This window comes from Phascolarctos cinereus, unplaced genomic scaffold (genome assembly GCF_003287225.1).
Source record: "Phascolarctos cinereus isolate Bilbo 61053 unplaced genomic scaffold, phaCin_HiC Scaffold_5;HRSCAF=322, whole genome shotgun sequence".
NCBI lineage: Eukaryota > Metazoa > Chordata > Mammalia > Diprotodontia > Phascolarctidae > Phascolarctos > Phascolarctos cinereus.
Genome location: NW_027555958.1, coordinates 381,335,478 through 381,398,222, shown reverse-complemented (window position 1 = coordinate 381,398,222; position 62,745 = coordinate 381,335,478). Strand labels below are relative to the sequence as shown.

The window sequence follows — 62,745 nt, the reverse complement described above, 5'->3', positions numbered from 1 at the left end:
AGGTTACCTACAAGGCTGGAAGCATGGGTCAAGTGATGGACTGTGTGTCTGTCATCCAAGAACCAGCCTAGTTAATTTGGGAGAGGATTATCACTAGGTTGGTAATGGAGTGATGAATTTTTGGCCATAGCTCAAATACCATCTACTAAATGGTAGAAGGACTTCAAACAGTATCAGAGAAGGGAGGATTCAAACCAAGGAAATCACTGATCCTTGATGTATGAAGTAGTAATAAAGATCATACTTACATAAATGTATATATACATATACATTCGTATGTATCCATATATGCATACACATATGTATTATGATGTAAACATACACATAGATTGTGTACATGTATGTGCATGTGTCATACACAGCATATACAGATATATACATGCCTACATATATATATATATAGATAGATATAGATATATGGATATATAGATATATAGATATATATACACACACACACACATATACATCCACACATATCTATATATATCATTTCCCCTCTGGTTAAGACCTCTGATATCACTGACTTAGGGCATTGTTATGGCACAACTGAAAGAAATGGGCTTAGAAAAGATGCCTTGGGACTTTGATTTGCCCTGAGTCATAAAGCCAATACATGTCTAAGGCAGGACTTGAGACATGGTTTTCCTGACTCCAAGTCCAACACTCTACCTACTGTGGCACACTGCTCTGTGTTACTATAATAATTATTATAATTATAATTTTCTTTCTCCTACTACTAACTTTTTGTTTGATGGAATTCAGATAGAAAGCACATGGGGACAAATCACTAACGTACTATAAAACCTGTAGCACTAAGCTCTCCCACAGATATTACTGTACTGTATTTTTAAGAGCCAAATGGAACGTTATAGAAAAGGCAGTTGGGACTGGCAGTTTAGAATTACTGTTTTAACAGTCTTTCAATGAGTTGTTTCTCCCTATAAAATTGGGGAGTATGTGTGTGTTTTTAATCTTTGATCTATGAATAAGTTTGAGATAAACTATGTAAAAGGTAGAGAGAAAGAAGGTAAGGAAAAATTCTTGTGAGAAATGTCTTCTCTGTTGTTATTAAGAAACATAAATAGAATTTTATGAAGAGTCTGTGAGGAACTGGAAGTTTGCCTTGTATTCTGGAAAGATGGTTTCCAGAGGAGAAAACAAAGAAAAAGGACTAACTACTTATTTCCTGAGGGTTGAAATTAATTCTTATCATGAAGGAAAATATCAAGAGAATTCTTTGTAAACTTTAATCGATACATGTAGTACATGTAGTGGAATGAATGATGAAATTGTATTTCTAGAAGTGAAGAAAAGTCACATACTTTTTCTATTTTTATAGTGAGGATTTGAGGTAACTTTGGATATGACCATTCTTATAGCCAAAACAATGAAAATAATTATCAATAGGTTTGCTTTTATTATTGATTTCATTTGTTAATAAATCATGTATTGATTTAATATTTACATAGTAATAAAAGATTAAGGGATTTGATATAGAAACAAATTACTATTGTGAAAGATTTTTCAAGTTTCTTTTGAAATAAATTAATAAACTAGAGTGGGAGTTCAAACCTACTAATAATGAGAAAGAGGTTGTAACTCAATTAATAAGCAAATATCTGCCTTAGAGCTTGTGAATAAGAAGAGCTGAGGGGCAGTCTGTGGGGGGATCAGTACAGGAGGGAGGCTGGTCAGTATCTGCAAGCTTTGCTCCACTGCTCTGTTTGTCCCTTTATGGTTAATGTTTGAAGGACTTTTGTGGAGATGGATAAAACGGTTGATTTTCGAAGTGCTGGGATGCAGGTCACTGGAAGCATCTCCAGAACGACTCCAGGAGGGGGCAGGATGAATGGTGGGCATGGTAAGTACTTCTTCCCTTCTGAGGATCTCTGGAACTTCAGGATGAGGAAACCCCCTTGACTAGTGCAAGTCTCTGCAACCTTAGAGCAATGCAAAGGGACGGATCCCCAGGTCACACTATCTTGCAGGTTTGGCAAAGCCGGTTATGAATGTGACCTCCTTTCACCCACACAAGCCCAGTCCTCCTTAATATTGGTGCCTTCCCTCTCATTTGGCCATAGCCGTCTCCCTCACTAGACAGGGATCTTCTGGAGGATAGAGGTTATCTTTTGCCTTTTTCTGTATACCTAGCTATTGGTACAATGCCTGGTGCAAAGTAGGCACTTAATGTTTGTTGACTGATTGTAAACTAACGGATCTACAACAACCATTATTATCATCCCATTTTAGTTGAGCACACTGAGGCAGGCAGAGGTTAAGTGACCCGCCAAGGGCCGCCCAGCTCTCAAGTGTCTGAGTCTGCATTTGAACTCGGGTCTCCCTGACTCCAGATCCGGTGTTCTACGCACTCGCGTGTGTCAAATTGAACCCAAGGCCTCTTGATTTGGAGGCCAGAAAATCTCCAAGATCACTTCCGGGCCTTAATCGTATGACCCCATGAAACATTAATTCATAAGCGTAATTCAAAATTTCAAAACAGAATCTCTTTAGAGTTTAGGAAACTTTCCCAGTGAAAATGAAATCAGCCGAAGAGACTGCGGCAAAGTGAGGATTCCAACCCAATACGCCAACGTCGCTGGGACGGAATAGTTCCTTTAGCAAATCCCCGAGAAGCCGCGCCCCCCACGCGTCCCAGGGCTGCTTCTCCCATTGGCTATCCGGAAAAAGAGGAGAACCAATCCTCGTCCCCCTTAGCCGCCCGGCCCTCCCCTGGGGCGCTCCGCGGGACAGAAGTCACTTGCACAGTGAGGGTGCTGGAGCTCCGCCCCCTTTGCCCGGTATCCCCCTCGCCGCCGCATCCAAGATGGAGGAGTACGCTCGTGAGCCCTGGTGAGCCGCCCCAACCGCCGGCCTGTCCTTCAGGCCCCCGATTCCCTGCCTCTCGGCCCTCCGGGCTCGTTCCGCGAGGCGGCTTCTGCCGCGCGCACGCGCCCCTGCCGACCAGGGCGGCTTCTCTCCCGGCCGGCCTCCCCGGCTTCCCTAGCCTGGCCTGGCCGTGACCTTGCGTTCGGCCCCGACGCCCCCTGCTCAGCCCTGTCGCAGCCCCAGGCCGCCCGCCACCTCGGGCTGCGCTCTAGTGGGATTCCGCGGGAGAAGGGGCCCAAGTCCGAGGCCCGTGGTTCGGCCCCTGGCCTCTGGCGGGCGAAGGGAAAGTACCTTTGCCCACCTTGCTCCCTTTGCCCACCTTGCTTCCTTTCTCCAGTTCCCCGCCCCGCCCCCAGGAGCACGCAGTGGGGAGAGGGAAGGGGTCCTTGAGTCGACTGCCCCTGGGGGCCTTAGAGCGAAGCGTTTCCGAAATGACCTGGTCGTCTCGGATAGCTTGTGCTTAAAGGCTCCCCTGGGCTTCCAGATGAAGGGCTGCGGGTACCTCCCCACCCCCACTCCCACCCCCCTTAGGATGTTCGGTCCAGTTCAGTAAACGTTTATTAAGCGCCTACTGTGTGCCGGGCACTGTGCTAAACCTTGGGGTACAAAAAGAGGCAAAAGACGTCCCTGCCCCCAAGGAGCTTACAATCTAAGGTTCCATTTTTCGTCAGCTCTTGTAAATCAAGAAAAAGATTGGTAGGAGGGGTGGTCCCAAGAGCCTGAGATCAGGAAGCAGCAATGTTCTCCCAATTGTAACAGTCTTCGTAAAAACTAATCTTGTCATTTTAAGTTAACTTAGCCTTTTGTCCTTGGTAACTTATATTGTCAGGAGCCCAGAGCTCCAAATTCCCTTGAAATACAGTGGTTATTTGTGTTCTACATGAACCTTAGAGCCAGGTTCATGCAGTTTCTGAATGAAATACCGTCAAATGTGAGTTTTATAAGGCCTGTCTTCTTGGGAAACATTCGCCTCCAGGGAGAGTACCTTTTCAGGGTCATCTGTGAGCAAGAAGTTGACATGGCTGATTCTACCACTCTTCTAACTCCCTTATGAACTCATTCTATTGGTTAATCTCCTTAATTGAATTTTCCTCTTTACCAATATCTTCTTTCCTACAAACATGGTCAGAAGCAGCTGGCACCATAGTGAATAGAGAGGACTTGGCCTGGAGTCAGGAAGACTTGAGTTCAAATTTTACCAACTCATCACACTATGTGACCCTGGGCAAATCACTTAACCTTTGTCTCAGTTTCCTCTTCTGTAAAATGGGGATGATGATACATAACAGAGTTGTTGTGAAGATCAAATAGATATTGTTTATGAAAAGTGTTGGCACATATTAAATGCTTATTCTCTTCCCCTTTTCCCCTATTCTAGGGGAAATTCTTGAGAGAATATATTAGCTACTTCCATTTCTCATTTCTTAATCTTTTTCAGACTGTCTTTCAATTTAAAATTAACTCTACTGTGTACAAAGTATTGCACTAGGTGCTGGGAATATAAAGATGAAAAAGAGTCCTTGTTCCCAAAGAGCTTTTCTGAGTTCGTGGAAGAAATATATGCAAATAAGTATGATATCAGGTAAGGATGAAATAATAGTAAAGGGAGGGTCTAAATAAACTTCTGTAAGAAATTTGAAAAGGGAGAAGTCACTCGGGTGAGGGGATCCTGAAAAGCTTCATGGGGGAGATGTTAACCGAACTGGACATTGAAGGTATTTAAAAAAATTCAGTGGTTTGAGATGGGAGTGTTTTGCGGGCAAGAATAGAAACAGAAGGTTTAAAGTTATCTAGGTGTGGGTAACTTGTAGCCTGGTTGGAGTGTAGTTAGAATGTGGAACATACGAAGATGATTAAAGCAAAATAAGACTGAAAATATAGGTTGTAGCCATAGTATAGAGAGTCTTAAATACTGGAAGAAGGAGCTTGTATTTCACATAGATAATAGGAAGCTACTGAAGATTTCTTTTTTATTAATTTATTTTTAGTTTTCAACATTCACTTCCATAAGCTTTTGAGTTTTAAATTTTCTCCCCCTCCTTCCCCAAGATGGCGTGCAATCTGATATAGTCTCCACATATACATTCCTATTAAACATATTTTCACGTTAGTCATATTGTAAAGAAGAATTAGAACCAATAGGGGGAACTACAAGAAAGAACAAACAAAACAGAAGAGGGAAAAAAAATAGAGCAAATAGTATGCTTCAATCTGCATTCCAACTCCATAGTTCTTTCTCTGGATGTGGATAGCATTTTCCATCATGAGACTTTGGAGATGTCTTAGATCCTTGCATTGCTGAGAAAGGCTAAGTCTATCAATATTAGTCATCATACAGCGTAGCTGTTACTGTGTACAACGTTCTCCTGATTCTGCTCACTTCACTCAGCATCAGTCTATACAAGTCTTTCCAGGTTTTTCTGAAGCCAGCCTGTTCATCATTTCTTATAGCACAATAGCACTGAAGATTTTTGAGAAGGGAAATAGCATGGGCAGTCTAGTAGTGTAAATGAAGATTATTTTGGTTGTTAAGTGAAAAGGATGAATTAGAGAGGAGAAAGTCAGGGAAAACTGAGAGGAAGCTGTTAGAATAGCCCAGAAAGAAGGATCTGAACCAAGGTGGTAATGTATAAGTGATGAAAAGAAGATAGGTATGAAAGATAGGTCAACTCCATTATTGTACTAAAATTTCCCTCTCACAGGTTAACATTGACCCCATAATCACCATTTCCATTGGCCTTTTTTCAGTCCTCGACTTGATATCCCTTTGGCTTCTGAAGCTGCTGGCTACTTTCTTGATGCTTGGTTCTTCCTTGACTTCTATAATATTGTACTGTCCTGGCTGTGCTATCTCTTAATTTCCTATTGCCAACACCCCACCCCACCTCAATTTGCCAGTCTACTATGGTTTGGTTTTTTTGGTAGGTTTTGTGTGTGTGTGTGTGTGTGTGTGTGGTTTTGTTTGTTTGTTTTTGGCTAGGCAATGGAGTTAAGTGACTTGTCCAGGGTCACACAGCTAGTAAGTGTTATGTGTCTGAGGTCAGATTTGAACTCAGGTCCTCCAGACTCCAGGGTCAGTGCTCTATTTACTGTGCCACCTAGCTGCCCCCTGCCAGTCTGCTATGGGCAAGGCACTCTGCTAGGGACACAAAGTCAAAAATGAAACTTTATGCTGGGGGGAAATCACAGAAGATAATAACTGGGGGAATTAGGGATAGCTTTGTATAGGAGGTGGCCCTTGAACTTCTGAACCTTGAAAAGAGGGGGTTTCAAGAAGCAGAGATGGGTGAGGAGAACAAAGGCATAGATGGAGATGGAAGGGAATTTGCATATAAGCAACCACATGTAGGCCAGTTTGACTGGAATATAGAAGTGCATAATGGGTTATCAGCCGGAAAGATAGGCTGGAGCCAGATTGTGAAGGGCTTCAAATACCAAACAGAACATTGAATTTTATCCTAGAGGTAATGGAGTTTCTTGAGCAGGGAAGTGACTTGTACTTTAAGAATATCACTTTGACATCTGTGGGTGGAATGGCTTAAAAAGATGAGAGGCTTGGTGCAGGGGGATGAATTAGGATAATATTGTAATTGTCCAGGCAAGTGATAAGAACATCACAAGGATGGTTGTAGTATAAATAGAAAGGAGATTGATGTAAAATATATTGAGGAAATAGGATGGATAAGAGTCAGCCTTTTTGATTTGGATATATTTCCACCATCAAAATGTAGACTTTCTGCATTGATTTGGTGTCACCTATTCCATTGGCTTTAGCTGTCAGCTTTATACATGATTTCATCTATCTCCTTCTGCAGCTCCCTCCTGTCTCTTAAGCTACAATTCCAATCACTTTCCAACTCCTAATACCCTTCTATTTCTGTTCATAGAACCACCCTTTTCCAGTGGGGGAAACTTAAATATCAGATATGAATCTTCTCTTCTCCATACCTTAGTGCTTTGGCCTCAGTGATTGCTCCTGCATCAGCTTCTTCCTTTCCATTCTTGCGATTGTCAGGTTCGTCAGACCCTCCTAACTAGTCTTCCCAACCTATAGGATATAAATAGTGATAAAGGTTTGGTCCAGACTCCATGTCTTACTGGAGGAGAAATTAGGGCTCAGGGACTCAGTGATTAGCTTGGAATCACACTCCCCACAGGAAGAGCTAGAATTTCATCTGGATTCTCTAACTCCAAATCCAATGACTTTTTCTCAGTCATTAACTCTTCCTTGACCTCTCTGCGGCCTTAGATACTGTTGATTACCCTCTCCTCCTAGTTCTCTTCCTACCTATCTGACTGCTTCTTCCTCAGGGTTCTGTCCTGAGCCCTCTTTTCCTCTGTACTACTTCACTTGATGATCTCATGAGTTCCCATGGATTTAATTATCATCTGTATGCTGGTGATTCTCAAATCTTCTCACTAATTGGAAGAGGAAGGGAAGGCACATTCCAGGGTGGAAGTTCTTCCAGGGCACAGACTCTTGTGGGTTATAGAGCTGTTTGAGACATTGTAGAGGAAATAATTTTCTGCTTTTTACTGTAGTAACCTGCATACTTATCTTTTACTTTCTATTTGGGCATGTATTATTGCTTGAGGGCAAGAGCCCTTTTTTATTTTTCATTTGTGAACTTAACAAACACAAACTTTTCAGTATACGAAAAAAAGATTGTACAAAAAACTGAACTGTTAGAAACTTTTTTAAAAAGATATATTAGCTTTGACAAATAATAAAATTGTACTAATTGCGTCTCCTTCTGTAGCCTTGCTTTCTAATGTGCATAAATTTTTTTCCATGCTTTTTTACCTCATATTTATCACTTATCCAATTCTACCCCTCCAGGTAGAAGCCCTCTCTTGTAACAGTGATAGCCAAACAACGCAGTGGTTATGTCTGAGAATGAAAGTCTCATTTGAACTTCTAATCCATTACCTCTCTGCTGAGAGGTAGGAATTATATTTCAATAATCTCTTGAAATCATGAGTAGTTACTTCTTTGGTCAGGGTTCTGAGATCTTTCAAAGTTTTTTCCTGTCCTATTATTGTTGTGGTCATTGTGTAAATTGTTCTCTGATTTTGTTCATTCCATTCTGTCTTCTCAATTTATATGTATCTTTTCATATTTTTCTGAATCTGTCATTTTCTTCATTTCTAATGGCACTTTCATGTTCCATTATGTTTGTATACCTCAATTCCTTCAATGATGGGCAGCTATGTTTTTTCTAGTTATTGGCAGCAACAGAAAGTGTTGTCATAAATCTTGTCTATAAGGGTCCCTGTACAACTCTGTCTTTGACCTCCTTGGGGTGGATGCCTAATAGTAATATTGCTTTATCAGAGGTTATATATAGTTTAATGACATTGACGTTTAGGTCCAAATTGTTCCCCATCACAATTGAACCAATTCACAGCTTCACCAATGGCTCCTGCCCTGTCACCACAGTTCCAAAATTGCTGTTTTCCTCTTTTGTTGTTTTGCCACTATGATAGGTATGAGATGGAACCTCAGGAGTGTTTTATTCTTAATTTCTCTTATTAGTGATTTGAAGCATCTTCATATAGTTGCTGATATCTTGTATTTGATTGGCGAGTGACTCTTGTTGATCCTTTTATTCAGTTTTGTTTCTTCTGAAGTACCCAATGCAATATACATTGAACTCAACGCGAATATTGAGAAGTCAGTAGAGATATTGAGCTCATTGAAATGTTGAAAGGCTTGATGAAAGCTACTTGAGAATATTGAATGAGTATCTGTAGCACTTGGCATAATGTGTGGGTGCTTGGACAGTCTTGACTGATAGTCTGGTCTTTTCTTAGAGACCTTAGCCGTGTATGGGTTGACCAGACAACAAAAATATTGAGCACAGAATCAGATTTTTAGAAATGGAAGGAGTTTTGGAGGACATCTGCTCTAAAGTCCTCTTGTCTTACAGATGAGGAAGCAGGCCCCAGGAGCTGGGGATTGACCCAAGGGCCTCCAGTGTTAAATCCAACACTTTGACCTTTGCAGGCAAGATATGGTTTGGGGTGGTGGGTCATCCTTTACTTGGCTCTGATGACTCTTTTCTTTAGAGTTGCGTGAAGTAGTTCAGCCAGCTCCCTGGTAGCACTGAATGTGTTCCTTTTCCTAACATTTATTTCAGTGTTGTGCTTTACGTTATTCCTAACTCAGAAATGGCCATGCTGTGTGTAGGCTGTCTCTCCAGGTTATGTCCTGTTGATTCTTCTGTTGTGTATGCCTTTTCCATTCCTGAGCACTACCAGCAACCCCAGCTCAGAACTCTTATCTTGTCCCTGGATTAGTTTAGTTGCTTCCTGGGCAGCTAAGTGGCTCACTGGTTAGAGTGCTGGGCTTAGTGTCTCCAAGACTCATTGTTGTGAGTACAAATCTAGCTGGAGACTCTACTACCTACGTGACCTTGGGCAATTTCTTAATCCTTTTTTGTCTCAGTTTTTCATCCTTAAAATGAGTCAGAGAAGGAAATGGCAAACCACTCTGGTATCTCTGCCAAGAATGCCCCAAAATCGGGTCATAAAGAATCAGACATGACTGAAAACTGAGCAGCGACAAAAAGTAGCTTCTTACCTGAGCCTTTTACCACCAGGCTCATTCATCTGGCAGAAAGCAATCTATCTATCTATTCTTTCTAAAATACTGTATTGATCATTACCCTGTTCAAAACATTTTAAATGGTTTCCCATTGCCGTACATTATTATCCAAACTCCTTGGCTTAGCATTTACGGCCTGATTCTCAACCTAGCTATCCAGTTTTATTTCCTTCTATTATAGGAATATCTATGATGTGCTGCAGCCAAGTTGATTCACAGCCAGCTTGATATGCTTTTCAAATTCCCGCCTTTTTCTGATTTTGCTCTGAAATGTCTATACATACACACGCCCTACCCATCCTTTAAAGCTTAGCTTAAGTCTTTTTTTTTTTAAGTTGGTAGAAAAATGGATTTAGCAAAAGGAAAGATCTGGGTTCAGATTTCCCTTCCAACATTTACTTACCTGTCTTGAAGCTCTGCTTTCTTCTCTATAAAAATAGTACTTGGATTGTTATGAGACTCAAATGAAATAATCTATGTAATTGTGAACATTAAAGTACAATATAAATATATGAGACATCATCATCTGTATCTCTCCAAACAAATGTTTATAAGCTTTGTAACTCCTAGCTTTATTTAATTTGGTTTTTTTAGTTCTTTACATTTCTCAGAGTGCTTAGCACTGTCTCAGCCTTACAGTAGGTACTCAGAACATTTATTAGTTGGATTCTAAGAGAAACTAGCCTACTTGCTTCCTCTCTAGGAAACTAGTGTTATTTCTGTGATGTATGAATGAATATGAATGGCTTGAGTATGTAGCATGAATAATTCTAGATGAGGGTAGGATGGGGAATATTTAGTATTATCTAAAATTCTATTTCTGGCTGGGGCCGTATTTTCTCTTCCAAGGAAGTTTTCTGGAAGACCTGGTCCACTGCCATAAAGGAGATCTGCGCAAGTGATCTTGACCCAGAAGACCGTGCATAGACATTTACTTGTTTTTATGATTGTGCATTTAGCTTTTTACATTGTCATTAATGATTATATGAGTGGCCACAGGATGGACCCTGCTTTGCTTATAGGTTTCAGGGTGTGTTTATTGGTTCCATCATTTTAAATTTTTAAAAATTAGTTCTCTTGTATGTGGAATGTTCAGTGTGGACTAGGCTAAATCACTGGGATTTTAGATAATCTAGTTGTCACTAGCAAGTCTCTTTGAAGTTTGATGAGTAGGCCTCTCCCAGTACTTTGTATCAAGTGATTTTTAACCAACACTAGTTGATTATGATTAGTGCCAACAGGGTAAGTAGATCTTCTTGTCACTCCTGCTCTTGACCATCTCCACAAGGTGAGGTGGGGAGGGAATATGACCTCAATGTCATAGAGTGTTTATCTTCTAAGAAAAACTTGCCAGAATTAAAACCATTTTACTTCAGTCATACTGAGCCATTCCTGCCTTTTCTCAAAGTCATTGACTCCCTATCCAAAGAACCTTCACACTCCAGAACTGTTGATGAGGTCTAGAGGTTTAGGGGTGCTCGGACCTCTAAATCATGACCCACAGATCCTGCCTAAATGAATTTGACCCAATTCTACTTTCAGCCAGAGACAAGGTTTATTAAAGATCTGCCATATTGGCCAGACTCTTAAGGAATCTGAACATTTGTAAGCTATTGGCTAGGTTCTTTTTTTTTTCCTCTAGAAGTTTGTATTCTTTCCCCAAAAAATTTCATTGTATTTTTTCTGATTAACAAGCATTTATAGTCTCTATTTTCTACTTCCTATCCCAGTTGTATTATAAACAAAGAAACAAACAAAAAAAGAAAACCTTCATAACAAATGTGCATAATCAAACAAAATATTTCCACATTGGCCACATCCAGACATATATGCTTCACTCTGCTTTTGAAGTCTGTCACATCTCTGGCAGAAGATGGGTATCGATATTTCCTCTTCAGCGCTATGGTATCATTGTTTGTCATTGATCAGAGATTTAAGGTCTTTCAAAGTTGTTTTATTTATAGTATTTCGTAGAATCAGTTGTTCTCATTTCACTCAGCATCATTCATAGAAGTCTTTCCAGTTTTCTTGAAAGCTGTCCATTTTGTCATTTTTTAAAAATTTTATTAATTTATTTTGATTTATCAATAATCACTTCCATAAGCTTTTGAGTTTTAAATTTTCCCCTCCTCCCTCTGCGCTTCCCTCCCCAAGATGGCATGCAATTTGATATAGGCTCTTCATATTCATTCCTATTAAACATTTTCACATTAGTGGTGTTATAAGTAAAAATTAAAACCAATAGGAGGAACCATCAGAAAGAGGAAACAAAACTCAATAGAAGAGAAAAAAAACAGCAATTCAACTTTCATAGTTATTTCTTTGGATGTGGATAGCATTTTCCGTCATGAGGTCTTCGTAGGTATCTTATATCCTTGTATTGCCGGGAAGGGTTAATATTAGTCATCGCACAATGTGGTTGTTATTGTGTACAATGTTCTCTTGGTTCTGCTCAGCATCAGATCATACAAGTCTTTCCAGGTTTTTCTGAAGTCAGCCTGTTCATCATTTCTTATAGCACAATAGTATTCCATTATATTCATATACCATGACTTGTTCAGCCATTCCTCAATTGATGGGCATCCTCTCAATTTCCAGTTCTTTGCCACCACAGAAAGAGCTGCTATGAATGTTTTTGTACTTGTGGGTCCTTTTCCTGTTTGTATGATCTCTTTGGGATATAGTCCTAGAAGTGCTATTGCTGGGTCAAAGGGTGTGCACATTTTTAATAGACCTTTGGGCATGGTTCCAAATTGTTCTCCAAAATGGTTGAATCATTTCACAACTCCACCAACAATGTATTAGTGTTCCAGTTTTCCCACATCTTCTCAAACATTTATCTTTTTCCTGTTTTGTCATGTTGGCCAATCTGATAAGTGTGATGTGGTACTATTGGCTAGGTTCTTAAGAAATGTGAGCACTTTTGGGGCAGCTAGGTGGTGCAGTAGATAGAGCACCAGCCCTGAAGTCAGGATGATCTGAGTTCAAATCCGGCCTCAGACCAAACACTTGACACTAGCTGTGTGACCCTGGGCAAGTCACTTAACCCCAATTGCCTAAAAAAGCAAAAAAAAAAAAGAAAGAAAGAAAAAAGAAGTTTGAGCACTTTAATGGAGACAAGATGGACTTTATATACACAAAGACTGTGGGAGGGATCTAGATGGGAGTGGCCAGTAAGCTGGGGTCAGCCGAATACCATGTGACCCAGGGAGAAAGGAGTCTAGATAGGGTTTAGGATGGGAAGTAGCCAGGGGCCCTAGGGAGGTAAGACAATGGAGGGCTGGGCTAGGTTAAGGGTAAGATAGTTGGGAGATTGGGTGTAGGAGATAATGAAACACCAGTTGTTAGGATTATCACTTGGGGGGAGGAGGGGGAAAGAGAATGCCAGAGACCTCCTTGATCAAGTGAGAGAATTCAAGGGAGAATCCCTTAGACAAATGAGACCCGAATTCTTTTTGGGGTAAGGGGCAGAGGTCTTAAGCTTGGGCCCATACCCCATCACTATCATACTCTTTCCTCCATGTTAAGTCAATACAGTATAGTCCACCCAAACCATCCAGTCAACCCAAGATTTTCCTCTTAGCTTTTATTTGCATTAGATGAGAAAGCTCAGCTTCTGAACTTAGCTTTGTGTCTTAACTTCCTGTAATTTTGTAGTCAGAAATCTGCATTTTCCTCTCCCTTTTTTTTTTAAACAATTGTTTATAGTTGATCACTGGGTCTTTATCATGTAATTATAGAGAAGGGGATGTCTATAAACTGCATTTTTAGAATTCGAAGATCCCAATCTGAATCTCAAACTTCATAGAACCAGGAATCTCACAGTTGGAAGAGCTCACAGCCATCCTCTAGTCCAAAACACACTGACAAGGACAGCCTCTAGAGCATTACGCACAAGTGATCCAGCCTCGGAGAGGCCCTCTACAGAGAATATAGCTGCTCTCTGTCTTGTTTCTGTTTCTACAGCATCTCTTGCATCTGTTCCCTCATGGACACTCATAAAGCCACCTGGCACCTTCATTTAGTCTCAAATGACCTCTCATTCATATGATTGATTGTCTCTTTAGTACGATTCTTCCCATAGCTGCCAGAGTGATATCCCTTTTCAAAGTCAAGTGTTATTGATATTTTTTGTTTAAACATCACCTTCATTTTCATTTAGAGGCAGCCTTGGCATACTGGATAGAGAGCTGGCCTCGAACCAGGAAGGTCTAGATGAAGAGGTCTAGGACTTTTGGGGTGCTGCTGGAACCCCAAGATTACAATACCGGGCCCTGCCTGAAAGAATTCAACTCGAATCTTCTTCAGCCAGAGGAAAAGTTTATTAGTGATAAAACATAATAGGCCAGGTGACTCCTGTAAGGACGAGCGGGCATGAGAGGTTCTCAGCCTTTTGAGCATGAGATTCTCCGCCCCGAATGAGGGCCAGGGTGGATCTTACATACTTTAGGTGACCAGGGAAGGGTCTGGGAAAGGGGTCTGGGTGAGAATTCCCAGAGATTGGAATGTCTAAGTGATTGAACAGACAATGGGAATAGATAATGAAGGAACTGAAAGGTATCTGAATGAGATTAAAAGGTAGGCTAAGGCTTTCAAAGGGAGATGAGGGGCTGGGGCTTGTAGACAAAAGGGGAGCCAGATTCCCATTAGGTCAAGGGGCAAAGACCTTGGCTTGGGCCACAGCCCATCATAGATTCCTGCCCTGCCTCTGACATGTGAGGCTCTGAGCAAATCTTAACTTCTCAGTGCTCTGAGCACCTTTCTAAGAGGATGAGTTGCAGAGAAGATGTGTCAGTAGAGGGAGTTTCTTATTTTCTTTATCAATATTCTTACATCGCTTCTTTTCCAAATTTATCATTCCTTTCTCCCACCCTAGAGAGCAATCTCTTATGACAAAGAATGAAAAAAGAAAAAGCAGTTCTTCAAAACTAACCTACATATGAATCCAAGTCTGACAGCATATATTGTCTTCCATGTAAAGTCTTCTACTTCTGCAAAGAATATCAGCTCAAGCACCTTCTTCTGCATGAAACCTTTCCTGGTCCCCTTAACTGCTAATGACCCCCCTCCTAAACTACCTTGTATTGAACAACTTTGTGTATTTTTATATTTATTAACTTTATGATGTTTCTATTGTATAAGTATTTGTCTTTTCCATTAAAGTGTAGTAGGCACGTTGTGAGTGAAAATGGTTTCTTTCTTTGTACTTGGTTTCCCAGCATCCAGTGCAGTGCTTGGTGCATCAAAGCTGCTTAATAAATACTTATTGATTGATAGATGATCAGCCAAAATTATTTTCATGTGCACTGAGTGCTGTGGAGAAGAGGAAGTTCATAGTCCCTTCCCTTGTAGCTTCGTTAACATAAATTGCCACATAACTGTTTATTTTGTGGGGCAGAGTTTCATTAATTGGGCTAGGCCTGTGTTTGAGGGTTATCATTCATTTAAATAGGGAAGGTTTTGTGGAGATGGCAAGCTTTGAGATATATCACATCATTAAAGGTTTTTTTTGTTTGTTTTTTCTTTTTCCTCTTAGCCCCTGGCGAATTGTGGATGATTGTGGTGGTGCTTTCACTATGGGTACCATAGGAGGTGGTATCTTCCAAGCAATCAAAGGTTTTCGCAATTCTCCTGTGGTAAGTGTATGGAAAACTAACCTTCTACATGGAGCCCAGATATGATTTATTTGAAAAAACAACAACGACATCCTTTCAATGGGTTGGAAATCAGTTGCACTTCTAATATTTTCTGGCCCCTTGATTTTGTTTCCTCAGGGGGTGAGCCACAGGCTTCGGGGCAGTTTGACAGCCATCAAAACCAGAGCACCTCAATTGGGAGGTAAAACTATTTCATATTCAGATTGATCTATTTTTTTCCTCATTACTGAAGATGAATCTCAAATCTTTTTGGAGTATGCCAATTGTTGATCTCAGTTTGGCTTTAATTGCTTATTCCTGGAAAACATCATCACAAACTGATGCCCTCATGGCCTCCTTCAAAAAATAGACTTGAATAGTATACCTCATGAACACCCTTCTTCATTTCTTCAAAATACATTTTTTGGATAGAAGGGGGAAAATGTTTCAAGTTGCAGGTTTTGAGAAAGTGAAGTGGTGGCTTCTGGGGAAGCTGAAGGAAAATACTAAAACCTTAGAGGGCCTTGTGAGAGATACTAGAAAAGTAGGAGAGCCATTTTCTAGGACATAAAGGTAAATAAATGCCAACAGGTAGGAGACAATTATGCTTACTTTGCTCTACGCTATGAGTAGCAGTATATCTGAAGACGCTTCCCTGGGCTTTTTGCTGAGTATTTTTTTAGCCATTCATTAAAACCTAGTTCAAATGGCACCCACTTCAGGAAACCTCCCCTGATCCTTCTCGTCATTAAAGACCTTTACTTCCTTCAAATTTCACATTACACCTTGTTTACATCTCTCCCGTACATAGGTAACATTATAGCAATTCATGTATAGCCCCCTATTTAATTATAAGCTCTGAGAGGGCTACGATGCTGGCTTATTTGAACTTTGTGTGTCTCCCAGAACCTAACCTGCGTGCATTGAATTAACAAGATATGAACCCCATGGTTCCATATAGAGCTTACAGTTAGGTAAGCCAGTGTATACATGAAGAAAAGTAAATCAAGTTCAATCCTAGAGACTTACCAATCAGTAAACATTTAATAAGCACTTATTATGTGCTATGCACTGTACTAAGCTATGGAGATAAAAAGAAAGGCTTAAGACCCTCCCTGCCCTCAAGGATCTCACAGTCTAATGGGGAGACAGCACATAAAAGGAAGTTGAAAAGCAGAGTGTGGGGAGGCATGATGAAGTCCTACAGCCAGGGAAGGAAATGGTCTGAGGAGATGAAGACTCAGATTTGATCTAATCTTACAGCATGATGAGTTTCTGGAGATCATGAAGTCTGGTAGAGCAGCCAACAGTGGGAAATGATGAGGTGTGTGCATATATATAAATTAATTTAGGGGGTTGAGGGATAACACTGAAAGCTGAGGAGATGGCACTTGAGCTGAGGATCGAAGGAAGCTAAGGATTCCAAGAGGCAGATGTTAGTCAGAATGAGCATTCCTGATGTATGTGAGAGGTGGAGTGCTGCCTGTGGGCAACAGCCTACTGAACCATATAGCAGGTAAGGCTGGGAAAATGACTTCGCTTTTAGGCTATTTGACGAGCCAACTCACTTGCAGCAAAGGCAGCCAGTAAATGTTTTGAACATAAACATATTTTTTACCAAAAAGCTCTGGGTACAAGGTCACAACATCAGAGAATCACTGCAAGGACAACTTCAGCATCTCCTTTAATCTTGTGCATCACCAAGCTGGCTTATGTTCCTGCCTGGTCCTGGCTTAAGAGCCTCTACACTTTGCCCTGCAGAAAGGCATTCCCAGTATTTGCCATCTCCCAGAAATTCCTTCTCCATATTTTTCTTTCCTCATGCTGCCTTTCTGTCCCAGCCATCCCTTCTTGATGTTTTTCGCCATGCACTTTCAGTTCATGGTTTCATCATGTCTGCTACAAAAGTAACACGCAAAAAAATACAAAACCTGCTAAACTTTCAGTGAACCAGTAGCTATGGTAGATATTTTTTGTTTGAATTACACTGTCACTTTATTTTTACTTTCTTTTCTCTCACTTTATGGCATAGTAAGGAAATAGTAATTATTTTTCCTTTGTTTAACTGATTGTTGTGACGATCAAAAATAGCTACAAAATGACAGCTTAATATTTAGGAAACACATCAGACCCACATTATATTCTATATACTTGTCAAGTATCCAGTATTCTAGATTTTGATATATTGCTTAATTGAAAGTCTGTTAAAAATTCAGTGAAATTTTGTCTATATAGGAATAAGGTGGTACTTTATCCCAGACACCTTCAATCTTAGATTGTTGCATTTGGAATGGGCTCCTTATGTAATTGAATCCAACCAGTCCCTAAACAGGAATCTCTTATACTACCACAGATCGTCATCCCGCCTCTGCTTGAAGATTACTAGCAGTCAGGCATGCCCAGGGCAGCCCATTCTACAGTTACACAGTAAGCCAAAATCCACCTCTCTGCAGCTTCTATCCATGGGGCCTCAAGTTTCACCCTTTTTGGCCTAACAAAACAAGTCTAATCTCTCTTACACATAACAGTTTTTTTTCCTGTAAGCAGCTATTATGTGCTGCTTCTGAAATCTTCTCTTTTTTCATTGTTGTTGTTTTTTAGGCAAGTGGTGTTAAGTGACTTGTCCAGGGTCACACAGCTAGTGTCAAGTGTTTGGTCTGAAGCCAGATTTGAACTCAGGTCCTCTTGACTTCAGGGCTGGTGCTCTATCCACTGCACCACCTACCTGCCCCCAATCTTCTCTTTTTTCAGGCTGATCATCCCCATTTCCTTCAAATGATCTTTGTGTGACAATTTTCCATTTACTTCACTGTGAATGTGTTCTAGCTTACTTGTGTTCCAAAATATTCCTATTATTATTGCCAGCTTAAGATCATGTTATCTCTTTGGCTGCTGTATCACAGTATTGATACATATCGAGCTCTAAATCCACTCAAAAAGAAAACCATCTTTTGCACATGAGCTCTTGTCGAGGTATACTTGTGCATTTTTTTTAAGACCCAAGTGTAAGACTTTAAATTTATGCCTTTTACACATTATCTTCTTAGGTTTAGCCCTTTGGTCTAGCCTGTCAAGTTATTTTTCGATCCTTGTTTTTGTTTTTGCTTTTGTTTTTTTCCTCCAGCTTGATAACTGACCTAGCTTCATGTCAATCACAGATATAATAAGCATACCATCTAAGCCTTGGTTTTAAAAAAAAAAATTGAATAGAACTGATCAAAGACAAATCCTTGGGGCATCTCCTTCGAGGGTGATAGATCCATTAATTACCATTCTTTGGGTCTGGTCATTCAACTAGTTCTGAATCTACCTAACCTGTACTATTATTCAGCCTTTAACTGTCTACCTTGTCCAGAAGGATATGATGTTAAGTGCCTTCCTGAATTCCAAGTTTACTATTTCTGTAACGTTCCCTGTGTCATTACAAGTTTAGTAAACTCTCAGAAAAAGAAATGAGGTTAGGTTATCTGGCATGACCTGTGGATGAACACAAACTGACTTCTAATTCTTATAATTCCATTTTTTAAAATATTAACCCATCTTAGACCAATTGTTTTTTTTTCTAGATTATCTCTATTAGTTCTTGATGCATTAGGTTATGAACTGATTGTATAGTTTATAGGCAAAATGAGAAATGTTCCTTCAACAGCTAGCATGGTTAAATGCTCAATAAATATATGAATGAATGGGAGAAGAAAATAAGACCCGAGAAGAAAAAACTGGTGAAGTCAGAAAAAAATTAAAGGTTAAGGGAGAAAGAAGAGAGCTCAAATATGTGACAGTGGAGCAAAGCTCTGTATAAGTTTTGAACACCTGTAGTCTATATAAAAATGTATATTTATGCAGCCTGATTTCTTTTGGCCCTGAATCATTTCTTTGAAGTTTGGGATCTTTGCTAATTTTTTGGCTGGCATAACAACTCAGGCTTTTTATTAAGCTGATAAGTATTCTGGCTTTATCCAATTATTGTGCAGATTTGTGGACCGTGTTCTAATTGTGCAGTTATCGTAATGTAAAGTATCAGAGCAAAGAGCAGAATTTGATCTTGTTTCCTATTAAACCATCTTATTGTAGCTGAAAAATAATTTTTATATTTTAATATGAGTTTTTGTTTTAAACTGAACAGGTAGCTTTGCAGTTTGGGGAGGTCTCTTTTCCATGATTGATTGCAGTATGGTGAAAGTCAGAGGAAAAGAAGATCCATGGAATTCCATCACAAGTGGTGCCTTAACTGGAGCCATATTGGCAGCAAGAAGTAAGAAACTCTAGAAGAAAGATTGTTTGGAAGACCTCTTTTTTTTTTTTGGCTAGGCAGTGGGCTTAAGTGACTTGCCCAGAGTCACACAGCTAGTAAGTGTTATGTGTCTGAGGCCACATTTGAACTCAGGTCCTCCTGAATCCAGGGCCGGTGCTCTATCCACTGTGCCACCTAGCTGCCCCCTAAGCACCACATCTTTGCCATAACTCATTTAGTAGGTGAGAAATGGTAGCTGCGGGGGAAAAGCTAAGTCGTATTTGATTTGACTTAGCAGAAGTATATATGATGATAATTCAGAAAGGAAAAGAACTATTATCTTGGCATTTTTGAGGGTGACAGGGAATGGCAATTCTTGGCATTTTATCAGTATAATAGACCTGCTTCCTTAAATATTTCTTTTACAACTTGTCTGAAACTGCTGTTTTGTGAGGAAGTTGTTTAGGTCAGCCTTTTGATGGTATATTGTTGAATGATTTCTGTTTTGTTGTTTAACAACAATAGTTACTGCTAAGTTAACAGCTGATAATTTCCCCTATGGTAATTCACTAGCATTTGAGGAATTTTTTTTTAAACTGTATCTTATAAAATCAGGACAATCAGGATTTGGGATTCTAGTAGATAATAGTTGACAAGTTGAATGTCCGTGTACCTCTAAAGTCATTCCATTTCTGGTTTGACGTCTGGGATGTGAGTTTGGTCCAGAAAAGGAAGAGCAGGGCTAATTAGTCCCCAGTGCCTTATAAAGTCAAGCTCAGCCCTGGGAAAAAGAGAGAAGGGGATCCTAAGGAAACCGGGACAGTTCTGAGGATGGTGCAGTGGGTGTTGTGTTTATTCTAGGGCAAGTCTGAGTTAGTCTGAAAGCTAATTGAACTGAAATCCTGGTGCATGTCATGTATTCTTTGGTGGCCTGATGAAGCCTATGGACCCATTCTTAGAATAATGTTTTTAAGTACATAAAATAAAGTATATTGGATTATAAATGAAACCAATTTTATTGAAATATAGCTATCCAAATATTTTTTTGAAAAAAGGTCAGAGGCCTCAGGTTAAGAATTCATGATTTATATCCACTGGCCTCAAGTCTGTCCCCTAGTATGGCCAATGCATAAAGCAAGAAGTGGAAACTAATTTCTCTGTCATTGATACCTTCAGATGGACCAGTGGCTATGGTTGGTTCAGCTGCAATGGGTGGCATTCTTCTTGCTTTAATAGAAGGAGCTGGTATCCTGTTAACAAGATTTGCATCTTCACAATTTCCAAATGGTAAGTATTCCTCCTCTAGACTTCTAGTTGTTATATTCTCAATAGCCAAAATTTTGGCTTTGGAATGGTTCTCTGACCTTTAGATACACTGTCACTTAAGTTGAGTTTATTTGTGCTGATGGCTTAATCAGCATTGGGGGTATCTGCCTTATGAAAGGTATTCACACTTTGTTGTGAGAACCCTGAGGATGTTGGTAGTAGATGACAGTGCTATTTGAAGAATAGGACATAGGTTTCATCTACTGTGTTTCAAGAAAAACAGAAAGTAACTCTAGCTATATATTTTACAGTGAATCGTTTCCACAGTTAATTTGCTTTTTTCCAAGCATTTTGGGTTAGCTGGGAGAAAAGGGACCGTGCAACTTTGTTGGTAAGGTACGTGTCAGTGCTTATTGGCTATTTATTCTTTCTGCTGCATTTAGGGAGAAAAGTTTAGGAGCTGATTATCACATTGGATCTGGTTTGGCCATTGTAACCATAGAAACATCAAACAGTTCTTACTCTAAATTTGGAACTAGCAGAGGGGATCACATTCTGTCTGAGATAGTAATAGCAAAACATTGACCTGGCTGTTCTTTAAGAAGACAAGCAGAGGAGTAAAACAAGTTGAAAATTGGTTCAAACACTTGGACAAGACTCCATCTAGAGTGTAGGGAATAGATCATCTCTCCTAATCTGATCTCATTTCCCTATCCACTGAGTGAAGATCCCATATCCTTCTGGCACAGCTTTCAAACGATACTTTGCTCATTAGATGCCATTGGGATGGCCTGGATGACCTCATGAGCTCTTTCAGTCTGATCTGTGTACTTTTTAGTCACCATTTTAAAGTGAACATCCAATTGGGATAGCCACATTCTGCCACATTCTATTAGAATACTTTTTTATTTCGGTCAAAGACTGAATGCAAAGATGAAAATAGTCATAATAAACATCATTACAAAAAGTGAAAATTTTCCCATACAGTCCTGACTCTTTTAAGGAAATATTGGTATTTTTGGTTATGCTTTACTTGCTATGGCCTTTTTTTCTGAGGGTTCAGTCACCATAGTGAATCTTTTATCTAGAAGTGACCTTTGTAGGCATCATTATTTTATTCAGCTTTTGCCTAATTGAAAACAATGTTTCAGGAATACCTTAGTTTTTTGCAACAGATCAACATTTCTGGAAAATTATGTGTAAAAATCTCTTAGAAAGTAAATCGTGTAAAATAAATACATAATTTCAAAGAAATTCTCATGGGGAAAATTGATCCTAAGATCAATTAAAAATAATTATTTTAGCAATGAGACAAATTATTATAATTCTCTGAATTACATTAAATTCTGCTGCTGCCACAAATGTAGTGAAGCACTTTGTGGGGGTAAAAACTCTAATACCTATAATTTATTTTCATTTTTTAAAAACTCTTGAGTTCTTTATGTTCAAGGCAGCCACATCACCCAATGGTGACAGGTAATGAATATTGGACTCGGAGTCAGGAAGGTCTAGGTTCAGATCTTGCGTCAGACACTAGTGTGCTCTATAAATACTTTCATTGCCTATAAAACAGGGTTGTAAAGAAAAGTGCTTTGTAGACCTTAAAACTTTACCTAAAAGTCAGTGGTTATCATTCCAGTCTCTGCAAACTCAATGCCACAAGACTCTAACCCTAGAACTAGCCATGAGCATCTTCTTAAGCGTTTCCATTGCCCACTTAGTTGGTTTTATGGGTCTGGTTCACTGGGTTGTCTTAAAATAGGGCAAACCTGCATTTTCCAAGTGTTTTACAGAATATGATTTCTTCTATTTTCCATAAAATTGAAAACAAATACTTTTAAGTAACAGCAATAGAATATGGCAGAAAGTAAGAAGACCCTAAGCCGGGTGGCTGCAGCAACTTGTTTTATTGCAGTTACTTAAAATTTTGACTCTGCTCCTTGCTGAAATTAATCTACACAGCATTTCTGGCTCAGCACTTGAGAGATCTTCACTCTTAAGCACAAGGAAAGCCAGGCTGTCATCTGTCCTACTAAGTTTGAAGTGCCTCCAATACTGTCATGCTAGTACAGGAATTAGGCATCCCTAAAAATAAAACTAGACTGATGCCCTTAGTTTAATGCAGTATATTTTCCATTGGTTGGATTCAATGAATGCAGACACTTAATTTTTTCAGCCTTGTTGTTTGCTGCTCTTAGTTGTAACTTCTTGATATTTAAGAGTGATATGATTTCTGTGAAACTTAATTTTATGTCAATTGCAGGGCCCCAGTTTGTCGAAGATCCTTCCCAGTTGCCTCCCTCCCAGTTGCCACCCTCACCATTTGGAGACTACCGGCAGTATCAATAATGAGACCATTGCCCTGAGGTTTCTTATTAGAATATGATCTTTAGTTCTAGAAGGATTCTGGAAGACCAAGTTACAGTTGGATTTGGACAAGAAGGGCTGAATACTCTGAAGAAACACTTAGCACTTTCTCTATTTAAAGGAACCTGGGACAGAAAGTCTAAAAGCTTAAATTTTATTTATTCATACTTGGATTGCATTTCTAATAAAAATTAAATGTCTAGTATCATTAAAAAGGAAATACTTTAAGTGCTTAGAAGATGAAGGACCAAAGAGAGAGTATTGAAATTGATTTCCTTATGGACTTTTCTGCCTGGTTTGTTGTTCTGTGGTTCAAACAATAATGCCCCCTGGAACTTGTTCTTTCTTTCAAGATCAGTAGTAGTGCTCCACTTTTCATCCTCAAATACTTCATCTTCTCAACAAAAATAGATTTAAACCTGCATGTATTGGAGTTAGAATCTTTTATTACTCCTGAAATGGACTGTGTTTGAAAATGATGCCAACCCAGCACAGGTTATTTTTAGTAAAATACTTTAAGCATCAAAGGGATACGGTAAAGTGCTGATTTTTCTCACAACAACATCGCCTTACAGGGAAAGTGAAATATGCTGTGCCCTTTTGAGGCTGTCAACCAGACTTCTCTGAGGCTACTATGCCTTGGTTTCTGACCATTAGAAACCTCACCAGAAGTGACTGATACCCAAAATGCTTGGTCCCATAAAAGAAGAGCTCAGAGCTGGAATAGTTTTCATTATTGGAAGTTTGTTGTTTATTTGTGGAATTGAAAATAAAATATGGAAAATTTTTTGTGATGCCTTTTGTAGTCTCAAGGAACTGATTTTACCTGTCTACAGTATTATGGGGTCTTTTTTTTAGCCTGGAAAATAGGTGAGCAGAGTTCCTGGTAGATACTTCTTGACTAAATCATTATGATATGCTAGAAAGTATGACCAATCACTTATATTTGCAACATGGCCAACAGCATGCATTTTACAGAGTGCTAATTATGTACTCGCCATTATAAGAAGCACAAAGATGAATTAAACAGTCCGTCTCCAAGGCGTCAGTTTATTGACTGTGCTTACAACTGCTTGTGTGTGAAATGGAAAACAAATTCATTGTAAGCATTGTTAGGGCATGTGCACGTAGACCTAGCCCTGGTTAGGTACTCAGTGAATTTTTTAAATGCAGTGGGGTTTTTTGTGTTTTTGTTTTTTAAAGAAAACTTAGCTCTTTAATTATTGGTTTGCACAAGAAGGCTAAGAGAACAAATTAAAGCTGAGGATTTTAAATTGCAGAGAAAATTCAGTGTTGCATTACGAAAGTTGAGGAGGCTTGTCTAAGATAAGGCAAGCTAAATTTTTAGTCACAAATGGAGGGCCATGAGTTTGAGTGTGAAGTGCTATGTAATAAACTCTTAATCTTGAAGACTGAGCAAAGAAGTCTTTTGTCTTCCAGCTTTTAGATCAGTGATGCAGTTTTGTCATGTAACTAGTAAACTTTCAGATCTTAGCTCTCTAAGGATAACTTAGTTTCATTGAGTTTAGTCTGGTGTAATATTGAGAATATGGAGGAATTTTGTGTACCCTTTTTTTGTTGGTCTTTAATATTCTGCTTTGAGCAGATAGAAACCACTTAATGATCCTTATCCTCTGCCCTGCTTTAGAATTCCCCACTGTCCTCTCCCTCCCCAGGTCAGGATGTGGTAGAGAAAATCTGGAGAGTCAAGAATTGAGTCTAGAGAGGAATGAAGACAGGACTAGCCTGGGTACTTGCTTCCCTTAAAATGGCAGTTCTGGGAGACATTGACCAATCACAGGAAGGCGCCGCAACACCACATATACTTCCGGTTTGAGGCCTGGTGCAGAGTGAACTTGAAGGGTGAAAAAGCTGCTGCGATAAGGAGAACATCCTGCAGGTTAGGAATAGAGCCCATCTTCTGCTCTTTGCCTGTAGTTCTACTTTGTATGGTAGGGGTTCTTAAGCATGGGTCCATGGACATATTTTAGGGGGCATGTGAATTTGAATGGGGAGTTACATCTTTATTTTCACTAACTTCTAACTGAAATCATGATTTCCTTCAATTAATGGATTTTTTTAAAAGCCACTTTTCTGAAGTGGTCCATAGGTTTCAATGGACTGATAAGTAAATGACAAAAGAAAAGCTAAGAACCTCTGCTCTAGGGCCAAGCGGAAGTAGTCTGGTCTCTCTCACGTGGCAGTCACTCCAGTACTTGAAGACATATCAGTTGCCTCCTAAGTCTTCCCTTTGCCAGACTAAAACATCCCTAGTTCCTTTAGCTGACCATCGTGACGTGACTTGAAATATTTCACCATCCTGGTTGTCCTTTTCTGGACACTTTCCAGCTAATCATTGTTCTTAAAATGTGTCTAGGATTGTACGTAGTGCTTCCAGTGGGACTGTCACCACCATTACGCTTCTCTTAATGCAGTCTAAAATCAGGCTAGCTTATTTGACTGCCATACTATACACTAAAATGCCCAGACTTTTTTTTTTTTCAAATGAATCATCCATCTATGTCTGCCTCATCTTGTACTTGTGAAGTTGGTCACAGTTTGCCATGATTTCTTGGGTGCTACTCACAACCACAAAAGAGAAGTGGGTCCTCATTGTGAAGAATTGGCTCAGATACAGGTCTCTACACACCTGGGTTTTGCACCATAAAGGCAAAAGGGGCAATAAGAAAACCTTTCTAGCAGGAGGTATGTAGTAGAAATAGCAAATAGCACTGGATTTGTGGGCCTCAGTCCTGGTGTGCCCATCACCTTGGCCAAGTCACAACCTCTCGAAGCCTATTTCCTCATCTGTAAACTAATACCTGCCTCATAGATACAGTGTGAGAATCAGATGAAATGTGTGAAAGGGCTACATATGTATAAACTGCTATTTTGTATAAGATTCCATTAACATTCTTTGATGCCATGCTCCTAGTATGTGAAAGCGACCTGACCCTGGAATTCCCAGTGGAGTCCAAAGCTGTGGCAGGGTTTGCCAAACTGGAAAGGCTCCAGGTTGGGGTCCTAGCTGAACACTGCTCTACAAGGACTTGCCTAGCTAAATAAGGAGAGGCTTAGCACCAGAAGGTTGGCCACTAGGTGATGAATTTTTCAGTCCTGGCAACCCAAGAAACAAAAACACAAAACAGCACTCAGTCCTACGTGGATGTTTTCTACCTCCATGATGACATTCATGGAGTTGTGGATAAAGGGGCAGAGAAGAGTGTCAGTCCTCAGACCCTCTGCAAGTATTAAGTTGTGGCTAGTCCATGTGCAGTTTTTGGCCAGTGAGTACTGGAGAAACCAAATAATATCCTCATTAACAGTCTCTGAAGAAAACCAGACAAAAAGTAACATATTGGAAGAACACCTCACAGGTTCTCAGCTGTGTAAATAAACTGGAAAAGTTTGTTTTTATCCAAGAAAGCACCAAAAATTATAATGGGATAATGGCACTATTAGCAATGAGCAAATTCAGCAAACAGACCTGCAGTTTATGCACCAATGCTTGCAAAGTTTGATGCATTAACTACATTACATGAAGACATTCACTGACAAGACCCTCCAGATTAAACATCTTGATCCCCAGCAACTTCAAAGCATAGCTCAGGTGCTTCTTCCAAGATGAGCTCTTGCCCCAGCTGCTATAAAGTACTTTCTCCTCTTTTGATGACTTTGTATTGTAGATGCTTTGAGTTTACTTGTGCACATGTTGTATCCCCCAGTGAATAGTAAACCCCTTGAGGGGAGGCACTTTTGCTTTGTCTTTGTAGCCCCAGTACCTAGAATAGACCTTGAATATAGATAGTATATAGGTGCTTAATAAATGCTTATTGAATTGAAAGTAGACATGATGAATATGGCAAAGAATAAAATCTGGCCCAGGACCAAAAATGAAGGAAGCCAATGGCTGGTAAACTACTTAGACGCTTCACACCTGTATGTTTTGAATCTTTCTTTCAAAATGCCCTGAGACCTCCCTGGAAAAGTGCAGAATAGCTGGCAAATGTTTCAACTAATATAAAAAATATGTCATCATCTTTCCATCTAAACTCAGAATCTTTACCTTCCTTCAAGGCTCGATGTGTCACTTCCTCAGTAACTCCTCCTCTGATCCCTCTAATTGTTAGGATTCTGTCCTTAATTTTTCTTTGTCCTATGCTTACCTATGTACATCCTGTATCCCCCAGCCCTAGCCTCCAAGAATGTAAGCTCCCTGAGGGTAAGGATTGTTTTGTAACCACAGTACTTGGCATAAGGACAGTAAATGTTTGAATTGAATCCATTCTTCCAAACTTTTCAGTTTTTTTAGGATACCACCACCCTCCCAGTCACATAGATTCATAATGCTGTAGTCATCCTTGATTCTTTGATTTATCCTTGATCCATTCCCTGTATCAAATTAGTTGCCAGATTTTATTTATTCTACTTACATAGCTGATACCCTAATTTAAACCAACATTGCTTCTTATCTGGGATATTATAGTTGGTCTTCCTGTTTCCAGTCTCTTCACTCTGCAGTCAATACTTCACTCAGTTGCCAAAATAATCTTTCCTATCTCCCCTTGTAGAAGGTAAACTCATTGTGAGTAGGGATTGTTTCATTCTTTGTACTTACATCCCCAGCACCTAGCAGGCACTTGATTCCTAAAGCAGAGAACCATATGTGTAGTAGAAGTAGAGGACCAAGTTTGGTATCAAGAAAAAGTGGATTTAAGTCTTGCCACTGACACATACTAGCTGTGTGACTGGTCAAGTCACCCAACCACTCGGTGACAAGCAACACTCTTAAGGCTATAAGCAGATGAGTCACCGATCCAAATCAGTGGAGGGACCTTGCACATGGGGAGATCTCTACACAGATGAAATCACAAGTCCCTTCCCCTCTCCACTCCCCAAAAACATTTCATTTGCCATATACCATAAATGGCTCCCTCTTTCCACTAAGATAAAACAAAACTTTGTGGTTCTCCACAACTTGGGTCTAACCTTTATTTCCAACGTTATGTCTTATTACTTTCATTCACCCTATGTTTTAGACCAATAGCTTTCCTTAAACTAAAATCTGTGTATATTTTGTGAAAATGGGCAGCGCTTTGCATCAGTGACCCCAAGGTGCTCTTTTCAACAAAAGCTCATCCTTTTAGTATCAATATTCTGCACTGATGTTATGTGATTGATGATCATAGGACTCTGCTATCTTAGAAGACTCAAAATTGCAGCTGATGTAAAAGCCATTAAAATGGTATGGTGTTTTGCTCAGTCGCCCATAATTATCCTCAGAAGCTGCAAAATTCTGTTTTTCTTAGGCCAAAAAGTTCATTTCAAATAAATTATCTCAATTTCTAAAAAAGACCTGGGTTACATGAAGGCTGTGGGATATTACCAACGATGTTTTGAATAGGAGAAATGGCATCCATCAATCAATCAGCACCCACCCGAAGCCCTGGTGACACAAAGACAAAAGGGAAATAAATAGGCCTTGCCCTGAAGGAACTGACATTCTGATGTGAGAATTAGAAAGTTAACCTAAAGTAATTCCTTATCTATACAAGATGTGGTGGTTTGGGGGACACCAAGGCATGGTCAGAAATGGAGGAGGTGAACCAGAAGAGAGAAGTCATAAAAACCCAGAAAGGTAAGCGTATCTGGATATCAGATATATTTGGCAAGAAAAGGAGCCATTTGGGTCATTTGAAAAGGGTGCAGGTCTGAGTGCTGCATTATCCATAAATATGTTAAACAAACAGGAAGGCCTTTAGCATGCTGGGTGGATCCTCTTTGGAGGCTATGATAACTAATAAAGCAAAGGAAGGAAATAGCTAGCACTTCTGTATGAGGTAGCTGTCTCAGTGGGTAGATTGATGAGCCTGGAGTCAGGAAGACCTGAGTTCAAATCTGAATTCATACGTGTACTAGCTATGTGACCCTGGGCAAGTCACTTAACCTCTGTTTGCCTTGGTCTGCTGGAGAAGGAAATGGCAAACCATTCCAGTACCTTTGCCAGGAAAACCCCATGGACAGTATGGACCACAGGGTCATGAAGAGTTGGACACAACCAAACAGCAACAAGCACACTTACAGTGTGCAAAGTACTTAGACGTGCTATGACCTATACCACAATATTAATTCCCATTTTACACATAAAGAAACTGAGGCTGAGAGGTGAAGTGACTTATCGAAAGACACAGCTAACAATGTCTGAGTTAGGATTCAAACTCAGGTCTCCTTGTCTAGGCGTAGTGCTCTATCCTTTATGCTACCTAAGTGCGTAGGAAAAGAGTGGATGAAAGCCCACTAGCATCCTCTGATTCCTCCTTGTTACACGAAGGGAACCTCGGGTTCTTGGAGGCTGTACTATTGGAGCCCAGGCTCCAGCAGGCCCGGACAACCTAGAAAGGCTTCAAGTTTGAGTCAGTTGATTAACTGCACATCTGTCATCTGAACATGACTGCGTGGCGAGTTTTTCCACTCACAGCAGCTCTCGAAGACCATCTCCTACACTATCCATGGACTGAAGTCTGTGCCAATACAGGGAGTACCCACATGAATGGCATTAGAGGTCTTTGAAGTACTACTCTCCCCAGACGAGAGTACTACAGAAAGAGGAGCCCATTACTATCAATAGGTCTTTAACAGTATCAGCAAACGTCCTCCCTTTTGTGCTTTATGTTTGGTTAACCACAGAGGTTTGTTAGCCAGATGATGTTCACAGCTGTGTGCCTTTTCAGTTTAACAAATCATGGAAGGAACTCTCATTATTTAGAACCAATCATCAGAAAGTTTTCTAAATGAAGAGAATCCCGAGGCTGAAGTGCCCAAGAAGTAAATGGTTTAAGGTTTCAAACCGAACACGACACACCTGGGCTGAAAGGAACAAAACCAAGATTGAACTCAACATGCTGTTTTGACTCCCAAACTAAATGACTAGGCAAACAAGGCAACAGCCAGGAGGCTGTTTGTGGTTCCTATCTTTGCCCAGGTAACTAAGTTCCTTAGTCTGAGAGGCGATGCGCCATCAGAAAGAAGACCAGCCACCTGCTCCAGCCTTCCTTGTCTCAAGATCTGGCCCTCTGTGGGAGGATCCTAAGGGTTCAAAGGTACCTGGGACTGGTGAGAGGGCGTCATTTTGAACATGCAAAGCGCTTGCAAATTAGGAGAGTACAGTGAAGGCTACTGATTACGGTGCGTATTCTTCCCTTGCATTACAGCACCCCCTGGTGGCCTGATGTTTTCAGATAAAATTGATGGCTCCACTCTGAAAAACCAGAATACTGATGATGCAATATACTTCCCACTTCCTTGACAAGGAAGTAGTGGAGTCGGGGGCATAATAAGACATATGCTTCTTGGACATGTCCAAAGCTGGAATTTGTTTCGTTTGACTATTCACATATAACATGATTAGTCTGTCCAAAGACCAGACCTGTTATATTTTACCCCATGGGCTACTCTAGTATCCTGAAAGGATTGTGGGGTGTCTCCTCTCCAACCTGGGCTCAACCTCCCACTGGTTGTACTCCCCTCATTTTTAGAGGCCCAGAGACTAGTACCCCAGTTCCATTTCATCACTTTACACTAGATGAGTTTTTACAAAGGGCTATTTACTTCAGATTAGTCACCCTAAGTTCTGCTTCTTCTAGGCTCCTGCCCTAGACCTGAGCTCCTCAGAGGTCAATGCTTGGAGTGCTCCAACATCCCGCTTCTTGGATCTCCGTGACTCATGCTCCAATCCCTGCACCCGTGATGGAAAAGTAAAAACAAAAAAGCCATAGGCCCAGGCTACTTTCTCAGGACCATAAGGCTAAAAGTAGGGAGCCAGTGAGGGAAGGAGGGGGACCTTGGGCCCTCCCTCCTTACTACATGGTGTTACCTGACAATAACAAAGGAGTACTTTACCCTCTGATGCAAATATGAGGGGAAAAAAATCTGAGTTGCTGAATCAGGCCATTTTAAAAACATCAACTTTTGTGACAACCTCTATATACTCGATGCCAATGTACCTCCATTACCTATGAATGTATAATGTTGTTACATGTGATCTTAGGTGGGTGATGAGCATATGGTAAAGCCCCATTTCCCATGTTTGTAAGGAGAGTTTTCTTTTTCTTTTCCCCAGTGGGGGCAGGGGAGATAGAAAGGAGAGAAAACAGACATTTGCCCATTTTTTCAAAGTTAAAATAAAAACTGAGCATTCCATCCTGATAGTGACATAGCGACAAGCCATAATTCCAAGGGACTTATGATGACACATTCTACTTACCTCCTGACAGAGAGGTTATGGACTCAGAGTTGAGAATGAAACAGATACTTTTTGCACAGGTCCCATATAGGAATTTGTTTTGTTTGACTCTGAATATCTGTTATAAGGATTGTCTTTTTCTTTATTTTCCAATGAAGCTGGGAAGGAAAGAGAAAAATATTTTTGTTAATTAAAAAAATTGAATTATAACTAAATAAAACTGATGGTTCCAGTCAGTCACCATCCTTGCTATTTGTTTATTGGCCAATCCTGCTAAAAACAAACCCCAGAATCTACCTAAATTCTTTTGTTTTGGGGCACTGGAAAGAACATTGAATCCCTTGGAGTCAAAATGACCTAGATTTTAATCTCAGTTCCATCACTCACAAAGTGACCTAAAGTTTGTATTGGGCTCAGTTTCCATATGTCTAAAATGAAGATAACCCTGGCACTACCCACTTTACAAGGTTGTTGTAAAAGCTAAATGAAATTCAGTAAACCTTCAATTCAACAAATACTGTCAAATATGGTTGCTGGGTCAACTGGTTTTGCTTTAATTGCCCTTTTTTGGGGGGGGGCAATCAAGGTTTAGTGACTTGCCCATGGTCACACAGCTAATATGTTTTTTGAGGCTGAATCTGAATTCTGATTCTCAGGGTTCTATCTTCCATGTTGCCTAGCTGCCTTTGTCTCAGAGTGAGGAAATATTTCTAGCATGCATGTTGGCAAATTTGTAACTGATAAGCGCTTTAATAGATTTTCTAGTTACATGTCCTGTTATGTAAAGATCTGCTTTGTTGTTGCTGTAGGCTCAGTGCTGGCACTGTTCCTGGGGAGCTGGGGTGGGTTGCATCCCATTCCTGGACTAGCTACTCATCTCCTGATTCACTCCACTTAAACAATTCAGACCATGGGAAAGGCATAGGAAGCTGAAGAAGTGCCTGGGAAGGGTGATTAAAAGAATCAAGGGGTTGTGTGAAGTTGGTTTGCCCTCTGAACATTCAGGGTCTTGTAGGAATCTTAGTAGGCCCCTATGTGGTTCAGTGGGTAGAGTGCTGAATCCGGAGTCAGGAAGACTTGAGTTCAAATCCAGCTTCAGATGCTTCCTAGTTGGGTGACCTCTGGGCAAATCACTTAACCTCCCCCCTGCCTTGGTTTCCTCATCTGTAAAATGGGGGTGATAACAGCACCTACCTTCCCAGAGATGTTGAGAGTGTGTGGGATGCGACTCAAATTAAAAAACACACTCTTAGAGGTATTTCAAGATAGGAACAGAAAGTTTATTTTTATTTTCTATTCTTGAGAATAGGGTGTCCCTCCACCAGTATGCTCTGATGAGGGGAGACAAATTACAGAAGCAAAAGCCAGGTTAAATAACCCTAATGGGAAAAGCCCCCTCCCACCAACTGGCCAATGTTTGGCTCACAATCTAAACGTGAAAATCTACCATAGAAACAGAAACAAAACAAAGAAACAATATACATATCTATATTTAGCCCCTTAGTTTGCTGAAGTAATACCAAAGAAGCAATTAAAAATGTTCAGTCAAGCTAGATGCTGTGCTGTTGTGGCAAGGTTGCCACTGTAACTGGAATATAGCAACAGGTGTTAACAAAAAAATACAGGGGGTGGTTTCAAGGGTTTCAGGCTTGACAAACTTTAACTACTGAGATAACAATGGCATAAAAGTGGTGATTTCTAGCAAATTGAAACTTAGGCCTGTTGGGCTGCTATGCCTGCCTTGAGTCTCGATACAATTTCTATCTATTCTTCTAAAAAGGCTTCACAGGACCCCTTATCCCACTCAACAAGAACCATTGACCCCCCCCAAGAAGCTTCACTTCTAAGAGTTCACCTCTCACAAGAGGATGAGATATTTGTAAAGCATTTTGTAAACCTTATAGTGCTATTTAAATACTAGCTATTATTACCATTATTATGGCAGAAGAAGCTAAAGCCATTGGACCTGAGTTCCCATCCCAGCTCTGCTGTTTCCTGTGTGGCCTTGGGCAAATCATTTTGCTTCTCTAGGCCTTAGTTTCTTCTTTGTGAAGTAAAAAGTTGGGGGAGGAGTGGGACTTCATGATATCTCCTCACTTTGATGTTGAGAATGCCCTCTGACAACACTTGGCTTTCTGCCTTGGCCAGAAAGGAAGTGATGAATGGAATGGACTATGGCACTGACCCCATGGGACAGCACTTTGATTCTTCTGGTCCCATGAAATGTAAAAGCAAGAAAGTTTGTTGTAGCAGAAGGCCATCTCTTTCCATAGTCTAGGGTGGTACTCTGAGCTCAGATGCCTGGTTTGTTTGTTCTTTGGTACTATCATGCCAATCAGGCTGGAATTCAGAAGAGATTAGGTCTGGATATATAGATCTAAGAGAATTGTGGAGAGATAATAGAACATATGGGAACTGATAAAATCAAAAGACAGAGAGAGAGAGAAAGAAAGAGAAGAGAGAGAGAGAGAGAGAGAGAGAGAGAGAGAGAGAGAGAGAGAGAGAGAGAGAGAGGAGAGCCTAGGACAGAGCTGAAGAATACAGTCTCACATAAGGGGTGGGACATGGATGATGGTAACAAAGAGCAGCTTAACAGGTAGGAGAACTAGAAAAGAACCGTGTTATGAAATATTCAGGACAGGGGTTCTTAACCTGGGATCCATGAACTCATTAAAAAGATTTTTTTTATAACTGCATTATAACATAATTGGTTTAATTGGTTTTCCTTTGAATTTTACTTCATGCACTTGAAAACACTGAGGGGTCCAAAAGCTTCATAAGATAGCCAAAAGGGACCCTAACAAAAAAGATTAAGAAGAAAAGTGCACCCCCATTTAGCAACTAAGATATCATTGGTAACTTTAGATAGATTTCTTTTGAGGGTAGAGAAGTGAGTAGGCGATGAGAAAGTCTAGGCAATGACTGTAGACAAGTTTTTCTAGGGCTTTGGCTGTAAGAGGAAAAAAAGCAGTAGTCTGATAGCAAGGGAAGGCATTGAAATGCCATTTAATTGATGTAGAATGCCCAGGTAGGCATGTTTATAAGCCGAGAGGAGCCAGTGGATATGGAGAGAGACTGAAAATTACAGAGAGAAACGGGATGATCACAGGGCCGATCTGCCAGGGAGACACAGGGCACAAGAAGAGGGGTTGGCATTGGCAAGAAGGGCATCTCGTCTTTAGCACGTGGAGCAAAGGGTAGCAGGTGATTTTGAAAGGACTTGTAGGATTTGAGAGAAGCTCCACTTTTTTAGGTGAGTATGCGGCAGCCCCGGGGAGGCTTGAGCATATGAGAGGTTTGGGATTGGAATCCAAAGTAAGGGGAATAGAGAGACGAGCGAAGATTCGAGGGCGTGGGAAGGACAAGGAGTCAAGGAAGAGGAGGGGCGTGGCCGGACGGCGGGATGAGAGAGGAGGAGCGGCCTCAGAGAGGTAGTCACGCCCACTGGAGGCGTGGCCTGAGTTCCTCTGGGGACGTGGCCAAGCATGCTCCCGCAGGGGGCGTGGTCAGACAGCAGGCCAGCCGCGCGGGGGCGTGGCCTTGGCGGCGGCCCCGCCTCCTGCGTCCTCGCGGCTGGGGGGTGCGGCGGCTTGCTGGGGTGGGCAGTCGGTTAGAGGCAGCGGGTGGGTCGGTTGGGGCGATGGCGTGTCTGGGGCCTGTGACGGGCTGCGCGGCGCGGCGGCCGCTGCACTCGGCCGGGGCCCCGGACGTGGCCTCGGCCTCCAACTTCCGCGCCTTCGAACTGCTGCACCTGCACCTAACGCTGCGGGTGGAGTTCGGGCCCCCGGGCCCCGGCCCCGGCAGCCGCGGCCTCAGCGGCACGGCGGCGCTGGAGCTGCGCTGCCTGGGGCCGGAGGGCGTCTCCGAGCTGCACCTCGACTCGCACCCGTGCCTCGAGGTGACGGCGGCGGCGCTGCGGCGGGAGCGGCCCGGCTCCGGGGAGCCGCCCGAGGAGCCCGTGCCCTTCCACACGCGCCCCTTCGCCCCCTACGGCCAGGCGCTGAGCGTGGCCTTCCCGCAGCCCTGCCGCCCCGGGGAGCGCTTCCAGCTGCTGCTCACCTACCGCGTCGGCGAGGGGCCCGGGGTGAGTGCGGCGGCGGCTCCCCCCTCCTCCCTCCTCCCTCCTCCCTCCTCCTTCCTCCTTCCTCCGGGGCCACGCTTCCCTCCCCTCCCTTAGCGCCCGCTTCCTGCCTCAGACTTCCCGGGGCCCCCAGTTGCGGCCCGAGCTCCGGCCGCCTCCAGGGCCTGCTTTCACTCCTAATTTCTGTTTGTCTTGCATACGGCAGGCTTTGTATAGCTTTTTTGGCTCGTGGTCTCTCATTGGACTGTAAGCTCGTCGAGGACCGGGGCGGTCTTTTGCCTTTCTGTGTCCGCAGCACTTAGCGCTGTGCCTGGCACGCCGTAGGCGCCTAACAAATGCTAATGGTTGAGGGGCTGGCCGCTTAACTTATATGCACCGGCAGAAAAGTGAGCTGTCATTTGCTCCATGTGCGCTTGTAGTCGGTAACCGAGCAAACCCAGGAGCCCAGCGTTGTCCGAAGGTGGCCTGCCTTGTTCTGAAGCCTCACATGTGATTAAATAACCCAGTTAGAAGAGATTGAAACCTTGGAAAAGGGTGAGCCTACCTTTTTGGTAACCTTGCACCCGCACCTCGCCCCCAGGGAGTATTCCCTGCTTAGGGAAGATTCAGGGGGAAAAAAAGACCTTTCGACTCTTCTGCTGGTTCTGCTGTTCGATAACCCTTGGGCCAAAGGCTGGCTTGGTTGAGGTGCCTTTATCTGATTTTGGTTCCTCCCAGACTATAGAACTGACTCAAAAAGCAGATCTGCGCTCAACAGTGGGATTAGTTGAGCTTTGTGCAAGACCTTAGTGAAAACCACTAGCATATATCCAAAGTATGGCTTACTACCAGAAAAGAGGCTGGTAAGGCTAGGAAAATCAAATTGAGGTGGAGTGGTGAAATGTAGATCCCACCCATTCAGGAATGTTCTTAACTTTCCAGCTGTAAGTGGCCTCTGAAATGAAAGTCATTGTTATTGAATAGCTATTGTTAAAAGTTTAGTCGCAGTGAGCTCTGCACTGTGCTTTGGGGAGAGAATTAAACAGGCCAGGTATGGCCTCCCTAGGGCACTTTTCCAACCCTTCCCACTGCCAGCACCCTCAACCTGTCAAAGCTGAGGGAAGTGTTATCTCATTCTACTTTTCCCTGGTCAAACCACATCTGAAATATTATGGACCATTCTTGGCCATACAGTTTAGAAATGATAACATAGAAACTCTAAGCATAGACTGTTTTATTCATTGTACTGTGCTGTTCCAGCTTTATCTCTACTGTCCTTGTGAACCTGCTCTACTCGGGCATGTCTCCCTTTTGTTTCCCCTTATTCGAACCCCCTATATGCCTGATGGTTTCCCTGTTTCACTTCAGCCTTTCTGCCAATCCTGATCTTTCTCTTTCTTTGTTCAGGGCTTTTCCCATTGTTCACTACTTCCATAAAGCCTTCAGGCTCCTGATCCACCTTTTTTCTCTCTCTACTCCACTATTCTTGGTGTTGAGCTGTTTCCCTTACTGCTTAGAGATTTCTTACAATCCAACCTGTTTTTGCTATAGGTAAAAGTAGAGTACATATTAGGTAGTGGATTCTTTTTGATCAGTGTACATGTGAAAAACATAGAGAATGGAATAAGAAATATTTAACCGCTGCCTATTACAACAGAATGCTTGCATAAAAATGGTGAAGTGGTGAAGACTTTTAGGGATGGTGAGTACTTGTTAATCCCTAGCTCACAATTGAATCAGGATTCAAAAAAATCTCAACAGGGTAAAAGAGTGGGGCAAAAATTATAAGACTAAAATTCATGTGAAAAAGATCAGTATAAATTAGTAGAGTGATAAAGCAGCCAAAGAAGCCATTGAAATCAGACTAGACTAAGAAAGGAATAGTGTCTAGAAAAGGGGAAGTGTTAGCTCTGCCCGTACTGATGTAAGCCCTGTTTGACCCTCTGGTCAAATCAAGTCTGTAGTACTTTGTTCAGTTCTGGGTGCTGAGTTTTAGGAAAGGCATAGAGGAGGGATAATTAAGATTAGATGGGACTAGACCAATTATTACCATACAAGGATTAATGGAAAGACTAGAGATAATTGGCTTGGAGAACAGAAGACTTAGTGGAGATCATGATAGTTTTCTTCAAGTATCTGAAAGGCTATCTTGGGGAAAATAAATTTGTCCAGCTTGGCTCCAGAAGCCAGATTTTAGCTAGATGAAAGGGAAAAACAACTTCATAACGATTAGAACTGTCCAAAAGTGAAATTACGTTGTGTTGGGCATATAGTGAGTTCTTTCTCACTGGAGGTCTTTGAGTGAAGTTTGTATGATCACTTAGGGTTGTTGTAGTAAGTTTGGATATGGGTGGGGGTCCTCTAACATGCTTTCCAAATATGAGATTCTGTGATTCTGTAACCTTTATTTCCAAATATTTTGCAACCAGGCTAAATTCCAGGGTTCTCGGAAACTATAGTTTTTGTTTTGTTTTGGTAATGATAAAGTCCCAACATTTATAGATTTCTCGGGACTTTCTTGGTGGGAAAAAAAGAGAAGATAAGATTACAAACCAGTGCATAAGGTAAGAAACTAGAATGGAGATTTCTTGAAACACCCTGTAGGAATGAGGAATACATTCCTGAAGGTAAAACAGCCTGTGAAATAGAGGTAATATCTTAATAGATTCCAAAGCAAATTAGAGTGTGAGAGGGAAGTGCTTGTGTGTGCTCTCTCTTTTTATTATATGACCATAGTTTCCCTAGTATCCCTCTCTGTGCCATTCCTGAAGAGCCATCCCATATGACAATTTTTTTTTTAGAAACAGAAGTATAATTGATCAGTGCAGCAGAAGAATCTGAAAATACCACTCCTACTGGGGCAGCTAGGTGGCGCAGTGGATAGAGCACCAGCCCTGGAGTCAGGAGAACCTGAGTTCAAATTTGACCTCAGACACATAACATTCATTAGCTGTGTGACTCTGGGCAAGTCACTTGACCCCAATTGCCTCACCAAAGCAAGCAAACAAACAAACAAAAAATACCACCCCTACAAAAGTGTGTACTGAGTGTCTTCTGATACCTCTTTTTTTCATTCCATGCTTGTTCTTTATAACTTTATAACACTTACTTTTGAATTTTTTGTATGTGTGTGTGCCTGGCTCTGTTTACTCATGCAGCATCAGTTCATATAGATCTTCCCATGCTTCTCTAGTCATCACATTATTCTATTAATAGCCTTCTTTTGGTATCAGCCTAGTAATGGAACCTCTGGGTCAAAAGGTGTGAACGGTTTAATCATATTATTTGAGCTCCTTGACTGTCTTTTGCCTTTTTTTATATCTCCAGTGCTTAGCACAGTACCTGGCACAAAGTAGTAAGTGCATAATAAATGTTTATTGATTGATAATTTTAAATTGCTTTCCAAATGATTGTGCCAGTATACCTATCTTCTCACAACTCCTCCGGTACTATCACCATCTTTTATCATCTTTGCTAATTTGCTCAGTGTGAGGTGAAGTCTAAGGATTGTTTTGATTTATATTTTTCTTATTATTAATGATTGGGAACAATCTTTCATATGGTTTTTAATTGTTTGCAGTTCTTTTGAGAACTCTTTGTTCATATCTTTTGACCACTTATCTATTAAAGAATGGCTGTTGATCATATATATGTGTATGTATCTGTTAATTGTTTATATATCTTGGATAACAAACCTTTATTAGATCAATATGATATGAAGACTTTTTCCCCCATTCAGCCACTTCCCTTCTTATTTTAGGTGCAATAATTTTGTCTGCAAAAGCTTTTCAGTTTCATTTAAGCAAAATTATCTATTTTATCTCTATAATTCTATTCCATAGCTGTAAGTGGTAGATGATCTGTTTCTCTTATTTTTGTGATCTTTATGATCTTTAATGTTACTATCATATGTCTATTTAAAATATATTGTGAAATGTGAGATAAGATGTTGGTCTAAGCCTCCTTTCTGCCAGATTACTTTCCAGTTTTCCCAGCAGTTTTTATCAAATAGGAAGTTACTTTCCAAGTAACTTATATTTTCTGATTTATTAAACACTGGATTATTGAGTTCCATTGTTTCCAATTCTCCTTTTTCTAGTCTGTTCCATTGATCTACTTGGGAGGAATGTTCTTAGTGTGATCAGACTGATTGACAATTACCTGAAGCTCCCAATGCCAACTAATTCTTTTCTCTAGCATTCTTCCTACTTGGCCTTCTGGCTGCAAAGTGCCCCATTAGAGCCCAGGGAGGGCACAGCCCTCCTAAAATCTGTTTGTTCTCTCAGGTTTGCTGGCTGACTCCAGAGCAGACAGCAGGGAAAAAGAAGCCCTTCGTCTATACCCAGGGTCAAGCCGTCCTCAACCGAGCCTTCTTTCCCTGCTTCGACACTCCTGCAGTGAAAAGCAAGTATTCTGCCCTCATTGAGGTAAGAGACGTCTGTTCTTGGGATTGGAATAATGTGCGATCATATTTAAACTGATCAGCTCTAATATGCTTAGTGTAACTTCTGTCCAGTAGGGGCTCTTATAAAACCTTCAGTTCTGCTCCCAAGTTGTGTGTGTGTGTGTGTGTGTATGTGTGTGTGTGTGTGTGTTTTAGAGGTATCTTTCTAACAGAAAGGCATGTGAGCCTCACTCCAAATCTCAGAAATTTAGTCCCAAGATCTCTCCTTATTCTGGGTTAATTTTGAAACTCTGACCTCTCACCAGTTAAAACCCAACCTTTATTCTCTTGCCAGGTGCCAGATGGCTTCACAGCAGTGATGAGTGCTACCACATGGGAAAAACGAGGCCCGAATAAGTTCTTCTTCCAAATGTGTCAGCCTATCCCCTCCTACCTGGTAGCTTTGGCTGTTGGAGATCTGGTTTCTGCTGAAGTTGGACCCAGGTAGGTGACTGAGACTTGTAGGCAAGGTTGAACTGACACAGGTAAATAAGTAAGTACGTGACGAGTAGACCCCATCAAGATACTTCTTGGGAACAATCTGAGATCTTCATTTCTCCTTCAGATAAAGCCTCTGGAACTGTGTTCTTCTAATATTCTTCCTCTAGCTCCATTAATATTTGGATTTGAAAGTATGCTGCCCGTGCTGTAAAGTGGACAAGTGGGTGTCATACCTCGGTCAGAAGTTTGGGGTAGCAGTTTGGCTCATTAAACCTTTTGCCCTCTGAATCTCCCTCCCTCCCAATTTAGCCATATTTATCTCAGAGTTTTCATAACCCTATCCAATTTTCAGTTGTTCTTTACCTGTCCTCTTGCTTGTTGCTTCCAATGGGTGAGGCAGACGTCTTTCAAGATTGAGCTCCTTTGATTCTGAGTAGTTTATTAGGAGATGACTTCTATAGCATCCCTTCATTTTGCCTTTTGAAGAGAGGTAAGAGAGAGGAAGGCTTTCTTTCTGCTTCCTGCAAAGAAAAAACATTATACACGGACCCAAACCCTCAATACCAAAAGTTTCTCTACATGGTTGGTTAGATTTGGTAGAATAACATTTGTAAAATTTCTGTGAGAACAACTGAAGCCAAGAATCCAGATTTTACTGGTGATATTTTTTTCACGTCTCCCTTCTGACTGGGAAGGGGCAAAAGTTAGGTGATAGAATACTGACATCTCTTCCTAGCTGTAATTCTTTCCTTATCTCTGACCTTAGCTTTTAGCTCCTGGGAGGATTTTCTTGAGTGGCCTTGGCATTATCAACCTCAGAACTCAATCTGATAAGATGTTGCATAAATCTCAGTTTCCAGGATGTAATATGAAATGATAAATAGGGACTCCATTATAGTCAACTCCTAATAAACCAGTTCAGAATCATAGTAGCTCAATCTAGAAAAATAGTCTGCCCCACCCATTGGAAGGTCCATCTTTGCAATAGTCAGGAAACCACGTAATCAAAGAATGAGGAGGTGTGTCATTTCAGAGAATTTACACTTAGGTTATTTGGAAGGAGATATTGATAGGAAATCACTCCTCTTTCTCCCTTCCCCTCCTTTCATCAGAACAATCTCTGATTCATTACTTACTTGCTTATGGTGATTTTTATGTGTGTAATAAATGACAACGCTAGTCAACCATTATAAAATCCAGTCTGATTAGTGGTGATAGCCCAGCCTTTCCTACGTGGGTGTGGAGAATTCTCTTCTTACTGGGCTAGATCATTTATCTCCTATGGGTAGTTCAAATTGTATTTTCTGCCAGGGTTTTTCTGGTTGGATATGCCTCTTACCCAAAGAGAGAAACCTCTGGCAAAGTAGAACATCATGATAATAGTGATTAGATATCCAATTTGAGTAGATCATTCCAACTTTCTGTTTGTTTTTTTGTGTTTTGGTGAGGCAATCAGGGTTTAAGTGACTTGCCTAGGGTCACACAGCTAGTAAGTATTGTTTCTGAGGTCAGATTTGAACTCAGGTCCCCCTGACTACAGGGCCTGTGTTCTATTCACTGTGCCACCTAGCTGCCTCTTATCACAACTTTTTGAAGCCTTATAGTGATGGACAGATGTCCTAGGAGCACTTCAATTCCACAAGCATTAAATATACGTATTTGTTATGAGGGAGCCCCATGAGAAAGTCTTGCCAGGCTCTTCTGAATTGGGCCTGGTGGGTTCAGGACCTTGTTGCATTTCTGAGGCTGTTTTGTCCCTTGGTGGCTCTCTTGGGCAACTACATTGTGCTCTGCTGGCTTCTCTGCCACTCAGCAGCCAGTGATGTCTCCGGCCATGCTAGTAGCCCCTTCCCCCCCTTGCTGTCACTGATAAAGCCGTCTAGCTCATTGGTCCACACCTGAATTGTAGCCCTGATTCTTTGCAGGGCCTCTGAATGAGGCTGCCTTGACAACTGGCTTGTCTGCTCTTCTGTCACTAGGAGTCGCGTGTGGGCTGAGCCCTGCTTGATCGAAGATGCCAAGAAAGAGTACAATGGTGTGATAGAAGAATTTCTGTCAACAGGAGAAAAACTTTTTGGACCCTATGTTTGGGGAAGGTGCAGTGTCACATTGGCTCTAACATCTTTGTTTCAAGCTCTTTACCTGTACTCTTGATAAGTGTTCTTATTGCTTCTCTTCAGTCTCTCCTCTCCCATGCCCTGACCCCAGATCTTGGCTTGTCTTCCCTCCCTATCTAAAGAAAGTGCCATAGTCAGTCCAAACTCCATTTTTTTCCTCTGATATATTCAGAATTCAACCCCTGTTAACTAGAGGGTTCATTGGTTTGACCTTAAAAACTCCAAGTCTGCCTGAAAGAGAAGTGTTATTATGTCCTAAAATATCCACATCCTGCCTTTAAAGTTGGAAGGGAGCTGAAGGGGTAGTTTCCCCATCTGAGATGAAGGCAAGGTCCAGCAAAGGAAAAGGTAAGGACTTTTCTAAGGATAAGTTCAAGGCCTTCACAACTGGGAGAAGAACCCAAGCTTTCTAGCCTCAGTCCTTGTTCTGTGTTCATTTGCTCATACCCTCTCTATTCAGGGGCTAGGTCACATAGTGTTGGGAAGCATATAACAAACATTCCTCAGCAGAATGAAACATAGCTTGTTCTTAGGGAGCCAAGACCTCCCTGTAACCTCTCTTTTCTTTTTACAGATATGACTTACTCTTCATGCCACCATCTTTTCCTTTTGGGGGCATGGAGAACCCCTGCCTGACTTTTGTCACTCCATGTCTGTTGGCTGGAGACCGTTCCTTGGCAGATGTTATCATCCATGAGATCTCTCACAGCTGGTTTGGAAATCTGGTCACCAATGCCAACTGGGGCGAGTTCTGGCTGAATGAGGGTTTCACTATGTATGCTCAGAGGAGAATCTCCACTATCCTCTTTGGTGAGCCAAACCTCCTAGTGCCCTGTTCCTTAAGCCTTTGAGGCCAACAAAAGCAAGTGTGATTTTTTTTTTTATAAAAAATTTTTTTTATAAAATTCTACTCACAGACACTTACTAAATGCCTGCTATGTACAAGACATTGTGCTAAGGAAATAGAGAAGATAAGGCATAAACTTAAGAAGTTTATGATCTGTTTGGGGACAAAGGATATCAACATATACACAACTAGATAGAATATGAGGTAGAAAGTGATAGGAATACCATGAGGGAGTTCTAGACAGATTGCTTCAAGAAAATTTGAGAGAGAAATCTCATTAAACCTGGGGGAATTGAGGAAGGCTTCCTGGAAAAAGAGGCATCAGACCTGGGCTAGAGGAATTTTTCCTATTCAGTATCAGTGTTCTGCCTGGGACCTCATAGCAGTTCATTTTGTACATTTCTAACTCAAAATCATCTAATATTGTGTTACCATCCCTCTTCTAGGCTAGAATCTTTGTGAGGGTAAGGGACTATGTCTTAGCTAAGCCCTTGTTAGTAAATATGTTAGGCACTGTGCTGGGCACTGGGGATACAAAATGAGCAGAGCCAGGACCAAGGGTCATCATGATAGATAGCTCTCTAAGACATCATGAGGGATGCTTTTTAATGTGACTTTCTATAAATGTGTGTCCATCAAGTTCACACTGGTGCCTTCTGTGTACCAGACACTGGGCTAGAAGCACCAAAAATGAAACAATCTCTATTTACAAGGAGCATACATTCTAATGGAGAAGACAATAAGGATGTGTAAAAACATAGCATAAATATCAAGGTACTCAATATAAACATTTATTTTGTATTTTGTAGATCAGTTCAGTTAGCATAGGGTCATTGGTATTTTATAAGTCTAGCTATGTATGTTACAGGTTAACTGAAGGCTCAAAGCTGTAAACCGTGAGACAGTTTCCAAACATTGCTTTTCAGTCACCCAGTGAGTATTTGCAATGTGCCAAGCATTGTGTAGAATGCTGGGGACACAAATAAAAATCAAGAAATGGTCCCAATTCTCAAGGAGCTTGCAATCTAATGAGGAAGACAGCAGGTAGACATAAGAGATTTACAGAGTGGGTGGAAGATGCCCTTAGAGGTGAAGGCATGAGCAGTTTGGGGTACAGAGGGCTCAGAAAGGCCTGCAGAAGGTGCCTTCTGAGCAGACTTGAAGTCGTCAAGGATTCCACAAAGCAGAGTAGGTGAAGTGGAGCAGCCAGCAAAAACTGGAGTGCCCTGGGTAGGATGGCGAGTGGGCAGTGTGGCTGCCCTGGGTAGAATGAAGGGATGGCTAAGAAGGCCAAGCAGACAGGGAAAGTCTGGGTTGTGCAGGCCTTTGAAGGCCCAAAAGTGGGATTTGTGTTTGATCCTGAAAGTAAGTGGGAGCCCCTGAAGTACTGAGCTGAGGGGAGAGGACATGGAGGTCGTAGGGTCACAGCTCTGGGTAAAGGATGGATTAGAATTAGTAGAGACCTGAGCCAAGAAGACCAGGTAGGAGGATGTGAACTAGAATGATGGGTATATGAATAGAGAAAGTGAGAGGCAGACTTGTTGAGTTGGAGGTGCCTGTGGGACATTTGGAATATCTGTCCAGTTGGTGATGAGAACTGGCACTTATGATGGAGACTAGGGCTGGATAGATAAAGTTGATAGTCATCTGCATAGTGATGATAGTTAAAATCTGTTGGAGTTGTAGAGAATGTAGAGAGAGATGACCCACTGTAGAGTTTTGGGGGACACTACAGTTAATGGGTATGATTTGGATAAAGTTCCGGCAAAGGACACTGAGAAGTGGTCGGAGAAGTAGCAGGAGGAAAGAGAGCGAGCAGTGTTAGGAAAACAGGCAAGGAGGGGAGAGAGTGGTCAGCAATGTCACAGGCTGCAGAATGGTCAAGGAAAATGAGGACAGAAGAGCCCATTAGACTTGAGAATTAAGAAATCATTGGTAACTTTTAAGGGTGAGGGAAACATGAGCTTTTGTAGACAGCATAGAAGGAACACTGAAGCTTAGAGAGTGGGGACTATGGTGAGGGTGAGAGTAGTCTATTGGAGATGCCTGGAGGGGATTGTACCAAGGTGTATGTAGAGTGGTTGGCCTTGGCAAAGACAAGGGCCATTTCATCACCAGAAACTGAATAGAAGATTGGGAAGAGTGGGGAGGAGATGATGTCAGAGGGATCAGAGGTGATGGAATTCTTGGAAAATGGCCTCAGTTTTTTAGGGAAAGTATGAGGTAAGATTCTCAAGGATGAGGAAAGGGATTGCTGTGGGAGTCTTGAGGAGAGATGGAAAAGTTTGGAAAGGCTGCTGTTGTGAGTGAAATAGAGATTGCTTTGCAATTGTGAGATCAAATAACATAAATTTGCCCTGGTCCTTGTCAGCACACTTGCGTGAATTCCTCCAGCTCCCTTATCAGTGTAGGAGTAGGCGCGAAGGAAGTGAATGATGGGAGAAATCCAGGGTTGGGGTTTGACAAGGTGTAATTAGAGATAGAACAAAGGGTCAAGGGATTTGAAGGTAGAGGATAGTGTAACGTTAACGCTAGTTCCAAGAAGTTAGTATTGAGAAGGAAGGCAAGTATAGCCAGACCTTTATTTCCCATACTGCCTGGGTGATACTTAATCCAAATTCTTTCTGACTCTGATAGCTAGAGAACAGTTGATGCACTCTTGAGTTGCTTTCTGAATTAGATCTTGACTGGGCTGGTGACATAGTATTTCCTAAAGTAATTTGTAATGATTTGACACTTGAACCCCAGGACTCCTATCAAAGAATCTCAGAATTGGAAGGGCCCTTAGAGACCATTGAGTTCAACTGAAACCTGAAAAGTGGTCACTACTATAACTGACAAATGGTCAGCAATTTGACCATTAAGCTCCCTAGGATAAAAAGTACCCTTCTTCCTCCAGAAGCTGGCTATCACATGCTAGCATTTTTCAGGGGAGCATTCGTGGCTTAGGTGAAGCAGTGAGCCCTTAACCAGTGTTCCTTGGAATCCTTAGGCCACGTAACCCTAGAATGTATAAAGCCAGCTAATTTCATGACCAGGTCATAAGAACAGCATTTTTGAAACCTGAAGGAAGAGCCTCGGATCCGTAGGGAGAAATTTTAGAGTGGTAGATTCTCGGGGTGCCAAAAATGGACAAGTGAGAATCCCTTAAGTTTCTGCCTGTGAACATACAGAAGAGTATCCCTTTAAAAATAAGAATACTTTGTCAAGAGAAAAGTCTGAGGGTGGAGTCAGCGTGACCCAACTTCAAGGTCCAGGGAAGCACAGGTGGTGCCTGAGGCCTGTCAGCTGAGGGAGCCTTTGCCCACTGGCCACCGCCTTGCTCACAGATAACCACAAGAGGGCTGCAGAGCCTCTTTGGGTACAGAGAGCCGTCTCCTCTGAGCAGCCCAACATGTCAGCAATTTTATTTTTTCTCCAGGTCCTGCTTACACCTGCCTAGAAGCTGCCACGGGGAGGGCGCTCCTTCGGCAGCACATGGACATCACTGGAGAGGACCACCCACTGAACAAACTCAGAGTGAAGATTGAGCCAGGTCAGAGAGCAGGCACCTCTGTGTCACTCCTTAGCGACCTCAGCCTTTGTAATGGGCTTCTTTGGAGGGAGGGATGCAGGGGAGTCTTCCAAAACCTAACCATTTCAACCAGATGAATGGGTGAAAGTAAAAGCATTCGTTAAGCACTTAGTGTATGCTAAACATTCTACAAAGTGCTGTGGTATAAAACCAAAAGTAAAAAAAGTCCTGCCCTGCAGGACCTTTGTTTTAATGGAGATATCACAAAGGGGCTGGCCAGAGAGGAGGGGTGCTCTGTTCTGGGAAATTACTAGACAAATGTGAGCAGACCACAGGGGAGGTGATTGTTCCAGGAACAATGGCAGAGCTGATTTGAACACAGTTCCAGAGCTGGAGTGAGGACGAGGCTGTGGAGAAGAGGTCTAGGGAGTTAGAAAGGCAGTGAAACCTTTCTGAAATAGTGAGCCAGAAGAGTCACAACCAGGACAGATAGTACTTGGTTCTAACTCATTCTGAAAGATCAACTGGAAGGAGACATTCTGCAGGCTTGGTATAATATTACTTAAAATTAGGAAATGAGTCCTGCTTTCAGTGTAAATACAAAACCTTTTTGCTATAGTTGAAGTCCCTATTTTTTGGTCATGTCTGTGGAGTTGGATGAAATCTCATCATAGCCTAGAATAGACTTAAAGATAAGTTGTCCTTATGTAAGTTGGGTGGCTGGGGGGGTTGACCAGAATCCCAGAGAGGTTATGTGTCCTTTGCCACTTTCCTAGTGTTAATAAAACTCTTTCTTGCCTCTAGCAGATAATTTTATAGGGTATGAGGAAAACTGCCAATTTCTGTGGAAGCTATGTTCTTTGTCCTGTTCCTTAGGGTTACCTATGCTTAATGGTCCTTTAAGAATTCCTTTGAAGCTGGGGTCCTGAAACCATTTTTGTGACATAGGCCCCTTCTCAGAATAATTTTTAAAGCATAAAATAATATACAGAAGATTATTAAAAAGTTATCGTGAAATTAAATTAGAAGAATGGGTCAAAGTGGGGTGTTTTTAGGTTCGTGGACATTGGGTTCAGAACCCTTCTTTAAATGAATTGGGATAGGCTGAAGTAGATTGTCTGGGGGAATCTCTTGTTCATTCTCTGTGGGAGAATGTATTTTAATCTGCCTGGTTTGGAGAATAGAGCATAAGGTTTAGGGGTTATGGTTATGAAAATTCAAGTCTTGGGTATTCTCTCTTTTGCCAGGTATTGATCCCGATGATACCTACAATGAAACCCCATATGAGAAAGGGTTCTGCTTTGTCTCTTATCTGGCCCACCTGGTGGGAGACCAGGACAAGTTTGACAACTTCCTTAAGGTACAGTTAACCCCTAGGGGAGAAGAGAAGAAAGAGGATCATGTAGATGGGGCAGCAGTAAAGGAGGAGTCAGCGATGTGAGAAGACGATCGGGGTGGGCACATATCTGGTGTCCACCCCCTAGCCAGCGATCCTAACTGACCAGACGTTTCCCTTGTCACAGGCCTATGTCAATGAATTTAAATTCCAGAGCATCTTGGCTGATGATTTTCTGGAATTCTACTTGGAATATTTCCCTGAACTGAAGAAGAAGAGAGTGGATTCTATATCAGGTAAGGCCCTGGTCCATAGATCCCTGGGGGAGCCAAGCTAGGGAAGGAGAATTATTGACTGTTTTGATTGGGGAAAACCAGGAAAAAGTACATGAGTAAAAGTTACCTAGTAAGTGGCACCTCAGAGAAAACCCCAGAGCTTCACTTGGGCCTTGGGCCCTAATGGCCTCCCTTGATTCCATTTTGGGCTGTGAGCCATGGCTCGTTCATGTTTCTTTTCTCTTGGTCTCTCACTCTCTGTTCCTTTCCAGCACCTGGGCACACGTGAACAGAACCTTGATTCTGATGCTCGTGCTAAGGCTCAAGTAAATGTGTCCCTAACAATAGTTCTGACCCTTGAAGCTGAAAGGAAATTGACTCATAAAACAGCTTCTGAGCAAAAGGACATCCCAGTATCTACAATGACTCGCCTTGAAATTGTCTCCACCTTAAAAGGAGAGAGTGGAGGCTGTGCCATCATGATTGAGATTCCTGGTTCTTAAAAGTGTGTCCCCATCTCCACCCTCCTCAGTGAGCTGGGATTGTGCAGTGGGAAAGCAATCCCCATCCCTTCTTTCACTGCTTTGGTCAGTTCCCACAGCCACTGGTCAGGTGTGAAGCCCCACATTTCAGGATGCCGAGGCTGTGGAAGAGCCAGGGCCACTTAAGTGCTGGGAAGTGGTATCGAATGCTCCGCCAAAGCAAGGTCCTCTGACTGCAGAGGGCATCATAAGGTCTGATCTAAGAGTCCATGAAAGAGTGGAGGAGGGCTGGGTAGTTGGCGTGTCTTCTGCTCTCTCTCTAGAAGAGTTGATGAAGTGAGAGTTTGGGATAGACTAAAGCTTGAGGCCAGAGTTGGGGGGGTGGCTAGGGAAAGCCTGCTCTAGGCACAGCTGGAGGTTGGAGGTTTAAAGGGAATGACTGGGACCCTTGCCAATACCTCCTCTTACCTCCTCCATACAGGCTTTGAATTTGATAGATGGCTGAACACACCAGGATGGCCCCCTTACCTACCTGACCTTTCCCCTGGTGACTCACTTATGAAGCCTGCTGAGGGGCTGGCCCAACTTTGGGCTGCTGAGAAGCTAGATCTAGATGCTATTGCTGCTGTGGATATCTCTACCTGGAAGACCTACCAGCTGGTCTACTTCCTGGATAAGATCCTACAGAAATCCCCTCTACCTCCTGGTAAGTCCCAGGAAAACGGGCTGTTTAGTTACCATAAGGATTCCATAGTTCGGAGTTCTATGCTTGCTAATTCGGAGAGAACTGGAGAAAGAAGTGATGATCAATTCATGACACTTGGCAAACAGACACAAGCACTTGCAAAAAACCAAAACCATAAAACACTACCATTATACAGATGTATAAATGTTAAGGTTGAGTGCAAGTGGTGTAAAGTAGAGGTTGTATAGAAGTGGGTTTTTGGTTTTTTTTAAGCTATTTTGAAGTAAAGAGTGATATAAACTATGAGGTCACATGATTAATTATGCAAAGATTTTGAATTTGACAGGTGGAGAGAGTAGCAAGCTGAGTAACAAAGTTAACTTAGTTGTAGCAGATAACTTGATTAAATTGGTTGGAGTTCAAATGTAGAAGAATTTGGTGGAGGACCCTAGCCTATAAAGGTCAGGCTAGAATATTTGAGTGTGACCCAGCTGCCAGAGTCAGTACAGGGTCTTTACCAAAAGAGATCATAGCCATCTGAAATTCTGAGTAGATCTGTCAGATCGCAGGCTTCAAGGCTCAAGATCAAGATCTGTGCTTCTGATGATTTAAAGATGAGGGACTAAATTTTTGTTCCCGATTGTGCCTCATTTTCCATCATCTTGGAAAGAAGCTACAGCTTGAGTACCAAGTATGAGTTCAGTCTGGCTTGGGGACCAGAATGCCAGTTATTTACCACCCCAAATGCCTAAATGGATAGCTCCCTTGCTTTTGGAGTGACATGCTTTGGAAGCTGGTGCTGATGCCCCTACACTAATACCACACTTCATCATTAAAGGACCCTAACGGTTAGGGTTCCCAGTCACCTGGTTCTTTTTCTATCTACAAATTTCTGGTACCCTTTTCCATGTGTCTCAAAGTTGCTATTGGCTAGTCCTTTCCCTTTGCAACTCCTCCCTATGTTTTCTTACCCTTATCGACTTTGGCTCTACCTCTCTACAGTCAACCTCCTCCTCTGCCATTCTGTTTGATTGTGTCCTGTGGAGTCCTCAGTGTTAACGAACTCCCCTTCATCCTAGAATAATTCTTCCCAATTTCTACATCATCCATCCTTGTCTGTTTGGCTACTCTCAGTATGGTCTTCCTCACATGCCATGACACGTTGGTCCAGAAACGGGAATAATTCCACGCTTTCCTTTTGCTACCATCATTGAAAAACTTCTTGACCTGAGGCTCATTCTGTATCACCTAGTTTAGGTCTGTCTTTATAGTCCTAGGTCAAGTCTTCTTCTTTCTCAGAGAGTTCAGTGCTTGATTCCCAGTGTTATTGCCAACCCTTGCCTTCATACTAGAAACTCATTATATATGTTAGCATCCCTTTGAATACTCTGTAATCTCCCCAGATACTGGCTTCCTCAACTCCTGTGCCCTGTATTTTCACTTCAATCCACAGAGATGGGCACATCTTAATTCTTACTATCACTTATCTTACCATTACTACTACCTCTGTGATTTTGGACTCTGGAATTCCTTTCTTTCATTTTAATTTCCTATTCCACCTCCTACTCTGTGCCTCATTCTTCTTAAATTTTATCTTCACTCTCACCAGGGCTTCTATTCCATATACTTCTCCTTGTTCTCCCAGTGTATTATCCCTGCCTTAGCTTTACTTTCTTCCCTCACAATCTTAACTAAACTATATGGTTGACCAGTTGAACTATCCATTAACTTCTGTTTTTGAATACCTTCCCCCCACTTTGTCTTGTCACTACTCATACATTAACCAAATATCATCCCTGGTTCATCTCCCAGCATCCACTTTTCATATTCCTCCTTGAATACCAGTGAATCCATCTGGACAAAGTCACACAGCTGTGTGACTAGATCCACTAGAGATTTTTGTTGCCAAATCTCAAATGGGTTCTCAGTGCTGCACAGTAACCCTTTTATTCTCTAATTCTCTATTACACTACTGACAGTGGTTATTCCAAATCTCTTCTTTCCTATGCTCTCTCCCTCTTTTTTCTCGGTGGGGGGGGGTGTGTGTGTGAGGAAGTCGGGGTTAAGTGACTTGCTCAAGGTCACACAGCTAGTTAGTGTCTAGTATCTGAGGCCAGATTTGAACTCAGGCCCCCCTGACTCCAAGCCTGGAGCTCTGTCCACTGTGCCACTTAGCTGCCCCATCCTATTTTCTCTCAACAGAAAATATCACCTACCTTTAAAATAGTGGCCATTTGCCATAAGCTCCTTTATCTCCCCTCTTTTATATCTAAGTTTCACCTCCTTTGTTCTAGTCTCTGGCAAAGAGGTTTCACCGCCATGCTTATGTCCTTGGTCCCATTCTTTTCCATCCCCTCTGAGAGCTTGTCCCCTTGATCACTTGCTCTCATCTTTGATCTATATTTTGTCATTTAGTTCCTTCTTGCTGTCTACAAACACACATAGGTCTTCCTATCCTTAAAAAAACCCTTGACTCCACCATCCCCTCAAGATGTCCTACGTCTCTTATTTTCACAGCCAAATTCCTTGGGGAAGTCTTTTTGTTGCCTTCTTTTCTTCACTTCCCACTCTCTTCTCTAGACTTTCTGGTATGGTATCTTACCAGCTACTAAATCTGATAGCCTCTTCTGAATCCTCATTCTACTTGATCTTTTGACATGGTAGACCACTGGCTCTTCCTGTGTGCTCTTTTTTTCCCTTGACACTATACTCTTGATTCTGTTTTCTGCCTGTGTGACCACTCCTTTTCAGTTTCCTTTCCTGAGTCAACATTCATCTCCCAATCCAGTAAGCCTCAGTTCAGTCCTGAGGCATTTTCTCTACACATGCTTTACCAATGAGCTCATAAGATCTCATGGATTTGACAGTCATCTCTCTGCAGATTTATGGTCTCTGATCTCCTTGACCTCTTTCCTGAACTCCAGTCCTGCATCACCAGTTTCTTGCTACACATTTCCACCAGGATGTTCCATTGGTGTTTCTCACACTTATTGTGGCCAAAGCATTCATCATCTTTCCCCAGCCTTCCACCTTTCAAGTATTTCTTTTGAGATCGCCACCATCCTTAGTCATCCATTTCTTCAACCTTGACTTCATCTTTGACCCTTCTCTCTCCTTCACCTTCTCACCCCCCACTCACCCATATCCAATTGCCAGTCTCTGCCTCTGTGTCTTCAGCGTCTGTCCTCTTCGTTCTATTTAAATGGCTACTACCCTTATTATTCAGGTCCTTGTCAACTCCTTGACAGCACTATTTCATTAACCTACTAATTGTTGTTTCCATTCTTTCTCTTTTCTTATCCATCCTCGCCGTTTCAGAACCAATATTCCTAAGATAAGCACCTGATCGGTTCATTCCACTGTACAAAAAGCTTAAGTAGTTCCCTATTGTCTTTAGGATAAAGTACAGACATCTCACCTTAGCATTTAGGTCTTCCACAATCTGGCTCCATCTTCCTTCCCAGACTCATTACATATGTTCCCCTTCAGGTATTCCATAGTCCCATCTCCCACATCTGCCATTGCAGGAACTGTCCTCCATGAATGGATGACTGAAATAGAATATATTGAGCTCTTACTGTGTTCAAAGTGCTTTGTTAAGAGGATTCAAATAGAAAAATATGGTGGACCCTGCTCTTAGGGGATTCACATTCTGTTAGAGGGAAACAGTGGTTTCAGGATCAAGTCAGGTGGAAAGACCCCCTGGTTCTTCAAGTACAACAAGAAGGTTGAGAGTAATGCTTCTTCTTTAATGTCATTTCCATTAATTAAATCATGTTGGTTTCTCATGTTGAACAGTAGCTGCCAAGAAGGTGGGAAGCTCAGTCTCCTGCCCTCTCCGCCCCTGCCCTTTTCCTTTCCCATGGCGACAAGGGACAAGCTAAGGTTGCAAGGTTTTTGGGCTTAGAACCACGGACTTTCTCTACCAGTAGCTAAGGAGAGGTGGTGGGTAAGGCTGTTTGACCAACCTGGCACATGTCACTTCCTGTCTTTTCTCATCTCTGCCGCTTGGAATCCTTAGCCTCTGAATAACTCAGTGCAGTTGTCTACTCAAAGCTATTTTTAGTCCCCAAGTTGTTAGTTCTCTTTGCTTCCTCAAATTTATCTTGTTTTTATTTGTCTGTGTAAATACTGTATCCTCCTCACCCCCAACTGAATAGAAGATAAGCTTATTAATGGCAGAGTCTTTTTCATTTTTACTTTTGTATCTCCACCTGACATAGTGCCTTTCAATGAAATTGAATATGAGAGACAAAAAGAAGGTATTGCCTTTGATTAAGGGATATGCATAATCAAATGACTCATTTAGTCCATCTCAAGGTACTTTTCTTAGAAGGACTGAGATCAGCTCCAGGATAATTGTAGACAAATTTCTTTGCAGTTTTGCAGAGCTTATATTTTATGGTTGGGGGACAACTCTCACATCCCCTATCTTCTTTCTAGGAAATGTGAAAGAAATGGGAGAGACATACCCCAAGATTTCAGATGCCCGAAATGCAGAGCTGCGCTTACGCTGGAGCCAAATTGTCATCAAAAATGATTACCAGGCAGATTTCAAGAAAGTACAGGAGTTCCTGCAGAGTCAGGTGAGTGAGTCTCTAGGGCTTCTCCCTTCAGTGGCCTCCTGGTCCTCTTGCTCTCAAACACATGTGGCACAATCCTATAGTTTACCTAAAGTGGAAAGTTAGAACCCTATTAGTTTGAGTTGCACTAGGTCTATAGTCTTCCTTTAAAAGAAGTTGCAGGGCAGCTAGGTGGCAACACTTAACTAGCTGTGTGACCCTGGGCAAGTCACTTAACCCCAGTTGCCTAAAAAAAAAAAAAGAAGAAGTTGCCCTGGAGGGCACTGCTTATTAACAGGATTTACTATTAAGTAATAATAGCTATTATTAAATAAAACTTGGGAAGTTCCTATAAGAGAAAGAAGGGGGTTTGTGGCCTCCTCTAGTTTCTTATAAATCACTTGGTAAAGACTAGGGGGAAAAATGGTCAGGGTTTACTGAACACTGTGAAGTACAGATTATGGGCTGCCCACAGGGAAAACTCCACAGAAAAGAGTGCTGAAGACCAAAAGATACCAGTTGAAATTCTAGGTCCCACTCCCTAGGGAAACACTGTGACTGGAGGTCATCTAAGACTAGGGACAGGATCATCCTAGGAGGAGAACTCCAAGGGGTTGAAAGCCCAGGGGTTCTGAGAGTAACAGTCTTCAGATTCCAGAGGGAAGAAAGGTTTGGCAGAGGACAGGAGTCCGATCAAGCCAGGGAGCTGAACATCTGTGTGAATGTAGGGGGATAGACTCATTGACTTTTTAAGGTTTCTTCAAAATTCAGGATTTTATTAAATTGTGTTTTAGTTACCCCCTGTATTAGGACAAATGAAAGGTATGCTTTGACTTGTAAATATTTTCCTACTTTATTAAAACCAAACATTAAAGAGAATCAACTTTATTTCATGGAGTCTTAAATATCTGACTACCAATTCAATAGATAACTCTCCAAAGTGGAGTTCTATTGTATCCATACTCTCCTCCCCCACCCCTATTTGTGTTTTCTTGTTAATGATCTAACTTGAATTGGGTAGAGCCATAGAGAATGCTAGAATTAGAGTACCTGTCAACCAGCAAGCCACATGATAGTTCACTCCTCTTTCTAATCGTCTTATTTCTTACATGTTGTACCTTTGTCTCTTGGGTCAGGACACAAGGCTGGAGGGCATCAGGAAGTACAGGAAGGGAGGGTTAGAGGAGTAAGAGATATATGGTATCTGACTGCTTGGGCCATGTTTTTTGCTCACTACAGGGAAAACAGAAGTATACCCTCCCGCTGTACCATGCTATGATGAGTGGCAGTGAGGAGGCCCGCTCCCTGGCCAAAGAGTCATTTTCTCTCACCGCCCCCCAGCTCCACAGCAATGTTGTCAATTATGTCCAGCAGATCATGGAATCGAAGAAGAGTTAGAACCCCAAGCCGGGGTCCGTAACTCCTATAGGTGTCACAGTCTGTCTCTACCTTCCGTTTTCCCCAGGCAGCTGATGTTTCATATTTCAGGACTCTGCTCTGCATGAGGACCTTCCCTGAACACTGAATTCTGGACCAGGAAGTCTCCCTGGTTTTCAGCGGGTCAGTAGACCCTAGACATTGGCTGGGGGAGAAGGCATTTCCATTCTACCTTCATTTGGCATAGGAAGAAGGAAGAGAGTTGTTGCTGACTCGTCAGGTGCTGGGCAAAGGGCTGGAAGCTTGATTATTTTTCAGGTTCAATATTTTAAATAAAATTTTTAGATGAAAAATATAGAAGCTGTTGTTTGGCCAGGGGAGAGTGTGTGTTACCCCAAACTTAGTATTATGGGGAGACATAGGGAAGCTCATACATACACATGAAAAAGATGTGAGACAGAGATGAAGCATGCAGACAACAGACGTTCTCCCATTTGATCCTTACAGCAACCTTCGGAAAGTAGATGCTCTAATAACTCCGTTTTGCTCTTGAAGAAACTGAGGCAAACAGATTGTATGACTTCCCCAGGGTAAAACATCTGTTAAGTGTCTGCAGATAGATTTAAATTCAGGTCTTCCTGACTCTAGGCCCAGAGCTCTATCTGCTGCAGCACCTAGCTGTGGCTTAATGGATTACTGGAATGAGGTATAATCTCATTCTATTCATTTTTGCCCCACATTCCATTTGCGGGGTGTTTAAGTTCGATGACCACAATGAACTACTGGGGCTTGGGACTTAAATAAAAATCTCTCCCAAGTTACTAGGGCTCCTGCTTTGGTAATAAATGGGGTTGTAATAGGGGTTGGAATATTCAGTTAAACATTCAGTGACTACTAAGGTACTCTGTTAGAACTTGGGCATGTAAAGTCCCTCCTCAGAGGGCTTACACTTATGAGTAGGGAGTTAAGACAGGTAAGTTGGGTAGGTGAAGTGTGATACTGGAAAAGGAAAGCCCTAGACCAGCCGGTGGTAGTGGTTCCTCACATTTTTGGTGTGTTGGGGCCGTTGTGGCAGTCTGGGGAAGTCTCTTTACCTTTTCTTGGAATAATGTTTTTAAATGCATAAAGTAAACTACATATTACAAAGGAAACCAATTCTATTGAAGTACAGTTATCAAAATATTAAAAGCAAGTTCAAGGACTCCAGGTTAAGAATTGGAAGACAGTGCTTGAGCTGTATCTTGAAGGAAGAGAGATTCTCAGAGGAGGGTGGGAGTATGTTCTTTTTTTAAAAAAAAAAATTTGTTTTGATTTATTAACAATTGCTTCCATATGCTTTTGAGTTTAAAATTTTTCTCCACCACCCTCCCCAAGACAGCGCACAATCTGATATAGGCTATACATATACATTCCTATTAAACATATTTTCACATTAGTGATGTTGTAAGCAAGAAATAGAACCAATGGGAGGAACCACCAGAAAGAGGAAACAAAACTCAATAGAAGAAAAAAAATAGCAAATAGTATGCTTTGATCTGTGTTCAAACTCCATAGTTCTTTCTTTGGATGTGGATAGCATTTTCCATCACGAGGCCTTTGTAGGTGTCTTAGATCCTTGTATTGCTGGGAAGGGTTAAGTTTATCAATATTAGTCATCGCACAATGTGGCTATTAGTGTGTGTAACGTTCTCTTGGTTCTACTCACTTCACTCAGCATCAAAGCATACGAGTCTTTCCAGGTTTTTCTGAAGTCAGCCTGTTCATCATTTCTTTTTTTGTTTTGTTTGGTTTTGGTTTTTTTGGTTTTTGCTTTTAGGCAATTGGGATTAAGTGACTTGCCCAGGGTCACACAGCTAGTAAGTGTTTAATGTTTGGTCTGAGGCCACATTTGAACTCAGGTCCTCCTGATTTCAGGGCGGGTGCTCTATCCACTGCGCCACCTAGCTGCCCCTTCATCATTTCTTATAGCACAATAGTATTCCATTACATTCATATACCACAACTTGTTCAGCCATTCCCCAGTTGATGGGCATCTTCTCAATTTCCAATTCTTTGTCACCACAAAAAGAGCTGCTATAAATATTTTTGTACATGTGGGTCCTTTTCCCATTTGTATGATCTCTATGGGATATAGCCTTAGAAGTGCTATTGCTGGGTCAAAGGCTATGCACATTTTTATAGCACTTTGGGCATAGTTCTAAATTGCTCTCCAAAATGGTTAGATCATTTCACAACTCCACCAACAATACATTAGTGTATGAGAGCATGTTCTAATGTATTTTATGCCATTTTTAAAGGCCCAGAGTAGGGTTATGGAGTCCATGAGTGAGGAGGCCATTTTGCCTAGATGACAGTGAGAGAATGGGAAGGAGGAGTAATGTGTAATGAGGTTGGTGAGAGAGGTTGGGATAAGGTTGAGTTTCTATTTGGTCTTAGAGGTAATAGGGAGCCATTGGGGTTTATTGAGTAGAAGAGTGATGTGACCAGGTCTGTGATTAAGAAGAATCAATGACAGCAGCATGAACTGAAGTGGGGAGTGACTTGAGGCAGACAAACTAGAAAGTGGTTGCAATAATAAGGTGAGAGATGAGGACAGCCTGTAATAAGGTGATAGCTGTTTTAATTGCAATAGGGGAGATGGTGATGGAGGTAGAAACAAAGCTTTTTCAACCGATTGGATACTATGATGAAAGGAGCTGTTAATGCCAAGGTTATGGAACCAAGTAATTGAAAAATCAGTGAAGCTCTAGGTTTCATTGGAAATGGATCGTCTGCAGAAGCCAACAGTGCTGGGACCCTCTGTGGTCACAGGTCACGGGGCCTGTTTCAGAGGAAAGGATCCTTGGTGATAGTGTCTCCTAGGTCTGACAGCCGCGAATTAGCCTCTGTGAAGTGCATGCTGCTGCCACTGCATGACAGTGAGGACCTGAACCAGCACCCAGCAAAACCCAGCACCACCACCGCCTGAGAACTGCCAAGATGGCCAGTAGCATCATGGATTTCCCAGCAGCTTCCCAATCTGTGCAGTGGCAGGAAGACCTGGACCCACAGAAATAATCCAGGCCCTGCCCAGCCCTGCCGTTGCCCACCACTTAATCCTGCCCTGTCTCCATCCTGGCTACTTAGGCCTTTCTCAGACCCTCTGTTGTGTGTGAGCAGGTGCAAGAGAGGAATTGATGAGGCAGCCTAGGTCCCATGAGGACAGTTTTTGGAGATTTCTTCTCCCTGGTTTTGACCTCCCTCTAGCCTTCTTCAAGCTCATACAGAAACACGACTAATTACAGAGGAGATGAGAGCACTGTAGGTCAGGTGTTTGAGCCCTCATTCTGGTGGAGAATGAGCGTCCAGGAAGCCTTTGTGCCTTGTGGCCCTAGTGAGAGGGGCTGCGATGGAATTTCCCTTTGTGTGGGGAGAGAAAGTGTAAGAAATCAGGACTTAGGTGAGGAGGTATGATTGACCCCTTCCTGTTGGAACTCAAGAATCAATAATTTGTTTTTCTTAGGCCCAGTTTTTAACTTGTTTGACCTTTTAATTTTTATTTGTTTTGCTTTGCAAAAACAAATGACCCTCCAAAATCCATTCTGGAAAAAAGAATGAGAGTTCCTGAGAATGGAAAATGAAACATCTCCCCCTTGTGGCAGAGGCAGAGGACAGACCCCAAGGACGGAATATTGTACCTATGCAGCCCACATAAAGTCCAATGTTGCAGGTTGGGGCCCAGAGCTCTCCTACAGCTCCTCTGATAGTGTATTCACCCCAATATCATGGCCAGTGATTAGTGCCCCAATACTGGTTAACCCACCTCCTTGATATTAATAAGCAAGTAGCATCAATTAAATTTAACCATTGGGTATTTACTGAAAAGATGTAATAATAACCAAATTACATAAGCATCCCCCCAAACAGGCACAATCTCTTCTACCACCTCAGCGCCCAAGAGAACAGACTCAAACTTGGGGCAGTGGCTCCACAGCCTTAGTGTCATGTCGGGGAGATTGCTTCTGTCATAGCCAGTGGTAGAGCTGCTCCCTTGCAGGACTGGCGTCTAGCAGCTGAGTTGATCCAAGGCTAAGCGGGGTCCTGTGGGTCAGTTGTCGGGGCTGCTGGGCTGACCAGCTTAAGCTGCTAGCAAACTCCAGTAGGGACGACAGTTTGTGGACTCCTTTGGCTCCTTAGTGACCTGGGGAAGCTCACATGGTCATAGTTCCATCTCCTCTGCCCACCCACCTACGAAATAATAAGAATAAAAGAACGGAAAGAATGAAATAAGTGATAGAAAAATATTGTGCGGTGTGTTCGTAGTTTGATCTCCACCTGGCTACCTGTGGAGAATGAACTTTTCTCCCTAATTGCAGACCTTCAGCAGCCCTTGTCTTTACTGCCAAAATGAAAGCTTGATTTGGCCGTCAAGTGCCTTTTGTATGCACACCCAATCCTGGCCCAACATCTAGAAAAGGCTTTGACATGAAATAGTTCTAAAATACCTGTACATGCTCTGAATAAGAACCCAGAAAGAAGGCTCCTCATTCTTAGATTCCATTCCATACGTTTCTGGAAGAACCAAATCCTCCTGTCTTTCCTCTTCCAGTCCCTCCTCCCTTTCCTTTCTTTGCCTCCCACTCCTCCACCACTACGCTCCACGTGGGTGGAACCCATGCACATGCTTTGTAGCCTGTGTTAGGGATTTTCAGGAGTAGTCGCTATTGAATGTTTTTGTTTTCCTTTTGCACAAGAAAGTGGGAGGAGCAAGCTGAAATGATCCTGTTGTAACAAAAGACATCAAAACTTTACATAGCAATTCAAATTTTGATCAGCAAAAATCCCACAATTAAAAAAAGTCCTCTAGAAGAAAGTAGTAAGGGGAGGACAAGCTTTTAATTAAAATAATAATAAACTTTTATCTATTCACTTATTAAAGAAGCATTTCCTATTTATTACCTATGCACAGTCACATTCACATTCACTAAGGGATGGAAGCTTTAAAAAAAAATGACTTACTGCCTTTGGCTTTTACAACAAGGTCATTTGCCCTTAAGGAGCACACCCCACTGAAATAAACCCTTGTAACAGAAAAACATTGAAGCCAAGCCAGTAGACATAGCAACTATGTCTGTTATTGGATATGTACATCTGCAGTCCTCAGATCTTTGAGAGAGGAGGCTTGTTTATCAGTTCTTCAGAAGAAGATTGATTGCTCATTGTAGTTTTATCAGTTTGACTCCTTTTTAGAGAGACCATTCACATTATTTTAGTTGTGTAGCTTTCCTCTTCATTTCGCTCTGTCAGTCAACTATTAAGTCTTTATTAAGTGTCCCCACCCAGCTGTGCTTCACAGCCCTCCCAGCTGAACTTTGGACTCTGCCCCTGGACCCCTGGCTCCCCTGCCTCTGATAGGTGTGCTGTCACCTTACCTTGGTTCCTCCCTGGCCTCCCTTCCCCACCATCTCTGCTACATCTATCCGTGATTCTCCCACTACCTTTCCAGCATCCCATTAGGTGTTGTCTTCCTCCATTAGAATATGAGCTCCTTGGGGGCAAGGAAGAACTAGATTTTATTTATATCCCCAGTACTAAGCACTTAATAAAGACTTTACTTACCTACTGTGTGCCAGGCATTGTGCTATGCATTGGGAATGTGAAGTTTTCTTGTTCTAAATCTTTGATCCTATCTATGCTCATCCTTTTTCAAATCCAGACCAAGCCTATTGTCAATCAGCAAACCCTGTCTGCATGTCTGTATTAATGGATGGACACAATGGACCTCCCTTCCAACTGCACACCATACTTAGAACAGTAGGCATTGGGGTGTTCCTCTGTGGCTTCTTAATGCTAGTCTTTTTTGAGGGATCACAGATCTCATTCAGGAACCTCTGCTGTATTGTGGGTCTTGATACAATCAAGCATATAGAGAAAGCTTATTATCCATGGGGAATACCTGTTCTCTCTGGAGTTTTCTCAGGACATCCCTGAAATGTCACTCTGTGTCATTGAATGATCGTTCAAGTTTGTCTGGAAATCTTGTGTGATCTTAGAATATGTATGAGAATCGTTTTGTTGGGGGAGAACTTTAAGGTTGTGTTTTGTCCTAACCCACTAAATAACTATAAAACTAACAAATGACAGCAAACAGGATGGGATCTTGTATTTGATTCTTCCATCTCTCAAAATCTGTCCCCTTCTCTCTACTCGAACAGCCACCACCCTAATTTGGGACCTCAATACCTCTTGCCTAGACTCTGGCAATAATTTGTTTAGTCTCCCTGGACCAAATCTCTTCTTCAATCCATCCCCCATACAGCTGCCATTTTCTTCCTTCCTTCCTTTTTTTTTTGTAAATAATATTTTATTTTTTCCAATTACATGTAAAGATAGTTTCTGACATGCATTTTTTATAAGATATTAAGTCCCAAAATTTTCTCCCTCCCCCCACAAGAGAGCAAGAAATCTGTTATAGATTATACACGTACAATCATGTTGAACATATTTCTACATTAGTCATGTTGTGAAAGAAGAATCAGAACCATGAGAAAGAAAAAAGTGAAAATAGTGTATTTGATCTGCATTCAGACTTTCTGTCATGAGTTTTGGAGCTGTCTTAGATCATTGTATTGCTGAGAAGAGCTAAGTCTATCAGAGTTGATCATTGCACAATGTTGCTGTTATTGTGTGCAATATTCTGGTTCTGCTCACTTCATTCAGCATCAGTTCATGTAAATCTTTCCAGGTTTTTTCTGAAATCTGCCTGCTCATCATTTCTTATAGCATAATAGTATTCCATTACATTCATATATCACAACTTGTTCAGCCATTTCCCAATTGATGGGCATCCCCTCAATTTCCAATTCTTTGGCATGACAAAAAAAAAAGCTGCTATAAATATTTTTGTACACGTGGGTCCTTTTCCTTTTTTTATGATCTCTTTGGAATATAGACCTAGAAGTGGCATTGCTGGATCTTAAAGGGTATGCAGAGTTTTATAGACCTTTGGGTATAGTTCCAGTTTGTTCTCCAGAATGGTTGGATCAGTTCACAACACCAATACTGCATTAGTGTCCCAATTTTCCCACATCTTCTCCATTTATATCATTTTCCTTTTCTGTTATATTTCTGTCATAATAGCCAATCTGATAGGTATGAGGTGGTACCTCAGAGTTGTTTTAATTTGCATTTCTCTAATCAATAGTGATTGAGAGCATTTTTTCATATGACTATAGATAGCTTTAATTTCTTCATCTGAAAAGCACCTGTGCATATCCCTTGACCATTTATCAGTTGGGGAATTGCCATTTCCCTAAAATGCAAGCCTGACCATGCCACTCCAAACCTTTTACAACTTGGTCCCAACCTACTTTTTCATCCTGATTATA

General features: G+C 41.7%; 2 protein-coding genes across 3 annotated transcripts; both read left to right on the top strand.

Annotated features, from left to right (window-relative positions):
* Positions 1-2,740: 2,740 nt before the first annotated feature.
* Positions 2,741-23,790, top strand: TIMM17A (translocase of inner mitochondrial membrane 17A). Its single transcript, XM_021003174.2, has 6 exons — positions 2,741-2,850; positions 15,030-15,129; positions 15,268-15,331; positions 19,256-19,384; positions 20,540-20,650; positions 22,893-23,790. Exons 1-6 carry the CDS (start codon positions 2,825-2,827, stop codon positions 22,976-22,978), a joined length of 516 nt encoding a protein of 171 aa, XP_020858833.1. The 5' UTR covers positions 2,741-2,824; the 3' UTR covers positions 22,979-23,790.
* An 11,032-nt stretch (positions 23,791-34,822) lies between these two features.
* Positions 34,823-55,738, top strand: RNPEP (arginyl aminopeptidase). Of its 2 annotated transcripts, none has more exons than XM_021003110.2 (11): positions 34,823-35,322; positions 39,585-39,725; positions 40,038-40,186; positions 42,163-42,279; positions 42,875-43,110; positions 46,569-46,682; positions 47,909-48,021; positions 48,185-48,293; positions 49,236-49,460; positions 53,883-54,025; positions 55,490-55,738. In XM_021003110.2, exons 1-11 carry the CDS (start codon positions 34,879-34,881, stop codon positions 55,517-55,519), a joined length of 1,821 nt encoding a protein of 606 aa, XP_020858769.2. In that variant the 5' UTR covers positions 34,823-34,878; the 3' UTR covers positions 55,520-55,738. The 2 variants fall into 2 exon arrangements, with proteins under 2 accessions (XP_020858769.2, XP_020858768.2); XM_021003109.2 differs by having other exon boundaries at positions 34,825-35,322; positions 55,241-55,738.
* Positions 55,739-62,745: the final 7,007 nt, after the last annotated feature.

Excerpts from the sequence above, each read along its gene's own strand:
- TIMM17A (XM_021003174.2), top strand. The coding sequence starts at position 2,825 with ATGGAGGAGTACGCTCGTGAGCCCTG. Across the intron at positions 2,851-15,029 it reads GAGTACGCTCGTGAGCCCTG|CCCCTGGCGAATTGTGGATG; the intron begins GTGAGCCGCCCC and ends TTTTCCTCTTAG. Across the intron at positions 19,385-20,539 it reads AGCCATATTGGCAGCAAGAA|ATGGACCAGTGGCTATGGTT; the intron begins GTAAGAAACTCT and ends TGATACCTTCAG.
- RNPEP (XM_021003109.2), top strand. The coding sequence starts at position 34,879 with ATGGCGTGTCTGGGGCCTGTGACGGGCTGCGCGGCGCGGCGGCCGCTG. Across the intron at positions 46,683-47,908 it reads CAGAGTGAAGATTGAGCCAG|GTATTGATCCCGATGATACC; the intron begins GTCAGAGAGCAG and ends CTCTTTTGCCAG. Across the intron at positions 48,294-49,235 it reads GAGAGTGGATTCTATATCAG|GCTTTGAATTTGATAGATGG; the intron begins GTAAGGCCCTGG and ends TCCTCCATACAG.